Source organism: Suncus etruscus, chromosome 6 (genome assembly GCF_024139225.1).
Source record: "Suncus etruscus isolate mSunEtr1 chromosome 6, mSunEtr1.pri.cur, whole genome shotgun sequence".
Taxonomy (NCBI): domain Eukaryota; kingdom Metazoa; phylum Chordata; class Mammalia; order Eulipotyphla; family Soricidae; genus Suncus; species Suncus etruscus.
This window is the reverse complement of record NC_064853.1, coordinates 62,915,810-62,987,898: the sequence shown is the minus strand read 5'-3', so window position 1 is coordinate 62,987,898 and position 72,089 is coordinate 62,915,810. Positions and strand designations below refer to the sequence as shown.

The window sequence follows — 72,089 nt, the reverse complement described above, 5'->3', positions numbered from 1 at the left end:
CAGTCATGAGTAGTTAATATTTTAGAAAGAGCAGAACACTAATAATACAAGGTTTAAGGTACATAACTTGCACTCCTGGGCACCATCATCAAGAGTAATTCCTGTGCAAATTGGGAATGACCCAAAACAAATCACATTTTAATGAGGAATCAAAATTTAGCAGGAAAAAAAGAAAAGGAGCTTATGCCTTGCATGCCCTAAGCTTTAAGACTGCCAGTGTATGACCCTCAGCACAATCAAACAAGTAGCAGCTCCCTCCCTATTTTAACAGTGAAATATCAAACCTACATCATATGGCTTATTGTCACTAGGAGTTTTCAGCTGACCCCTGACATGGGCTGGAATGCCCTCCACTTTACCAAGTAATTCTGATAGTAAATTTTATATTAAGTGTTCTTCTCAAAATAGTTTTTCGTTATCGAAATTGTTTATTTTTTGAACAAGACTGGAAAAAGTATGGAACAATGTAAACTTTTCAGCTTGCCCGTTTGGATACAAGATCTTAAAAAATAAACGTGCCCATATATCTGTAATGCATGGACTAAATTATAATGTAAATTACCATTGTAATGACTGAATCTCATTTATCCATAGAATGTACATTATTCCAAATTCTTAAGAAAACCCAAATGTCTGCTAGATGATGAATAAACCCAGGAAAAAATTAATTCCTGTGCTTTTCTTTCTAAGTCAAATAAGCTCTTAATTACTTTTTGTGAACAATCTCATTTAGAATGATACTGATGGCAAATATTCTAGGATTAAAAATAAATGTAGACTGAACATTTGACTTTTTCCCTGACCAAAATTTTATTACAGTGTTAGATTGAGATTGGCCTAATGGCTATTGTTATCAAGACCACTTTTTTCTTTTACAAACATTTTCAGAATACAACTAAAATACCCCACATATGTTGTCATCTCTTAAACATTATTTGCAATGTGCAGAAATACTAGATGGTTATTAAAATATGACAACAAAAATCATCTTTACATATCTATAATCTATGTATTCTACTTTTGCCTTTAATGTAAGAGATGAGTTAATTTTCATATATATATGGTAGCCTTTCAAATACAACTAAAATTTTAGCTTGATATCAATTATTCTAAGAAAATTTAAGTTTATATATAAACATTTGTTTAATAATATGTTTGATATTTCAGACAGTAACTAATTTAGGTATCTTTTGATTAGAATTTTTGTTATAGTCACTAAAGCAAACACTGGGAAGCATTGCATTTAAGAAATTATAGCTTAGAGGCCTCTGGAAAAGGCACACGCAGAAGTGAACCACACCTTCTGATGGGTCAAAGGAGAAGGAAAATCTGACGCAGGCCTGGACCAGCAGCATTCCTCCATTACCATTGCTGGGATAGATGTGGGCAGAGGTGAACCACATCTTCTGACACGTAAAAGAAGAGGGGAAAATCTGACCTGCAGCACACCGCCATTACCTCAGTTGGGGAAGAATGTGCACAGAGGTGAACTACACCTTCTGACAGTTCAAAGGATAGGGGAAACTTTGCTGTGTTTGGGCAAGGTGAGGAGACCTACGCCTTCTGGCAGGTAAAGTGAGGGAGGGGACCTGAGGGCAGGGCCAAACCTCAGCTAACGCAGCCATCGTATCCGCCTATGGCTGCACTCTAGGAAAGGGACCCAGCCCCACTCTGCAGGTGACCAAGGGGCCTGAAACCTGAAGGCAGAACACTCCAAGACAAACCAACAAATGCCAAGAAATATGGGTAAACAAGGGAAGACACATGTAACAGGATATAGAGTAACCCTAGGAAGTTTCCAAGTCCACCAAAATGCATGGGTCCAATAGATGAGGACTTAAAAGAGGCTATGAAAGCCATGGCAATAGAAATAAAGGGGGACCATATGTGAAGCCAGGGGATAGAACCAGGGTCTGTCCTAGACTAGGGCGGACAAAGTAAAGTCTTACTGCTTGCACCACCACTCCGGCCCCTTTTTAATTTTTTTTTAAGTTTAACTGTTTAAAGACTTTTTCTGTGAATATCAAGATGCTAGTTACTGTATACAACAATTTATTGGTGATATATTAGTTCACTATACTCTTTGATAGCCTTTCTTTCTTTTTTTGGGGGGGCACACTCTGTGACACACATGGGTTACTCCTGGCCATGCTCTCAGAAATTGCTCTTGATTTGGGGGTCCATATGGGACACCGGGGATCTAACTGCTGTCCATCCTAAGCTAGCGTGCACAAGGCAGATGCCTTACGCCCTGTGCCACCACTCCAGCCCTTTGGTAGCTTTTCAAGATAAACTACAGACATTTACAAACCACAAATGTATAAACTACAAACTAGCAAACCTGTTTGAGTTAGGTCTAATATTTTTATTTTTCTGACTTAAAATAAAAGAGATAAATATAAGTTGTGCATATTATAATTAATAAAGTATAATTATTTTATTTTTATTTGTTTTGTTTTCGGACCACACATGGTGACACTCAGGGCTTACTCCTGACTATGCACTCAGAAATCACTCCAGGTTTGGGGGATCATATGCGATGCCAGGGATCAAACCGCGGTCCGGCAAAGGTTAGCGTGCAAGGCAGATGCCCTACCACTTGTGCCACCATTCCAGACCCAAGTTGTTATGATATTTTAACTGTCAAAAAATTCACACAAGAAGCTTTTTTGGTAGAATCTTTAGGGTTTTCTAAGTAGAGTATCATGTCATCTGCAAACAGTGAGAGCTTGACTTCTTCCTTTCCTATCTGGATTCCCTTGATATCTTTTTCTTGCCTGATCGCTATAGCAAGAACTTCCAGTACTATGTTGAAGAGGAGTGGTGAGAGCGGACAGCCTTGTCTTGTACCAGAATTTAGAGGGAAGGCTTTTAGTTTTTCTCCATTGAGGATGATATTTGCCATTGGCTTGTGGTAGATGGCTTCAACTAGATTGAAAAAGGTTCCTTTCATTTCCATCTTGCTGAGAGTTTTCATCAAGAATGGGTGTTGGACCTTATCAAATGCTTTCTCTGCATCTATTGATATGATCATGTAATTTTTATTTTTCTTGTTGTTGATGTTGTATATGATGTTGATAGATTTATGGATGTTAAACCATCCTTGCATTCCTGGGATGAAATCTACTTGATCATAGTGTATGATCTTCTTGAAAAAAGAGCATGTATATAAGGAAGAAGATATGAATAATATTATAGCATCAGCAGCAACTGTAGTCTATCTATGATGAGTGATTCTAGAACTGTGCTAAACAGTGTCCACTACCTCAATTTTGTGCAATTGTATAATCTTGAGGAAGTCATTTAACTTCTGCAGCTCACAATATGAGGTTGAATTTTTCCACTAAATAACATGCAATTTATAAAAAAGACATTTTCTGATTTGTAGTGATAATACTAAATTGTTCTACCATTGTTTAGTGTCTAAACCCCATTCTCCCATATACCGTACCCCAAAGCTTTTTATAAAATTTATTTTATTTAAAGAGCATGTATCACATAGTTGACATAGTTGATTATAATACTGACCACTTATCTGAACACAAAAATATACTTGTTTCCAGATAAGTGGGAACAAAATTATTTTAAAAATAAATGAAAGAAAAAAGAGAAGAAAATGAAAATAAAGGAGTACAACAAAAAAAATTCACACAAATAATACACTAACAGACCATAACAATGTTAATGAGTGAGAGAAGTAGAATGCCTGTTTTGAATACAGGCAGGGGGGTTGGTAGGAGGGAGATTGGGGGCATTGTGGTGGGAATGTTGCACTGATGAAGGCAGGTGTTTTTTCTGTGACTGAAACCCAATTACAGTCATGTTTGTAAACACGGTGTTTAAATTAAGTTATTATTTTTTAAAAAGACATATAAATATATACTTTTCTGTGGCTGGGGAGAGAGTACACAGAATAAGGCATTTACTTTCTACACAGCTGATGTCAGTTCCATCCCCAGACCTCATACAATTTCCAAAGCATCATCAAGAGTAATTCTTGAGTGTAGTGTTTTGATTAACTCCTGAGTATTTCTAGGGGTGGCAAAAGAAATACTCTTCTGTAGGCCAAATCATCACAGACCAAAGTGGCATCCAGGACACAGCACCCTTGTCCCGACTAGTTCTAATAACGTAGAAGGGACAGGCATATCTCCTTTGAATATTCTAGATGTATTTCCTAAACCGCTATATCTCGTATTGAATTTCCCCTGATACAGTGACAATTGTGCACTCTGGTTTTTGTTTGTTTATTTTTCATTCTTTCTTTGTGATCTGTTCAACAAGGAATTATGGTAGAAGAGTCTTTCACTTTACAATTCATGTTAGAACCAAGTTAAGGGGATTGTTGCCCCAGAGGCACCAATAATACATTGTGGTATTGTTTCTCTTTTTTATAGGTGCATTAAAATGGGAAAATACTACATATGCAAACAAGTCATTATCTAAAAGAGATAAGAACACAAATTTTGTAAGGCAGTTAGGCCTTATACCCTGAACACTGGCATAATGACTTGGCTCAAGCCTCTGAAGGATGAGCATTGCCCATACACCCCTGAAATATTGACTATCTATGGAAACAACCACAATTGTCTACAACATCACCAGGAGGTAAACCTCTACCAGGGGAGACCCTGCTACTACCCTGGCATTAACTTTACTCCAAGGAGTGTTCCCTAGACACCCAGATGCTTGCTTACAGGGCAGGACACTCCACATCTTATGGTGAGGTGAAACCAGAGGACACACCACATCCTGACTTTGATGAAACACAGAAACCACACAGAAACCAGAATCCTTCTGGCACAGAAAACAGAAACTTTAACTACAGAATCTGGACAACAACAACTAATGTGTGAAAAAATTTTGCTGTGGCTACATAGAATGACTTAGGGGTTAGACAACATAGTATGTATGGAGCCTGGAGTCGGTCTTATGCCAGAGAACTTCAGGGATAAGGTCTTTTTATTTAGGACAAGGCTTTTTTTCCCCATTTTACCCATATTTTACTGGGCCTATGCAAACAACAATTGCAACTCTCACAGTGTTATTGCTGTATTTTTTTAACTCATCCTTTTTTTAAAAAAAAAAAAAAGAAGAGCTTACTAAAATTTTCTGCTGGTCCTTCAATGAATTCATTGTGAGTCAATAATTTTCAAAAATATTCTTTCCTTTCTCTTCCTTCCATTTAGTTTTTCTTTTAACTTTCTTTTTAAAAATAAATTGTTGCTTTTGGTCTTCCTAAAAATGTATTATTATCAGTTATGTCAAATATGTAATGCATTTTTTATAATTTTTATTTGAACACCATGATTACAAATATGATTATAGTGTATGATTACAGTCATGTAATCACCCCTTCACCAGTGCAACATTCCCACCACCAATTTCCCAGATATCCTCCCTCACCCCCCACACCTGTACTCGAGACAAGCTTTCTACTTCCTTCATTAATTCACATTGTTATGATAGTTTTCACTGTAGTCATCTCTCCAACTGCACTGATCACTCTCTGTGATGAGCTTCATGTCATGAGCTGCATCTACACTATATATATATATACACTATATATACACACTATATATATACACTATATATATATACACTATATATACACTATATATATATATATATATATATATATATATATAGGACACTCCATCTGCAGAAACCTGGATACACATTCTTTTCCAACGTACATGGGTCATTCTCCAGGATAGACCACATGCTGGCACATAAAACATCAAGAAGATAGAAATTTTGCAGGCTACTGTTGCTGACCACAAGGCTCTGAAGTTAGATGTGAACTACAAAGGGACACAGAAGAAAAAGTTTATTACCTGGAAATTAAACAGTCTACTACTGAACAACCAGTGGGTGTGAGATGAAATCAAAGAAGAAATTAAAAAATTCCTGGAAACAAACAACAATGAAAACACAAACTATCAGAACCTATGGGATACAGCAAAGAGAGTACTGAGAGGAAAATTTATAGCTTTGCAAGCACACATCAGAAAGGAAGAAGGAACAAACATGCTTAATGATGCAGCTTATAGAATTAGAAAATGATCAACAAAAGAAACTAAAAACAGGGAGACAGAAGGAAATAACAAAGCTGAGAGCAGAAATCAAAGAAATGGAAACCAGAAAAACAATCCGAAAGATCTATGAAAAGCAGAAGTTGGTTCTTTGAAAAAATAAACAAGATTGATAGACCATTGGCAAAACTCACAAAGCAAAAGAGAAAGAGAAACTTGATAATGCCTATTAGAAATGAAAAGGGGGAGATCACTACAGATACTGCAGACATTTAAAGGGTATTCAGAGAATACTTTGAGAAACTCTATGCCACTAAATATGAGAATCTGGACGAAATGGATAAATTTTTGAACTAATAACCTTCCACGGTTGAATAAAGAAGATGTAGCATATCTAAACACCCCCATCACTATTGAGGAAATTAAAACCATAATCAAAAATCTGACCAAAAACAAAAGCCCAGGCCCTGATGGATTCACAAATGAATTCTTTCAAACCTTTCTTTCTTTTTTTTTTTTAATTTGACAATCAATCAATAGGTCATTTCTAAAATTATACTTTCAGTGGTAGGCAATAGATCAAATACTCATAATATATATTATAATTACTTTATTTAAGCAATTAAATGTACATTTAATTAAATGTACATTATCCTTCACCAATGCACATTTCCCATTTCCAATATATCCATTACCTTCCCTCCCACCTACCCACCCATCCACCCACTTGCCTGCCTGCCCCTGGGGAAGTCATTTTACTTCTCTCTCTCTCTCTTTCTCTCTCTCTTTCTCTTTCTCTCTCTCTAACTCACTCTTGAGATCACATTTTTTTCTTCTTTATTTGAACATCTTGATTACATAAATGATTGTGATTAGGTTTCAGTCATGCAAAAAACACCCCATTCACCAATGCAACATTCCCACCACCAATGTCCCCAATCTCCCTCCATCCACCCCACCCCCACCTGTACTCCAGACAGGCTTTCCAGTTCCCTCATTCATTCACTTGATTATGGTAGTTCTCTGTGTAGTTATTTCTATAGCTGTACTCACCATTTTCAAGAGGAAAACTACCAATACTGGCCAGGCTCTTTTATGAAATCAAAAAAACAGGAACACTTCCAAATAGCTTTTATGAAGCCAACATCACCTTAATATCAAAACAGGATAGAGATGCTGCCAAAAAAGAAAATTACAGACCAATATCCCTGATGAACACAGATGCAAAGATCCTCAACAAAATCTTGGTGAACAGGATCCAGTGCCTCATCAAGAAGATCATTCATATTGATCATGTAAGATTCATCCCAGGAATGCAAGGCTGGTTTAACATCCATAAATCTATCAACATAATACACAACATAAACAACAAGAAAAATAAAAATCACATGGTCATATCAATAGATGCAGAAAAAGCATTTGATAAGGTTCAACACCCATTCTTGATGAAAACTCTCAGCAAGATAGGAATAAAAGGAACCTTTCTCAATATAGTTAAAGCCATCTACCACAAGCCAGTGGCAAATATCATCCTCAATGGAGAAAAACTAAAATCCTTCCCTCTAAATTCTGGTAAAAGGCAAGGCTGTCTTCTCTCACCACTCCTATTCAACATAGTACTGGAAGTACTTGCTATACAATTAGGCAAGAAAAAGATATCAAGGGAATCCAGATAGAAAAGTAAAACTTCAAGCTCTCACTGATTGCAGATGACATGATTCTCTACTTAGAAAACCCTGAAGACTCTACCAAAAAGCTTCTAGATATAATAGATTCATATAGCAAAGTGGCAGGCTACAAAATTAACACACAAATGTCAATGGCCTTTTTTTTTTTTAATATGGAACGCTTCACGAATTTGCATGTCATCCTTGTGCAGGGGCCATGCTAATCTTCTCTGTATTGTTCCAATTTTAGTATATGTGCTGCCGAAGCGAGCACATCAATGGCCTCTTTATACACTAATAATGATAGGGAAGAAATGGACATTAAGACAACAATACCATTCATCTTAGTGCCACACAAACTCAAATATCTTGGAGTCAACCTGACTAAGAATGTGAAGAATCTATACAAAGAAAACTATAAAACACTGCTCCAAGAAATAAGAGAGGACACGCAGAAATGGAAACACATACCCTGCTCATGGATTGGCAGGATCAACATCATTAAAACGGCAATACTTCCAAAAGCATTGTACAGATTTAACACGATTCCTCTAAAAAATACCCATGACATTCTTCAAAGAAGTGGATCAAACACTTCTGAAATTCATTTGGAACAATAAAAAACCTCGAATAGCTAAAGCACTCCTTGGGAAAAGGAATATGGGAGGCATTACTTTCCCCAATTTTAAGCTGTATTACAAAGCAATAGTTATGAAAACAGCATGGTATTGGAATAAAGACAGATTCTCAGATCAGTAGAATAGGCTTGAGTACTCAGAGAAGGTTCCTCAGACATATAACCACCTAGTTTTTGATAAAGGAGCAAGAAATCCTAAATGGAGCAAGGAAAGCCTATTCAACAAGTGGTGTTGGCACAACTGGTTAGCCACTTGCAAAAAAGTGAACTCAGACCCCCAGCTAACACCATGTACAAAGGTAAAATCCAAACGGATTAAAGACCTTGATATCAGGTCTGAAACTATAAGGTATATAGAACAACATGTAGGTGAAACACTCCAGGACATTGAGACTAAAGGCATCTTTAAGGAGGAGACAGCACTTTCCAAATGAGTGGAAGCAGAGATAAACAGATGGTACTATATTAACCTGAGAAGCTTCTGTATCTCAAAGGAGATAGTGCCCAGAATACAAAGGCCACCCACTGAGTGGGAGAAATTATTCACCCAATACTCATCAGATAAAGGGCTAATATCCAAAATTTACAAGGTACTGACAGAAGAAAAAAACAACTAACCCCATCAAAAAATGGGGAGAAGAAATAAACAGACTCTTTGAAAAAGAAGAAAGGCAAATGGTAAATGTATTTAATTATGCCAGCTTTATTGTCCAAAATAATTTAATAAAATGTCATTATATTTATTTTATTAGCATATATACAGCTATAAAATTTCAAGATTTGATTATAATAAAGAAAAGAGAAGATATCTTCTAAGTAGTATACTACTTCCCATATTATATATCCTTTTTATTATAAATGAACTATACCCTGTTTGTTCTTTTTATTGAGTTTTATAGAAACTTAATAATCATCAGTGTACCACCTTCCAAGTAATATAGAAGCAAAAATTGAGATCATGATATTACCTTAAATAAAGTTTTCTTCCCTATTAAGCTTTACTCTGTTCTTCAACATGTGAGCATCATTAAATATGCACTTGCTTAGGGGAAAAAGGCATGTGAAGGCATGGAATACTGACTATTTCTCAAAATATTTGTTTTTCTTGTCATTTTAGTATACAAAATATCAATTTAGTATGTATGTTTATAAATAACTCTAAAGAGCTAACTAGAATTGGATAACTGAGGCTTGTGAGGTTAATCATAAAAAGACTGATGAAGATGTACATAATTTGCAATAATTTATTTCTGTTATAACTTATACTACAGTGGTTAAAATATTGATTTTGCATCATAAAATAGAATGGCTAATGTACTCACATTTCTTTTTAAAATTTAAATTGCTTCTTTAAATGCATCATATAGGCATTTGAAAGTGTAGAAATGAGATATGAATGTTAAATTTATGAATAAATTGTTGCATATACCCCAAGAATATTAATCAAACATTTTATCCATTAATTCTTAAGTAGAAATAGTCCTCCCTTTATAAGATAATAGCATCATATTATTTGTCAACCATAAAATGAAATAAATATATATTTCACTTTATAAGAGCTATGTTTTATATCAATTATAAATTGGGAAATAATTTTTATAAAAGGGTTATATGGCTATTTTTGTATAAAGTTTTATCATTTAAATTCGTTGGTATAGGAGATATTACTGGTATCTAGATTCAACTTATCATCCTCTAATAGGTTCCTTAAAAATATTAATCACAGAAAAATGTAAATTGACTTGATTTTACTTGGCAATTGATTGATGGACTTTGCTACTATCTTTAGAAGATGCATGCTTTTACTCTTCTACCCTGTAGAAACTTTTGTTCCTGCTTACTGCTAGCTTTACTTCAGAAGGAGAGCTCTCCTCTTTACCAACTCTATGACTCAAACTTGGTCTTCAATCTTCCACCTTCTTCCATTAATTGATCATATTAAGAAAACTACAATTTAATGGGCCAGTGTGATAGTACAGTGGGTAGAGTGCTATCCTCTAATACAGTCCGTGGATGGAGACAGAAGCACTGCCAAGACTTCAAGTACCTCATAAGTTCTGATGTTGTATGAAGATGGCCTCACAGCAACAATGCTCTTGGTATTTAGTGAAATGAATTATGGAAAGAGAGATGAAAAGAAACAGGAAGAAATGCTTGTGGAAAAAATGTAGATAATTCACTCAAACAGAAATGATGAATTAAAGAATGCAGTAGCAGCATTTGGGATAAGCATGACAATGACAACAATTAAATCACTACCAGAAGACACACAGCATAAAGTACTGAGTAAATTCATCAAAATATAAATTTAAGCTATTTAAAATTAATATAGGTAAACCTCCAAATAACATAAATTACATAAGGAGAGGAAGAAAAAAGTTAAGAAATGTTTAGTAAAATAGATAACAGCATATAACTTTAACAGTCTTAAGAAGGAGACTGGTGCATTATAAAGGTGACACAAAGAGTACTAAACAGCTGCTGTTTAGACATGAAGCTATGTATACTTTCTTCAAACTGGAAAGTGAATATTACTGGGTGCAGTATTCTAGGCAATGCATTCATTTTATTAAGTTTTGTCACTATAGACCACCACTGCCTTCTGGCCTTGAGGGTTTCTTGTGACATATCTGCTGTTAATCTTAAAGATGCTCCTCTAAATGTGGTTTCCCTTTTTGATCTTACGGCTTTTAGTATTCTATCCCTATCTGTGGAATTCATCAATCAATACAACAATGATGTACCACCTCACTCCACAGAGTCTGACACACATCACAAAGAACAAGAACAATCATTACTGGTGGGGATGTGGGGAGAAAGGAACTCTCATTCTCTGCTGGTGGAAATGCTATCTAGTCCAGCCATTATGAAAAACAATAAGGAGATTCCTCGAAAAACTGAAAATTGAGCTCCCATATTATCTATCTATTCAATTCCTAAGGATATAATCTAAAAAACACAAAATCATAACACAAAAATGCCTTCTGAAGACCTATATTCATTGCAGCACTATTTACAATAGTCAGAATCTGAAACCAACTGCGATGCCCCAAAACAGATGAGTGGCTAAAGAAACTGTGGTACATTTACACAATGGAATACTATGAAGTCATCATAAAAGTGAAGTCATTAAATGAATGGACATGAAAACTATTATGATAAGTGAAATAAATACGAGGGAGAGATATAGAAACATAATAGTCTCACTAGTTTATGGGATATAAGAAAAATAAAAAAAAACATTATTGTAAAAATACACAGAGACAGTTGAGATGAGGGCTTGCAGGACCCACTCATTATATGAAGCTTACCACAAAGTGGTGAATTCAGTTAGAGAAATAATTACACTGGCAACTATTATGACACTGGTAATGAGTGAAGGAAATAGAATGCCTGTCTTGAATATAGGCAGGGGTTGGGAGAGGAAAGAGTTGGAGAGCATTGGTGGTGAAGGGCAGTGTTATTTTATATAACTAAAACTCAACTACAAACATGTTTGTAATAATGGTGCTTAAAAAATATACTAAAAAAGACTACAAAATAGATTAAACAGAATCACAAAAGTACCAAACACACATTATAATTAAAATATCAAGAACAGAGAGATAGGCTACTAATAGAGAAATCTACAAATAACAAAATATACAATGAAAGAATATAAGATTCATATATGAATCTCAAATAAAGTCTCAAGAAACAAGAAGAAAATGTTCTACGTTCAAAGTGCCAATCTAAAGAAATTTCAAACAAGAATCCTCTAAACTATAAGGTATTTCTTCATATTTTACGAAGTAAAAAATTCTTTGATAAACTAAAGCTGAAGGTATCTGTTGCATTAAAACCAGTGTTTAAGAAATACTAAATAGCTTCCAATGATTGGAGAGAAACTAATAGCAAAAACAACCAAAGTCCTTATTAAACATGAAAACAAACACCTTTTAAATTTATAAATTTAAATGAAATCTAAATTTTATGAAGTGAACTTTTATATCAAAAAGGAAACAGTTGCCAAGTTGGAATTGAAGTAACATCCATGTAGAAAGAGGAATAAAACAGTAAGAAGTGTACTTGCTGTGAAATCCTCAGGTTCCAAAACTAGGACCTGGAAAGACATAGGTATGGAAGCAACTTTTGATGCAAGAAATTTTCCAGTGAATAGGTGCAAGAACAGATTCAGGAATTCCAACATGCAAGCCAGGAATACCACCTCCCAAGCCTTCTGTTCCTAAGAAGTAAAGCAGCTTAGTGGAATAAGACTGGAAATTGAGTGAGTGCCTTCCTGAATCCTGGGCTTTTATTAGCAAAAACCAGATCCTATGGTGGAGAAGTAATACTAAAAAGAGAGGGACCCAGTAATCCAATCACCAGATCACACCCAAGGGTGGAGAATGAATACTGAGTAGAGTAAGACCCAGTCACTAATCCAACAGTATTTTTCTTGTATATGGGAGCCCCTGGTTCTGTCCCTGGCACCATATAGCACCCAAACAGAAGCAGAAGATTATTCTGAGTTCAGATCACAGTAATAAAATACGATATTTTCCTGTTTCTAAAAACACATTTACATTTCTTGAGAACACAGTGACAGTATTAAAGTATGAAAACAAGTCATTAGAAAACATATAAGTAGATTTTTCTTTAAAAATAGAAATAAGTTGAGGGGCCGGGCGGTGGCGCTGGAGGTAAGGTGCCTGCCTTACCTGCGCTAGCCTAGGAGACGGACCGCGGTTCGATCCCCCGGCGTCCCATATGGTCCCCCAAGCCAGGAGCGACTTCTGAGCGCATAGCCAGGAGTAACCCCTGAGCGTCACCGGGTGTGGCCCAAAAACCAAAAAAAAAAAAAAAAAAAAAAAATAGAAATAAGTTGTATCTAACCAGATAGAATTAAAGCTAAAGAAAATAATACAGATAGCCATGATGAAGGAACCTATGAGATACAGCTTTATCTGTATCAACATACATGAACCAAATAAAGAACCTCACAGCTTATCAAAAAAAAAAAAAACAACACATAAATAGGGACCAGAGAGGTGGCACAAGCGGTAAGAGCTTGCCTTTCAGACACTGACCTAGGATGAACCGTGGTTTGATCAACCAGGGTCCCATATGGTTCCCCAAGCTTTTGAGCACATATCCAGGAGTAACCCCTGAGCATCACCAGGTGTGTCACAAAAAGCAAAAAACAAACAAACAAACAAAATATATATGTATATATATGTATATATATATGAGTTAAACATATATATAAATAAATGTACTTACATTAATACAACACAATAAAAGTGGAAGAATTTATTACCCCACATTATTCACTGGGAAAATGAATCAGAGATAATGTATGTAAGAGATTAATGTCTATATATATGAATAATTTAAAGGAAAGAAAGTAATTTATGAACAACAGAATCATCCACCTAACAAAATTCAAATGTTTTGTAATGAACATACTAACTTTCAGGATATATACAACAAACTTCTCACAAAAAAAATCTCTTTATAAACCTACTCACATAGAAATAATAACCAGTATTATTTTATAGATCACAATGTCATAAATTTAGAAATAGATCATAAACTAAAGTTTGGTAAAGAAAACCACAAACATTTGAAAATTTGAATACACTTTCAACACTCTACTGACAAATTGAATCAAAGAGTAAAACAAAGCAAGAAATAAAAAGATTATTTGAAATAAATGAGAATAAAGACACAAAATATCAGAACCCACCACACCCACAAATGTAGTACTCAGGAACTAGTTTATAAAAGTTCAATCTTACATTGGGAAAGAATAAAAATCTCAAATAAATAACTCAACATTATGGCTTTTAAAATTTAAAAAATACAATAAAAGAATTACAAGTTAGTAGAAAATATAAAATAACAATCAAAGAAAAATTACTGATTAATAATCAAGAAATAACAAAAATGTTTTCCAGGCTTTTTTTTTTTGTTCATTTTTCTTTTGAATTTGCATTGTTTGGGTTACATCTACCTGTGCTCAGGACTTTTTCCTAGCTCTTTATCAGTTTTGACCCTTTCATCTCCAGTTAGAAAAATTGCTTCATATATATTGTGTGGATATTCAACTTGGCTTGTATTCTTATAGTTGAAGCAATTTTTCTAACCCCCCCTTTTTTTAAGAAGTAAAGTGAATTTAAAAATCCCTTAGCTATACTCATGAAGATAAAACAAAATAGAGAGGAAAACAAATTTAAATGGAGATGAAAGGGTCAAAATTGTAACATAAAACTCAGAAATAACAAAAAGTATTAAAAGATAGTTATTAGATATTTTATTCTAAATAAGTAAAACTATTTCATCTTAAACTATTTAATAGTCATGTCAGTGTCCTTCTTTTTTAATTCACATATTTTACCATAAATAGAAGCATTTGGTCTGTGGAGAATTAAAAATTAAAATATTTTATGGTTAAAGTCAGTTTGTATAATCTAAATCTTTAAATTAAACATGCATCTTGCTTTTGGCTTATTTTTCTCTCCCTCTCATTATTCATTAGAGCAGAAAGTTACTGTTAATGATTGTACCTGTACTATTAATCTATATGTGGAATATGTTTTTATCACAAAAAGAGTAAATACCTTTTGCATGTTGCGCAATTGCTCTACTTTAAGGTCCTGTTGAATTTCCATTAAATTAAAACGTGTGGCTTATAATAAAAAATATTCTATCTGCTGTCATCATTTTTAAAACCAATAATAATTCTCACCTGCTGTTATATTTATGTTTCTGTATACTTCTTATCTTCCTCAGACTCCATAAATCATTCTTGTTAGTTCTTTTATGGATACTCAGTTATGTAACATTTCTTCAGAGCATCAAAACCTCTCACCAGGTGAGGCTATTTTTTTACCCTCTTGGGAACACTTGGATATATTTATCTTGTTCAGTGGCTTATTTTTATTTTATCTCTGTGAGGAACTTTAGTCCTGACTCAGGTTTTATTTTTGGTTACTTTTTTAAAATTACATCTAGAAAATGTGATTAATTATTTTTACTTAATCTAATTTCATATTTCTATACCAGATGCCTATTTTAATACTTATGACATTTTAATGCCCCTAATTTCACTAACATATAGACGTTCAACTATATTTTGTTTATTTATTACTTCAAAAATTTTACAAATCAATTATATAGAGTGTTTTATGTCCATTTTCTAACTTGTATTTTATTACGTTCTTAAAGATTACTTCAGTTGAATTCTAATCAATTTTACTTTATTTTGAATATTCAAATTACATAACAAATTAGAAAAGCTTTTGTAAAAAATAATGTAGCTTTACCACATCAAATTCAAACTACAATTTTCTTTATATACTAAGTGAAAATTTAAAGAGTATGCATTAGGCTTGCTAATTATATAGATGCATTTTCTTGTTAATTTTACTTACTGTTCCTGTTGTTAGTCTTCAGGATAATTCTTTCCAATACTTGTATAATTTTTTTAAATTACAATTAAAACTTGTTTCTTGATTTTTTTTATGAGTAAAAACAAGAAGTAAAAAAAAAAAACCAAAAAACACATATTTCTATGCATGGAATCTTTGTTATTTCTGCTTTATCACAAGACTCAACTGCTCCTGGATTATCTTGTGTTCTATATTTATTTATTATTATGTATTAACTGGCCCCCCACCAGGCCAATGTAACCAAGCAGTGTATCTAGTCATGGATGAACCACTGTTCTCATTTCTGCACATTGACATCAATTAGTATCTGTATTAATATTAAATATTTTTGAAGCTGGGAATCACTGTATGTAAAATCCAAAGACCTGGCCTTGCATATCAACAAAATATGAACTGTTGTGATCTGCAGATCTTTGTACTTCTGATACCCTCAGTGACTTTCATTCCTTAGAAAAGTTATATGGCATCTTGTAGTTAACTGTCCTATCATTAAAGAAAAGTTTGTCCTTTATTTGAAATGCCCAATTTTCTGAATAATTAAGCATTATTCATACCTCCAGAGTGAATCAAAAATGTACTTTGAATAAAATCTGTAGAACAAAAATATAATGTAGTTTAAAAACACACTATATTTTATTTAGGCATCTATTTTATTTTGGTTATGTGTTACAATGAAAAGAGGCAGGTGTTTAAGCATATGTAATAATCATGTATTTATAATATGTCTAGTTGATATTCATGAGAAAATTGAAAATATAATAGTATTAGGAATATTTTATGATTTTATTTGTAAATAGTTTAAATTTAATACTTATATTATACAAATTTTAGAAAACCATTGCTGAAATATCTATATTCAGTAGGACTTTATATTACTAAATATTAATATGACTATATGACATAATAAATTATTAATTATATTGTGTAAATGATTAGGTGTTTTCCATTTTCTATAATTTTTTATATTTTTATGATGTTTGATAATTCAACTTCTATGAGCAATATAAACAGAATAAAAATAAGAAAACCTTCAAATTATTTTTCTTATTTGAAAAACCTTCAAATGTTTTTTATAGATTGTTCAAATAGATCAAAATAAATAGATTGAGGGGCCAGAGTAACAGCATGGGGGTAAAGTGTTTGCTTTGCATGAAAGGTCAGTGGTTCGAATCCCGGCATCCCAGGAGCAATTTCTGAGCATAGAGCCAGGAGTAACCACTGAACAATGCTAGGTGTGACCCAACCTCCATAAATAAATAAATAAATAAATGAATAAATAAATAAATAGATTGAACTCCTGGAATATACCTCAAGATATTGTTTGCTTACTTGAACAATCGGATTTGTAAAAACAACAAGCAAGAGCATAAACAAACATTATTTGTAGACTGAGGTGACTGATAGAATCAGTAGGAAGACAGTGTATCCCTTAATCATAAGGACTGTTGTAAAAGATAGTTGGCATTAGATGGAATATTTGATTTAATTGTGAAATTTACAATATGGTAAAAAAGGAAGTTTTATTCTGAATACATGAAATAAGAAATTAAAACTTAACCAATTTTGTTAATGAAAATTAAAACACTTTTAATGAATATCTAGGCCAAACATGCAAGTTCTGGGAAAGAGTGGAACCATGTGAAAGTTAGTTTTTTTAATTATGAAAATAAATTACTTCTAATATCAATATTTAGATATATAATTTCCTTTCTCAAAGTATTTTTTTGTTTTGGTTTGGTTTTTTGGGCCACACCCGATAATGCTCAGGGATTACTCCTGGCAATGCACTCAGAAGTCGCTCCTGACTTGGGGGACCATATGGGATACTGGGGGATCGAACCGTGGTCCGTCCTAGGCTAGCGCTGGCAAGGCAGACACCTTACCTCTAGCGCCACCGCGCGGCCCCTCTCAAAGTATTCTAAGCAACTTGTAAATGAAGGGAAAATAAGTATTGATTATTGTCTTTATCCTTTGACTAAAATACTTAGTATCTTCTCCATGTTAAAAAATATTGTTAGAAAATAAGTGATTAAAATAGCAGAATTAATATTATTTTGGACAACCTTTATAATAGATCCCACATAACTTCACCCACAAGAAGATGCAAAAGAGTCATTATTTACTTACCTATATGCTGAATGTATTTGCCTAGTAGGTTATGCACTGGAATAAAACTTTTTCTTCAAAATATTCAAGAAGTCTTAAATAAGAGGATATCACTAATAGAAAGGGATATAAGTATATTTATGTATATTTTTATGACTCTACTTTAGTCTTGATCTTATGTCACAGACTTACATTTTTTCTTATTTTCAAATATTTCCTTTATTTGAGGAACTTATTAATCAATTAAGAGGATATTAAAAATTCCCTATTTAAGGAGTTAGAGCACATGCTTGATTTGAATATGTCTAACCAGTTTTCTAACCGCATCATCCCATATGGTCCCTTAGCAGTGCTAGGACTAATCCCTGTTTATTGTTGGGTATGACCCAAAAAGCAAACCTAAACAAAAGAAAACCATTAATTAAAAGATTTCCATTGCTTTGGACCACAATTATTAAATAGTCTAATAAGTGACTAATTTTATTATTAATAATTGATCAATTTTATTGTTCACACATGCATGTATTCATATGTATATACACACACGGGTATGTGTGACATGCAGGTGCAATGTCTTCTAAATAGGTAACTTTTGTCATGGGAGAGTGTAAATGCAGTTCCCAACTAGCAAAAACTCTGAAATGGACTTTTTCACATTTGGGGAAATTACAGCCATCAATGCATTCAGCATGCAATGAATAAGCCTTGACCTGGACAAACTACATATATGATCATGGTACCTCAATTGCCAATAGTTTTTCATTAGAAAAATATATCTTAAATATAACATTAAAGTTTATTATTTATTTATTTTTATATTTTTTATTCTGAAGCCTGAAATTTTCATCTTATTTTTTAAAAATACTAATTTAGTTGCAGTAATCTGGTAATCACTTGAGCCAGGAAATCTTTCAGCTAAGACTTGTCCTTGTAGCAACATCAGCATTTTTTAAAAGCTTGTGAGAAATGCAGAATTCATAGCTGAACTTCTGAATTCTGTAAAAGAGACTTAATTTTTAACATGATCCTCCAAAAGTTTGTAGTTCTACTGTAGGCTAAGATTCTAATGAGAATGAAGAAGGGTCCACTGAGAAGTGTGCTAGGTCAAACATTGTCATAGTAGCATTTGTTAAAAGGGGAAAACTTCTATTTTTGCTTTATTTTTAGTCTAAGATTCAATAAAGACAAAACAAATAAAACTATTTTGTTCTTTCAGTAACATTTATTTACTGAACACAGAAGAAGGAAGGTTTATAAATTTGGATTTTTTATACTTCTTGAAAACAGGAGGAGGGTTTGGGGACAAACAGGATGATAATACCTTGAGGAAAGAGGTCTTAGCATGTTATACTTTTGCTGTCTTCTTTGAAAATATGACTTTAACAGTCCATATATTATTTTTGCACTTTGAAGATAAAGGCAGGCTGAAACAAGGATCCATGTATCTGTCTGAGTGACTTTCTGCTTCTTCTTCTTTCTACTTACTCACTACAAGAATAGTAACAGATTTACCACTTCTGCTTGAGCAGTTTCACCAAAACAATGTGAGTTATTTTAGCTTTCTATCTTATCTATATCAGTAGACTTGTTCTTTACATCCATTAGCTCACTAATAAATTAAAAGCACTTCTACATGACAAATTTTGTGAGAAACTAAATACTGATATCTTTTAGTTACTCTTTCAAATACCTGGACAGATGAAATAGAGGGGATGGTTGGCAATTAGAAAAATAAAATATATTTTGTTCTCTTTTTGTGTTTGAGACATGTATTTATCCATACACTTCTCACTTCAATTTCAAATGTATTTCATGCACTAGTAACTTTCTTTTTCATCTATGCAAAGGATGAATAATTTTGATGTTGTTTATGGCAAATAGAAGTGTAATAAAAGGTTGTAAACTGGCTTAGTCTTAATGTAATCATAGTCAGATGTTAAACTTTCAAGTCATTATTACCTTGTAAATTCAGTCACTTTTTAGAGACATGATTAATATGTAGTAATGATATATTTTAGTAATAGCATTTAGCTTTATATTTACATAATAATTTGAGCTAAAAGCAAAAAACTAATTTAAAATATTCTGTAAATTTTAGAAAAAAGGCTTTAGTATGTGTTACTATAAGAACCTGCCATTCCTAATTCCAATTCATGATCTTGTAATGTTATAAAATTAATAATAAAACAACCAGATTACTATATATTAAGATAATCATAATTCACTATATAGACTATTCAGTATAATTTCAGAAAGAATAATTATTATTAAAGATATACTTCCTCATCTTAAAAACACATTAATTGTGAATTTATTTCTCATTTATAAATAGCAATTAGCTAAAGATTGTGAAGTACACACATCAATAGAAGTAACATTATTCAATAAAAAGCAAGTTAAAATATACATCTAACATATAAGTTGCCATTTATTCACTTAATAAACATTTAATTAATAAATAAGTTATAATTATTAAAATAGTTAATTATATTTACGTTTTTGTGTGTATGTGTATGTTCGGAAATCATGTCTTTGGAGGATTGCTCTTATCACAGGCAAAAATGATAGAAAACGTGTCTTCAGGGGCCGGGCGGTGGCGCTGAAGGTAAGGTGCCTGCCTTGCCTGCGCTAGCCTTGGACGGACCGCGGTTCGATCCCCTGGTGTCCCATATGGTCCCCCAAGCCAGGAGCAACTTCTGAGCACATAGCCAGGAGTAACCCCTGAGCGTTACCGGGTGTGGCCCAAACCCCCCCCCCAAAAAAAAAAGAAAACGTGTCTTCAGTTTCAAATTTACCAACAGGGTAAAGATGAAGGAGATACTGGACCATTGATGATGGAAGATAGATTCCTGGGTGGAGGGTGTGATGCTGGTATTTTATTTTTAGATGTAAGACCCTACTAGTAACAGTTTTAAACAACAGTACCAAAAATCATATCTTAAACTGTATATAGTTACATTTTCTGCACCAGTTGCATTTATTTTGCAAATAGGCAAGGTTCAGTAGTGCTTTAGAGCATGTTCCTGGCTAATGCTCTGGGATCACTCCTGTGGATATTCAAAGGAACTTTTGCATTGTTGAACTTACTGTATTTGACCAACAACAAAAAAGCAACTACATAAATCCTGCGGTGTCCTTTTGACCCTCAAAGTGCTAACTTGATCCTTAAAAATACATTTAATGGTCAAAGAAAGAGATAGTAAGTGCATAGCAAGCATGTATTTTGTACTGGCACTATATGGTCCCTAACACTACAGGATTCCATGGTCCTTGGCACTATATGGCCCCTTGTGTCAGTTGAGACTTACAGCAGTACATAAAAGAATTGCATAAATGGGCCTGAGCAGTAAACCATCAGGTTCAACTCATATGGCCTAGGATTTTTTGGAGCAAGTCAACAATGTTAGTGGCCCCTGATTTTTATAGAGTTTATATCTCTCAGATAGAGAGAGTAAATGGCAAAGGTAATCTGACATTTAAATATATGCACAAAGTGAATCCATCTCACTATCATACAGTTTATTCTGGTTTATAAAAGAGTAAAATAGGAAACTTCTGTTATTTTTTGTTGTGTGTGGGTCACACCCAAAATGTTCAGAGTTTATTCCTGGCTCTATTTTCAGTTATCACTTTCTCATGCTGTTGTGAGAACCATATGCATTGCCAAGGATAGAATCAGGTCAACTGCATGGAATCAATCATCTTGTGTACTGTCTTTTGCCCCCAGTAATATTGTGTATTAGAGAATGTCATCTTATTTTTATTCCCCTATTTATAATTTCTTTTCACAATCTGACCTTTGTATAATCCATTAATACTTATTGAGTTCAAGTAAATTATGTTCATTCAATCATACACTTCTTTGTCTCTTCTCATTATGACCAGTCATCTTTCTTAACCACTTAGTTTTACTAAAAAAGACAAAATATGCGATAAAAATATTCCAAGAGCGGTGCAACAATAACAATAAGATAGCAGATAGGGCATCTGCCTTGCATGCATTGGCCTAGATTCAATCCTCAGCATTCCATATGGTCCCCTGAATATGCTAGGAGTAATTCTGAGCACAGAGCCAGAAGTAATGCCTAATTGCCACAGGATTAGAACCAAAAACAAAACAAAATTTAAAAAAATGCACTTAGAGACAAAGATTAAGAGTTTATTTTGCTTAAAACTGAAACAGTAAATATAGTTTAAATCCCAACAACACATACGGTTCCCATCTACCACTAGGGGGGTGTCCTTGAGGATCACTGGGAGTACCGTATTTTAGTGTATAAGACAACTTTGGTTTTTTTTTTCTTTTCTTTAAACATCTTGATTACATATATGATTGTGATTAGGTTTCAGTCATATAAAGCATACCCCCTTCACCTGTGCAACATTCCCACCACCAATGTCCCAAATCTCCCTCCATCCCACCTAACCCCCACCTGTACTCCAGACAGGCTTTCCAGTTCCTTCATTCATTCACATGATTATGGTAGTTCTCTGTGTAGTTATTACTATAACTGCACTCACCATTCTTTGTGGTGAGCTTCATAAAGTGAGCTGGAAGTTCCAGCCCTCCTCTCATTGTCTCTGAGGATTCTTTAAAAATGACATTTATTTTTCTTAAAACCCATAGACGAGTGAGACTATTCTGGTCTCTCTTTCTCCCTCTGACTTATTTCACTCAGTATGATAGATTCCATGGACATCCATGTATAGGAAAATTTCAAGACTTCATCTCTTCTGATGGCTGCATAATATTCCATTCTGTATATGTACCACAGTTTCGTTAGCCATTCCTCTGTTGAAGGGCATCTTGGTTGTTTCCAGAGCCTGGCTATTGTGAATAGTGCTGCAATAAATATAGGTGTGAGGAAGGGGTTTTTGTATTGTATTCTAATGTTCTTAGGGTATATCCCTAGGAGTGGAAAAGTTGGGTCGAATGGGAGCTCAATTTCCAGATTTTGGAGGAATCTCCATGTCACTTTCCAGAGAGGTTGGACTAGACGGCATTCCCACCAGTAGTGGATAAGAGTTCCTTTTCCTCCACATCTCCACCAGCACGGATTGTTCTCATACTTTGTGATGTATGCCAATCTCTGTGGAGTGAGATGGTATCTCATCGTTGTTTTGATTTGCATCTCCCTGATGATTAGTGAATGTGGATCATTTTTTCATGTGCCTTTTGGCCATTTGTATTTCATTTTTATTAAAGCATCTGTTCATTTCTTCTCCCCATTTTTTGATGGGATTAGATGTTTTTTTCTTGTAAAGTTTTGTCAGTGTTCTGTATATTTTGGATATTAGCCCCTTATCTGATGGGTACTGGGTGAATAGTTTCTCCCACTCGGTGGGTGGCTCTTGTATACTGGGCACTATTTCTTTTGAGGTGCAGAAGCTTCTCGGTTTAATGTATTCCCATCTGTTGATCTCTGCTTCCACTTGATTGGAAAGTGCAGTTTCCTCCTTGGAGATGCCTTTACTCTTATTGTCATGGAGTGTTTTACCGACGTGTTGTTCTATATACCTTATGGTATCAGGTCTGATATCAAGATCTTTAATTCACTTGGATTTTACCTTTATACATGATGTTAACTGGGGGTCTATGTTCGCTTTTTTACAAGTGGCTAACCAGTTCTGACAGCACCCTACTTCACTTAGGATTTCTTGCTCCTTTGTCAAAAATTAGGTAATTGTATGTCTGGGGGACAATGTCTGAGAACTCAAGCCTATTCCAATTATCTGAGGGTCTGTCTTTATTCCAATACCATGCTCTTTTGATAACTATTGCTTTGTAGTGCAGTATAAAGTTGGGGAAAGTAATGCCTCCCATTTTCCTTTTCCCAAGTAGCATTTTAGCTATTTGAGGGTGTTTATTGTTCCAGATGAACTTCATACATGTTTGATCCACTTCTTTGAATAATGTCATGGGTATTTTTAAGGGGATCTCATTAAATTTGTATAATGCTTTGGGGAGTATTGCCATTTTAATGATGTTAATTCTGCCAATCAATGAGCAGGGTATGTGTTTGCATTTCCGTGTATCCTCTCTTATTTCTTGGAGCAGGGCTTTATAGTTTTCTTTGTATAGGTCCTTCATGTCTTTGGTCAAGTTGACTCCAAGATATTTGAGTTTGTGTGGCACTAATGTGATTGGGATTGCCTTCTTGATTTTCTTCTCTTCCCTATCCTTATTGGTGTATAAAAAGGCCATTGATTTCTGTGGTTTAATTTTGTAGCCTGTCACCTTGCTATATGAGTCTACTGTTTCTAGAAGCTTTTTCATAGAGACTTTGGGGTTTTCTAAGTGGAGTATCATGTCATCTGCAAACAATGAGAGCTTGACTTCTTCCTTTTATATCTGGATTCCCTTGATATCTTTTTCTTGCTTGATCTCTATAGCAAAAACTTCCAGTACTATTTTGAAGAGGAGTGGTGATAGCAGACAGCCTTTTCTTGTACTGAAATTTAGAGGAAAAGCTTTTAGTTCTTCTCCATTGAGGATAATATTTGCCATTGGCTTGTGGTAGATGGCTTCTACTAGATTGAGAAAGGTTCCTTTTATTTTATCTTGCTGAGAGTTTTTATCAAGAATGGGTGTTGAACCTTATCAAATGCTTTCTCTGCGTCTATTGATATGATCATGTGATTTTTATTTTTCTTCTTGTTGAAGTTGTGTATGATGTTGATAGATTTATGGATGTTAAACCACCCTTGCATTCCTGGGATAAAACCTACTTGCCCATAGTGTATGATCTTCTTGATGATGCATTGGATCCTATTAGGCAGGATTTTGTTGAAGATCTTTGCATCAGAATTCATCAGGAATATTAGTCTGTAATTTTCTTTTTTTGGCAGTATCTCTGTCTGGTTTTGGTATCAATGTGATGCTGGATTCATAAAAGCTGTTTGGGAGTGTTCCCGTTTTTTCAATTTCATGGAAGAGCCTGGCTAGGATTGGTAGTAGCTCCTCTTGAAAGATTTGAAAAAATTCATTAGGAAATTCATCTGGGCCTGGGCTTTTCTTTTTGGGCAGATGTTTGGTTACAGTTTCAATTTCCTCAGTAGTGATGGGGGTGTTTAGATATGCTACATCCTCCTTACTTAAATGTGGAAGGTTATATTTTTCCATATCTTTAAGGTTCTCATGTTTAGTAGCATAAAGTTTCTCAAAGTTGTCTCTGATTACCCTTTGGATCTCTGCAATATCTGTCGTGATCTCCCCTTTTTATTTCTAATACTAGTTATCAGATTTCTCTCTCTTTCTTTCTGAGTTTTGCCAATGGTATATCAATCTTGTTTATCTTTTCAAAGAACCAACTTCTGCTTTTGTTGATCTTTTAAATTGTTTTTTTGGTTTTTTACTTCATTGATTTCTGCTCTCAGCTTTGTTATTTCCTTCTGTCTCCTATTTTTGGGTTCTTTTGTTGGTCATTTTCTAAATTTTTGAGTTGTCATTAAGTTATTCAGGTATGCCACTTCTTCCTTCCTGATATTTGCTTTCAAAGTTATAAATTTTCCTCTCAGGACCGCTTTTGCTGTGTCCCATAGATTCTGGCAGTTTGTGTTTTCATTATCGTTTGTTTCCAGGAAAGTTTTGATTTCTTTTTTGATTTCATCTCTGACCCATTGGTTGTTCAGTAGCAGGGTGTTTAATTTCCAATTGTTAAAGTTTTTATTCTGTTTGCCTTTGTAGTTCACTTCTAATTTCAGAACCTTGTGGTCAGCAAAGGTAGCCTGCATGATTTCTATCCTCTTGATTTTATGAAGGTATGTTTTATGTGTAAGCATGTAGTCTATCCTGGAGAATGACCCATATACATTGGAGAAGAATGTGTTTCCATGTTTTTTGGGATGGAGTGTCATATATATACATACTAGTCCTCTATCTTCCATTACTCTTTTCAGGGCTAGTATATTTTTGTTGAGTTTCAATTTGGTAGACCTATCAAGTGTTTATAGGGCCGTGTTGAGGTCTCCCACAATTGTTGTGTTATTATTGATTTCTTCTTTCAGATTTGTCAGTAATTGTATTAGATAATTTTCTGATTTCTCATTGGGTGCATATATGTTTAATAGTCTGATTTCTTGCTGTTGCACATATCCCTTGATTAGTATATAGTGTCCATCTTTGTCCCTTACCACTTTTCTGAGTATAAAGTTGGTGTCATCAGATATTAATATGGCCACCGAGGTGTTTTCAGGGTGTTATTTGCTTGGATAATTTTCTCCAGCCTTTGATTTTGAGTCTATATTTGTTCTGACTATTCAGATGTGTTTCTTGTAGGCAGCAGAAGGTTGGATTCATCTTTTTGACCCATTTTGGCACTCTGTGTCTTTTAATTGGTTAATTTAGTCCATTGATATTGAGGGAGATGATTGTCATGGGATTTAATGTCATCTTTATAGATAAGTTTGCTGTGTTTGTTGGTCTCTCTTGTCCTAGAGTAGACCTGATAAGACAACTTTGTAATCCATGAACAACCTCTTAAAAGTCAGGGGTCATCTTATACACCAGTTTATGTCATGCTGAAACTTACTCTAGCTTTATGGCCAGTGATCTGCCCCCTCTTACTGCTGCATCCCTTCCAGCTGCCAGTCATTATCACTCAGTTCTCTGCTTGTCCTGTTTAATCTTTCAGGGCACATAGTGGAGCTGAGTTACCAGGCACTGCATCCCATCAAGCTGCCTGGTATCATCTCTGGTATGAAGCTTTCTTGTGCTCAGTGCTATGCTTGTCCTGATTTATCTCTTCCAGCTATAGGGTATGCAGCTTTCCTGTGCTCAGTCCTCTGTTCAGCTTTTATGGGACACAAAAGAGGCTCCTCTCTCTCTCTCTCTCTCTCTCTCTCTCTCTCTCTCTCTCTCTCTCTCTCTCTCTCTCTCTCTCTCTCTCTCTCTCTTCTCTCTCTTCTCTCTCTCTTCTTTCTCTCTCTCTCTCCTCTCGCTCTCTCTCTCGTTATGCTCTTGGAGGAGCTCCTTGTCCTTGCTCTCAATGTAGATCACAAAAAATCACAGTCACTCACTACAAATGACAAATGTAAAATAATTGTTGGCATTCCAAAGTCTAACTTTATTAAACATGCATGTTAACCTTTGGGGGTTCTATTCTTTTTCTCTTACGGTTTTTAATTTTCATTTGGTGTGCATAAAAGAGAGGTAGTCTTATATGGAGAATATACCCCAAATTCTGTATTTTACCAGGAAAATTAGGGGGTCGTCTTATACACTCAGTTGTCTTATATGCTGGAAAATACAATAAGTATCGCCCTCAAGTGAGTCAATTATTTGTTGTTGTTGTTTCTTTATAAACTACAGCTAAGTTTAAAACTTTTGTTCCCTGGGTATATTACATAAGATTAATTTATTTCAGGAAAAATATGAAATTGTGCTTTATTTTTAGAAAAATCTACCATATTGTTGCTATTTATAAGTCACAGAGAAGTAAGATGTTGAATATTGGTGTGTAAAGTACCTACTTGCCTTAATCTAAACCCAGGTGAATGGATCTAGGGCATGCGTGCAGCATGAATTAAGAAATAAAACAGACAGGGAAAACAGCAAGGTGGTCAGTCAGTAAGCTTCCAGCCTAGAGGACAGAACCTTAAGATCTTTACTGATCAGTCTCAATCTACTTTGGGGCAGCAGAGGGCCAATGTATTTAACAAACAATAGTGCCTATCTAATTTTAATCAAGTATAGGTGGATCTTTACAATTCAAAAATGAGTAGTGAAGAGAAGAGGAAGCTTGGAATAATCTCTTTTTGGGAAAAGAATGGTATAAAATACAATACAAAATTAGCTTTAATTTAACAAATGTAATAACTTTAGTTTACACCAAATAAAACATGCAATGAAGATCATTATTTACAACAAAGGCATTTACATATATAATTATGGTGCAATTATTTATAATTTACAGTACAAATATGTTACCTTCCTAAATAAGGTAGCAGCAATTCAAATACATAAAAGATTATTTTTATAAATTTTCCTCTTTCCATAACTCTGTCTTACATTACTTACACTCAAATATTTTCTCATAAACATAATTTGTTTCCATTTTGCTTATACGATAGGAAACTAGAACAAATTATTTACAAAGTAAATGACAGAGAATTTATTAAGGAGAACTTTCTCTATATTTTTGTAAGCTTATATCAGACCTCAGAATTTTGAAATAAAATACAAAAATAAACATGCAATTATAAAGCAAAAATAGTCTCAGTATAAATAAAGAGGAATGAGTAGAATGAAGATAAAAACACAAAATAAGCAAAGTCATTGAAGCAGAATGCACTTGCTATACAAAATGACCTTCGTTATAGCATTTTAATCAGTTTCAGTAAAGGTTTTTTTTTTTTTTTTTGCAAAAGAATATAGTTAGTTCTGGATACCTCAAAATATATATATTACACAGCATTCTCAAACTCATTAAAACATTTTTGGTGGTTCAAATCTAGGAATAAATTATTTTGTTAGCTTTCCAAATGATGTCTGCTAAATATAGTAAGTGAAATGTATTGTAAACACTTTAAGTTTATTCATTATCTGTACCCAAACCTAGAAGTCCTTAGTATATAGTAAATAGTACATTTCTTAAAAGTTTAAGTGAGATGCTGGAGCAATAATATATAGGATAAATTGCTTGTCTTGCACCTGGTGTACCTAGGTTAGATCCCTGACAACACATACGGTCTCCATAGCAATAACAGGGCTAACTCCTGTGTGTAGAGCCAGAAGTAACCCCTCAACATTGCCAGATTGCTAGGCATGTTCCAGAAAACAAGGGCAAAAAGGATAATTGAATTAAAAGGGTGTGGAAAAATATATTTGAGGCATACAAAGTAGAAAATTTACTTTGACTAATATAATAATCATTAAAAATCTATCATTCCTCCTTTTTTTTGTTTTTTGGGCCACACCCAGTGACGGTTGACACTCAGGAGATACTCCTGGCTTTACTCTCAGAAATTGCTTCTGGCTTGGGGACCATATGGGACATCTGGGGATCAAGCCGCGGTCAATCCTAGGCTAACACAGGCAAGGCAGACACTTTACAGCTCGCATCACCGCTCCAGCTCCATTCTTCTATTTATTCCATTAATCATTAAATCCATAAAGTCTGGAGAAACACTATGGAAGTCTGGATTTCGATGGAGACAAGACAGGACTAGCATGCTGAATGAATCTGACCATGAAGTGAACTGAGTGATCCAGTGATGCAAGAGCCAGAACCAGCTTCTAAAGAAGAATAGCTCTAGTGTATTCTGACCCTCGGCTGTTCATCTTTTTCTAGTCAACGAATCCTAGTACAAAAAATTAAATAACACCACCTAACTGCAAAGGTCAAAATGGGGAAACATTGCAGTACCAAACCATACTTTGTGAATGAAGATAGTAGTTCTGAAGGCCCAACTAATACCAACCATCTAGATAGTCCCTCTAATAAAAACTTTAGAGAGGAAGTAGATCCCGATGTACTGTTGCTATTAACTACTCTCAGAGGCCTCTGTTCCTCCTTCCTCCTTCATTGTGGACTTTTGCTTGCTAAGTGACTCGATTTCTAAGAAGTCATGGCTCCGGCATCTTTCCTGATATGGGACTGCTTTCAGCCGGTTATCAGACTGCACAGGCCAAATCACAGACCAAAGAGGTGCACCATATTTAACATCCCCCCAACTACTTCAAAAAACATAAAAGGGACATATATATACATATATATATATATATATATATATCTTTTGAATATCTTATCTGTATTTCCTTAATGGCAATAACTCTTACTAAATATTCTCTTATACAGGGACAATTTTACCCACTGTTTTCTCTGTTCTTCTTGCCACACAGGCAAGTTCTTATTTAATAGAGATAGGAACACACAAATCTTGTAATGCAGTGGGACCTTACACCCTAAACATTGTCATAATGACCTGCTCAGGCCTCAGAAGAATGGACATTGTCCATTCAACCCTGAACCAGGGATACCATCTATGAAACAACCATGGTTGTCTATAACATCACCTGGAAGCAATCCTCTTCCAGAGAAGACCCTACAACTGCTCTGGCATCGACCTACTCAAAAGAGACTTCCCTTAACGCCCAGAAAACTTAACAGCAACAAATACATGCTTTCAGGACAGGGCTCTCTGAATTGCCCTCTAATTGTGAGGTGAAACTAGAGGACTCTCCACATCATCCTGACTTCGATGTAGGATATGCACAGATTCCAGGATATTTAACAACATAAACCTGACACCAAGGACAGCAAATGTGTAAAAAAATTATGTATTGGCACTACAGACAATGAGTTGGGTTGGACAACCTAGTATACCTGGAGCCTAGAGTTGGTCTTATGCCAGAAAACATCAGGGGTAAGGTCTCCTTATATTTAGGCAAGGCTTTTCCTTTCCATGTCCCCCATATTTTGCTGGGCCTATGCAAGCAATTAGAGTGCGAACACTGTTTTTACTGTACTCCTTTAACTCTTAGCCTGAGAGAGAGAGAAAGAGAGAGAGAGAAAAGAAGAAGAAGAGGAGGAGGAGGAGAAGGAAGAAGAAGAAGAAGAAGAAGAAGAAGAAGAAGAAGAAGAAGAAGAAGAAGAAGAAGAAGAAGAAGAAGAAGAAGAAGAAGAAGAAGAAGAAGAAGAAGAAGAAGAAGAAGAAGAAGAAGAAGAAGAAGAAAGAAGAAGAAGAAGAAAAGCTTATATTAAACCTCTGCTGGGCCTTTAATGAATTAATTGGTCATTCAATAATTTTCAAAAATATACCGTATTTTCTGGTGTATAAGATGACTGGGCATATAAAACGACTCCCTAATTTTGCAGTTAAAACATAGGTTTCGGCCTATATTCACTGTATCAGACATAACGTTCCTGTGCTGCAACTGTATGTACCACAGTGAGCCAATCACAACAAGCAAAGGTTCAAAGGTTATACTGTAATAGACGTCCTCTCTGACTCTGGCCAATCTGAGCAGGCTTTTTACAGTGTAGTTTAAGGTCAAGAACATTGTCTAATTTGCATTCATAAAAAGCCAGCTTGGACTGGCTGAGTTAGAGAGGCAGTCTGAACAGCCTTGCAGTGATTGGTGCAGGATCGAGTTGGAAAATTTGTTTTGTGGCAATATTCAGACGATTTTTGTTTAGTGGCATATTGAAACATTTTTCGGGATATACTCGGTGTATAAGATGAACCCCTGTTTATTGGTTGACTTTTTTTTTTGTTTCAAAGGTCGTCTTATACACTGAAAAATATGGTACTTGCTACTGAATCCTTTCTTTCTCTTCCGTTTTGTTAGTCTTTCTTTTTTTTTAAATAACTTTGCCTCTGTTCTTTCTGAAACAAATGTATTATGATCAATTGTGTCAACTATCTGATAGATTTTCTTAAAATAAATTTTAAAAATGTCAAAACAGACTAATAAAATAATATTAAACTTCAGATTAGGAAATTTCAAGGTCTATCACTTAAACTTTTGAGGTTAACTTAAATTAACTTGCATGTGCATGGAACTGTAAAAACAATACTATGCCTTCAATGTTAAAAGAAGTTACATAAATTTTGTGGCTTTAGATTGCTTTGTGTACTGCAAAGAAATGTTGAAATGTACTAAAATCTGGGGACTTGAGGGACAAAGTAATTGTACATGTGTTTTGTTTTATTTTTCTTTATGCTTTTTTGGCTAAAATTTCAAAATTAAGGTGTCAGCAAGGGGATTACTTCTAAGAATTCTGTTTATGGGTGATTGTCTTCCCAATGTAACTTCACCTTGTCCTCTTTCTTTCCATCTTTGTCTTCATAAAATAAAGAAAAAATGTTAAGAAATTAAAAAAATACTTTAGAAAGGAAATGTTGAGGATGTTCACGAAATTTAAAGAAATCGTAGGATGAACTAAATAAAAATCAAATGCGACTCAAGAAAATGAGAGTAGAAATAAAAAATATGAGAAAATATTTCTTAAAAAAACCATGAGAGTAGAGGGCTGAAAAACTTGGTAGGTGAAAGGAAAAATTCAATATAAGGCTGTAAAATAGAAATATCTATGAGCTGGTGAGACAGCCCTAGGCACCGTGTTTCTAACCCCTTAGGTGGACTGGTCTGATGAAGCAGGGTAGTGGCAGAGAAATAATACCAAGCCAGTCAAAAGATGAATCAGAATTAGTCTACTTTTCCTCATGGTCTTTCATCCTCATAGGCTCTTTCTGCCATGTGTTCTCACTGCCAAGACCAAACCCCAAACTCCCTTCTTTATTCAAACCAATTCCCCAAACGCTAGAGGGGTAAGATCTAGTAATGCAGGTAGTCTTTTACATAGCAAAAGAAGAGGTTCCCAGGCAGAGAAAGTTGGGGAACACTTCTCTTTCGAGTTGATAGCTGGGTCTTACCTTAGAGAAAGCTTCACCAGCAGAGTCACAGCTAGAGAGGACAGAAACAGTGACATGAAAGTTGAGCTGCATAATACCTCCATACAAGAAAATAGGTTGGAAATGAGCCTTAAAATAAATGAACAGAAGATGGAATCATACATATAATATAAATAGATCTATATATGTGTTCATAATAACTTGAAATTCAATTTGATATCTAAAGATATATCCATTAAATTCAACATTATAGATCTCTTTTATAACCTATGCATATGTTAATACTTACTTTCATATTGTATTTTTATACTATTATTAACACAAGTATCATTGTGTCTAGTAGTTTCTAGTGTATTTTTTATATTTGCTATAAATATTTTTCAATTTTTTTACTAAACTATAAAAGTGTTCATATTTAAGTATTATGTCATATATTTGACAGTATTTAACTACACCAAAGTCAAGTAAAATGACATTAATAAATATTTATAGTCTTTAAACAAACAACACAAATTATTCATATTTTTAAATTGTATTTTTTCTCATTGATTTACAATTTGTGTACTGTGTAAGCACACCTTCCAGTAGCAGACTGCTGCTTATAGTACCTGTTACTTCTGTTCCCCTCCAGCATTTACTTAGGAATTTCCTCTTACCTTTCCCCCACTCTACTTCCCCATTTCCACCCTAATCATTGCCATGCCAAATTTCTTTTGTAAACAGATTTTTTTAGATGTTTTTGCCTAGAGGCATGTGTTGATTCCTTACTTTTGAATTTATATTCCACATAAGAATTCATTTTGTATTTGTCTTTCTGATTGACTTCACAAAGTATGATACCCTCCAGTTTTATCCACAAAGTTGCAAATTGAATGATATTGCCTATCTTTTAGATGAGTACTGTTTCATTGTAAAGAAAAAAGTCATAATTCTTCTACAGTCATCTTTACTTAATTATTTAAATGTTTTTCATTTTTTGGTTATTGTGAAGAGTAAAGCAAAATATAGAATGCAAATACATTTTATGAGAAGAGTTTTTGCATAGTTTGAGTTGAAGGCAAGTAGTGCAGTGGATAGGCCACATAGAATCTAAATTTTAAAGTCCATATTGCTTTCAAAAGCAGATAATAGTATTGTTGTTCACCAGCAGTGAACAAGACTTTATACTTTTTATATCCACACCAACACAGATTGGTTTCATTTATTGTCTCACTGGTTTTCAGTGGTTTCTCATTGTTTTGTTTTTCATTTGCCTGATGCTCAGTGATACCATTAATTTACATGTTTTTTTAACAGTTCTATTATGTGACAAAATTTCTTTTCACATAACCCCCTATATTAAATGTTTTATTTTTCTTGCTAATATGTAAGTACTTATATATCTTTGAAGTTAATTCTTTATCTTACTGAAGGTATGTAAATATTTTTACAGTCTGTGAGTTGTCTTTTAATTTTAGTTATCACTTCTGTACTGTAGATGCTTCTTAATTTAATGCAGTGACTTTATCTTTGCTTCTGTTTGCTTGACCAATGACACTGAATCATTGAAAACATATCTTGATTCAGTGTCATAGAGAGTTCTGCCTGTTTTACTCAATATTATTTATGTACTCAGGTCAGATATAAAATATTTTAATCTATTTTAATTGACATTTTTTGGTCAGAATCCCCATCATCAGGCTGATACAAGAGAAATTGCTACCTTATATCTAGCTCCACAGATTTATGTAACTTTTATTTATGTAACTGTAGTCTTTTAAGGCAAAAACACTCTTTTTTAGGGTATATTTCTTTGTTTTATTTTTATTTTAATAATATCATTATTTAAGCACCATGATTACAAATATGTTTGCATGTTTTAGTTCTAAAAAAGAACACCCCCCTTCACCAGTGTAACCTTCCCACCACCAATGCCCCTCATTTCTCTCCTCCCATATTCTCTGCCCGATTTCAAGACAAGCATTCTTTTTCTCTCACTCACTACCATTGTCAAGATAGTTGTTAGTATAGTTATTACCCTAACAGCACTCACCACACTTTGTGGTAAGCTTTATTACATGGGCTGGAAGGAACAGCGTCTCTGTCTCTGTGTATTATTACAATAATATCATTTTTTCTTAAATCCCATAGATTTGTGAGACTATACTTTTTTTTGTCCCCCAATTCACAATCAGACCGGAAAAGGGCCTGGGTTGAGGTGCATATGGGGTGCATTTACTATACCTCCTCTTTCTATACAGTCAGTGTAAAGAACACAACCTGTGGTAAGAATTGGGAGGCCTTATCTTTTCTTTTATTTATTTATGATTTTTAAATATATTATTTATATATATTACATATATTTTATATATATATATATAAAATCCTTCACCAGTGCAACATTCCCATGACCTATATCCCAAGGTTCCTTCCCCCCCTCCCCACACAGGCCTGTACTCTAGACAGGCTTTATACTTCCCTCATTCAGTCACATTTGTTATGATAGTTCTCAGTGTAATTATTTCTGTGACTGCACTAAACAATCTCTGTGGTGAGCTTCATGTCAGGAGCTGGACCCTCCAGTCCTCCTCTATTTTGTCTCTGAGAATCATTACACAAATGTTTTTCATTTTTCTCAAAACCCATAGATAAGTGAGACCATTCTGTATTTATCTCTTTCCCTCTGACTTATTTCACTTAGCATGAAAGATTCCATATATATCCAAGTATAGGAAAATGTGAGACTATTCTGTGTCTATCTCTCTCCTCTGAATTATTGAACTCAATATAATAGTTTTCATGTCCATTCATGTATAAGAAAATTTTATGACTTCATTTTTCCTGATGGCTGCATAGTATTTTATTGATTTTTTTTTTTTGGCCACACTTGGTGACACTCAGGGTTATTCCTGGCTATGCACTCAGAAATCACTCCTAGCTAGGGGAACCATATGGTATGCCAGGGGATCAAACCAGTCAGTCCTTTGTCAGTGCATGCAAGGCAAATACCCTACCTCTTGTGCCAACACTCTGGCCTCTATTTTATTTAATTTTAATTGACTTTTATGCTTTGTATAAATAGTAATCTGAGTTTATTTTATGTTATTGGTCAGTTTTTGTTTAAGAGAATTGCTTTATTTTATTTCATGTTAAGTTTTTAGCACCTTTATCAGATATTTGCTTATTGTATATGAAATAATCTGTCATTAGGCTCTCTGTTCTTTTTTGTTGTTCTGAGATACTAAAATTTTCTAAAGCTATATAGTAGCATTATAAAATTTAATTTTGGAAAGAATAAAATTTCCTATATATTCTTCTTACCATTACTTTGGCTATTCAGGTTGGGAGATTATTACTATTTTATATAAACTTTAAGAATGTTTTGTGTATGTATTAAAATTCTCCACAGGTATTTTTTGTTTTTGTTTTTTGTTGGGACACACACATAAATGCTCAGGGGTTACTCCTGGCTATGCATTCAGAAATTGCTCCTGGCATGGGGGACCATATGGGATGCCAGGAAATTTAACTGCCATCCCTCCTAGGTTAGCATGCATAAGGCAAACGCCCTACCACTTGTGCCACAGCTCCGGCCCCATCTGCTGCGGACATGTTGCATCCACAGGCAAAACCTTAGTGGGTCAGATAAACTCTCACTGGGAATAAGCAGGAACATGAAGCGGACAAATATGAAATATGAAATAATGATACCACACTCAGTATGTATGGGGTCAACACATCTCTGGCAAGAGTGTGACAAATTTAATCTTTCGGAAAGGGATTATATAAAGGGAAAAGGAGGCAGTCGTAATATGAAAGGAATGTAATGTACATGTTTGATTTCAGAACAAATACACATAGCTTTTGGTGTTTTGTAACCTTAGAATAGAATAGGTTTCAGTTAGGAGTTAGGGGATAAAAGGAAGACTAAATTCTTACATATCAAAGAAGTTCCTGGCCCTAGGTATCATTACTGATGTAAATTAAGGGATGGCAGGAATCCTGGTTTACTCCTGATAACAAATATTCTTAACCTGAGGGAAATAGTATTCTAGCTAGGGACTAAGACCCACTTCCTATGATCTGGTAATAGAAAGAGAATAACACTAAAAAAAGGGATACAATAATTATACCTAGTGAAATAATCTAATTCTACACTGACCAAACCTGTTTGCAAGCAGGTATACAAATTAATAGGGAGAGTTCCCAAGACAGAAATCATTTGCTTTGAAGCTCAAAAGCAGGGAGAGAAGACCATTGTCTTGAAGATGTTATGTTTTGACTTGGCCTTTGGAAGTGAGAAGGCTGACAGAGAGAGCTGGCTGGACTTTAAGTTGCAAATATGCTAAGCCAGCAAGGAACTTTTAGCAGCTTGCTTTGGTACTGAAATTCCTTTAATGACTGCAAGATAGCTAAGGCCGAATTTCTGTAGTGGCAAAAGAGACAAACAATGATTGCCATGAAAATATTTATGCGGACACAGAGCAATAGGACAGTGGTAGGGTGTTTGCCTTGAACACTGCTGACCAAGGATGGACTTACTTGGGTTCTAGTACTGGTGTTCCATATGGTCTCCTTAGTCAGGAGCAATTTATGAGTGCATATCCAGGAGTATCCACTTGTTTCACCAGGTGTGGGTCATAAACCAAAAAAAAAAAAAAAAGAAAGAAAAGAAAGAGACAAACGAAAAAAAAAGAAAAAGAAAAGGAAGAAAGAATAGCAAAGAAGAAAAGAAAAGAAAATGTTTATGAAATTGGAGAATTTATAATAAATATAAATTTTAGAACTACAGTAAGCCTAAGCCTCAAAGGTTGAACCTAGGGGAAATACAACATCTTAACAGACAAATAATATCAAACTAATTGAAGATTAATTATGGGCCTCCATAAACCAAATTCTTGAAACACAATAGAACCACTTCAAGTTCTATCAAAGCTTTAAAAACACTTTCAATTCTTTCTAGGATCTTCCAGAAAGTCAAAGAAATAAGATTTTTCCCAAATATTTTTGGTAAACATTAATAACCCTGATAACAAAAGCAGAAAGAGACCACACACATGCACAGACATACATACACAAATTATAGAAATATATATCTTATAAATATATGAAAGAAGTACTTGAAAAACTTAGCAAGTCAAATCCAATAATATAAAAAAATATCTTATGCTATGAGCAAGGACAATTTATATCAAATATGAAAGGATGTTTCCATATAAACATGCCACTCAACTAATGTACCAGAGCGGTAACAGAGGTAGTAAGGCATCTGCCTCGGACGCACTAGCCTAGGACAGACCATGGTTCAATCCCCTGGCATCCCATATTGTCCCACAAGCCAGGAGCTATTTCTGAGTGCATAGCCAGGAGTAACCCCTGTGTGTGGCCCAAAAACCAAAAAAAAAAAAAATGAGGGTACTAACTAGGACTAATAGAATATGTAAAACATGTATAAAATAATTTCATGACTTGACTGATGATGCAAACAGAATGTTGAAAAATAATGACATGAAATAAATTAGAATTTTCCGTATCAGTAGTGAAGCCAGACTCTTTGTACTAACTGAGGGGAAAGGAGCTTTACAATAAAAATTTGATTGGAAAACAATAGAAATATTAGAACAAAAAGTTTGACTAGGTGACTTGACAGCAGACGTTTTATTCCATTTTTATACTGCGTTAATGAGAGTTCTAAAATAACTCACATTTAAATAATAATGTATATTCTCTATAACTTCCATTCTATGGAGTGGATACTCTGTGAATATGATATATGTGTTTCATATGATTAGGTTTCATTACAGAGGTAAAATATTTATTCAAATTAATTAAATTATCCAATCATAGGAGGATTGATTATCAGTGTAAATAAGTTCTTTTTTTGTTTGTTTGTTTTGTTTTATTTTGTTTGGGTCACACGCAGCAGTGCTTAGGGGCTATTCCTGGCTCTATGCTCAGAAATCGTCCTTGGCAGGCTCAGGGGACCATATGGGATGCCAGGATTCAAAGCATAGCATGCAGCCTACCTGAAACGGACTCAGATTCAATCTTTAGCATCTCATATGGTCCCCAGAGCATGCGAGGAGCAATTTCTACATGCAAAGTCAGGAGTAACTAATGAGCACTGCTGGGTGTGGCAAAAATTCCAAAACAAAAAAAAATAAAAACAAAAAATGACCACTTGTAGAAAAATTATTAAGAAATTAAGAAGTAACAATTTATAATTAATCACGCTTCTTTTTTATTTTTTTCTATAATTAAATATCTTGATTACATAAATGATTGTGATTAGGTTTCAGTCATGTAAAGAACCCCTCCTTCACCTGTAAAACATTCCCACCACCAATGTCCCAAATCTCCCTCCATCTTACCTCACCCCCAACTGTACTCCAGACAGGCTTTCCAGTTCCCTCATTCATTCACATGATTATGGTAGTTCTCTTTGTAGTTATTTCTATAGCATATTCACCACTCTTTGTGGTGAGCTTCATGCAGTGAGCTGGAAGTTCCAGCCCTCCTCTCATTGTCTCTGAGGATTGTTGCAAAAATGACTTTTACTTTTCTTAAAACCCATAGACTAGTGAGACTATTCTGTGTCTCTCTTTCTCTCTCTGATTTATTTCACTCAGTATGATAGATTCCATATACATCCATGTAGAGGAAAATTTCATGACTTCATCTCTTCTGACGGCTGCATAATATTCCACTGTGTATATGTTCCACCGTTTCTTTAGCCATTCATCTGTTGAAGGGCATCTTGGTTGTTTCCAGAGCCTGGCTATTGTGAATAGTGCTGCAATAAATATAGGTGTGAGGAAGGGGTTTTTGTATTGTATTCTTGTGTTCTTAGGGTATATTCCTAGGAGTGGAACAGCTGGGTCAATTGGGAGCTCAATTTCCAGATTTTGGAGGAATCTCCATATTGCTTTCCATAGAGGTTGGACTAGATGGCATTCCCACCAGTAGTGGATAAGAGTTCCTTTCCCTCCACATCCCCGCCAGCACTGATTGTTCTCATTCTTTGTGATGTGCCCCAATCTCTGTGGTGTGAGGTGGTAGCTCATTGTTGTTTTGATTTGTATCTTCCTGATGATTAGTGACGAGGAGCATTTTTTCATGTGCCTTTTGGCCATTTGTATTTCTTTTTTATCAAAGTGTCTCTTCATTTCTTCTTCCCATTTTTTGATGGGATTCGATGTTTTTTTTTTCTTGTAAAGTTCTGTCAGTGCCCTGTATATTTTGGATATTAGCTCCTTAACTGAAGGGTGTTGGGTGAATAGTTTCTCACACTTGGTGAGTGACTCTTGTATCCTGGGCATTATTTCTTTTGAGGTGCAGAAGCTTCTCAGTTTAATGTATTCCCATCTGTTAATCTCTGCTTCTACTTGTTTGGAAAGTGCAATTTCCTCTTTGAAGATGTCTTTAGTCTCAATGTCATAGAGTGTTTTACCGATGTGTTGTTCTATATACCTTATGGTATCAGGTCTGATATCAAGGTCTTTAATCCATTTAGATTTTACCTTTGTACATGATGTTAACTGGGGGTCTATGTTCGCTTTTTTGCAAGTGGCTAACCAGTTCTGCCAGCACCACTTGTTGAAGAGATTTTCCCTGCTCCACTTAGGATTTCTTGCTCCCTTGTCAAAAATTAGGTAATTGTATGTCTGGGGGACAATGTCTGAGAACTCAAGCCTATTCCAATGATCTGAGGGTCTGTCTTTATTCCAATACCATGCTGTTTTGATAACTATTATTTGTAGTACAGTTTAAAGTTAGAAAAAGTAATGCCTCCTATTTTCCTTTTCCCTAGGAGTACTTTAGCTAGTTGAGGGTGTTTATTGTTCCAGATGAACTTCATAAGTGTTTGATCCACTTCTTTGAAGATTGTCATGGGTATTTTTAAGGGGATCACATTAAATCTGTATAATGCTTTGGGGAGTATTGCCATTTTAATGATGTTAATCCTGCCAATCCATGAGCAGGGTATGTGTTTTCATTTCCGTGTATCCTCTCTTATTTCTTGGAGCAGGGATTTATAGTTTTCTTTGTATAGGTCCTTCATGTCTTTGGTCAAGTTGACTCCAAGATATTTGATTTTGTGTGGCACTATTGTGAATGGGATTGCCTTCCTGACTTCCATCTCTTCCCTATCATTATTGGTGTATAAAAAGGCCATTGATTTCTGTAGGTTGATTTTGTAGCCTGCCACCTTGCTGTATGAATCTATTGTTTCTAGAAGCTTTTAGGTAGAGTCTTTAGGGTTTTCTAAGTAGAGTATCATGTCGTCTGCAAACAATGAAAGCTTGACTTCTTCCTTTCCTATATGGATTCCCTTGATATCTTTTTCTTGCCTGATCGCTATAGCTAGAACTTCCAGTACTATGTTGAAGAGGAGTGGTGAGAGCAGAAAGCCTTGTCTTGTACCAGAATTTAGACGAAAGGCTTTTAGTTTTTCTCCATTGAGGATAATATTTGCCATTGGCTTGTGGTAGATGGCTTTAAGTAGATTGATAAAGGTTTCTTCCATTCCTATCTTTCTGAGAGTTTTGATCAAGAATGGGTGTTGGACCTTATCAAATACTTTCTCTGCGTCTATTGATATGATCATGTGATTTTTATTTTTCTTGTTGTTGATATGCACTATTCTGATGATTTCTAAAGAAAATGTGAAAATTCAGGACTAACTTAAATATCCATAATTATTTATATGCACAGCATTTATTACTATTCAATATAACATTGGTTTATTGAAACAATAATAGGCTCTAAGCATTGTTGGGGAAAGGCCTAAAACAAAAATATTGAAGAAAGAAATTCAGTGCTAGAAATATTCCCCTAGAATATTAATAAACAAGAAAATGTGTAAATTATTCTCTGATATTAAAAACATTCCAGGGCCCGGCTAAGTGGCACTAAAAGTAAGGAGCCTGCCTTGCAAGCGCTAGCCAAGGAAAGGACCACGGTTCTATCTCCCGGCGTCCCATATGATCCAATATCCTATAAAAAACAATGCTGCAATATATAGACCTATATTTTCTAAATTAGATGCTGCATTTTATACAATTTATACTCACTTGAGTTATTGAATTATTTTATTTAAGATATTTCCTGAATCATAGAGGATAACCAGTTGCTATATTAGCAACTTTGATAAGGGTTTCTATAAAGACTCTGAAGGCAAAAATTAGTTGTTCTCTCAAATTCCATATGTAAGTACATAATATAAAATTATGGAATTATAATATCTTAAAATTATTATAAACATCACTTATATCCTAAACAAAGACTTCAAAAATTACACTATATGATTTAGAAAAATCATGGTTGTACATTTGAAGGTTTTATTATTACTTGGAATGAGACAATCATAACTTCACAAAATTTTCTTAGGTATTAGTCCCACCCTTAAATGTATCTAATTTTTTCTTCTCAATTTAATACATAGGAAAAATATGTTGGTTTTCAACAATCACCAAATTAAAAATTTTCTACAAACTTAGTGTCTTACAACATATAAAAAATCAATTCAAAGTGGATCAAGGACCTTAAGATTAGACCTAAATCCATAAAGTTTATTGAGAAAAACACAGGAAGAACACTCCAAGACTTAGACCACAAGGAAGTATTTAATGATAGGACGCCAATGGCAAGTGTTATAGCATCAAATCTGAGTACTGACCATAACAAACTAAAAAGTTTCTGTATGACAAAAGAAGTGCAGGCTAGAATTAGAAGCAGCTAAGTGAATGTGAGAAAATTTTGAACTCAACACATCAGACAAAGGTTTGATATCTGTGATATAAAATCACTCACAAAGTCTAACTCTATAAAACCTATATCCACATCATAAATGTGGGGAGAGAAAATAGACACTTTACTAGGGAAGACCAACAGATGGCCAACAATCACATGAAAATTTTTTCATCGTCGCTTCTCATTAGGAAAATTCAAGTGAGGAAAACAATACTATCTTAAACAATCATGATGGAACATATCAAAAATACAGGGACAAGCTGTGTTTGTGGAGGTAAGAAAGGAATACTCATCAACTGCTGGTGGTAATGCCGCCTGGTACAATTTCTATAGAAATCAACTAAGACTTGGAATAAATCTAGATGTTCAACAATAAACAAGTGTATCAAGAAGATGTGGTATATATATATATATATATATATATATATATATATATACACACACACAATGGAATACTAAATAGCTGTAAGAAATTATACAATCATTTGCTATAATATGGGATGTAACAAAGATATTTCATTGAATGAAGTCTAGCAAAAGAAGGGTAATACAGAATATTACTTATATCTGTTATTTAGAATAAGTTCATGAATAATGCAATAGTCTAAATAAGAGTTGTCTCCAACACCCTTGAACTCAGAGTATAGCAAGGAGAATAAAAGAAAGATAGTGGAGGAAGAGAAACAAAAATATAAAAGAATGGGAGCCAGGGCCAAGCAGTCTTAGGTAACATTGGTGCAGATTAAAAATAAAACAACAGGGGCCAAAGCAGTGGCACAAGAGTTAGGGCACTTGCCCTGCATGCACTAACCTAGGACAGACTGCTGTTCTATCTCCAGGCATCCCATATGGTTCCTCCAAGCCAGGAGCAATTTCTGAGCACATAGCCTGGAGTAACATCTGAGTGTCACTGTGTATGGCCCAAAATCAAAAAAGCAAAGCAAAACAAAACAAAACAGAAATATACAAGCCCTATCCACAACAATAGAATTATGATACCCAACCTCTAACAATCTATACTTTAAATGGGCTTGTTTTATTGACAGACTGGTTGAGGGTGTGTGTGTGGGGGTGGCAAAGCATGGTGGTTCGAATATACTCTGGGAATATTGGTGAAAGAATGATGACACTAAGGTGGGATTAGCTTTGATTCACTGCATGTCTAAAACCCAATTATGAAGAATTTTCTAAGTCAAAATGGTTTCAATAAAATAAATTAAATTCATATAGTGTAATTAAGACAGTTTTATTCTTTAATTTTAGTTTCCTTGGTTACTGCTACATCATACTCATGGATTCTGGATTATAATCAATAACCATGATAAGCATACTCACTGTAATTATTTTAATAATTTAATAATAATAAATTTAATAATAAAATGTGAACATAAAACTATGGTGAAATATTGCAGCTGTATATTTAACTCCCAAACACACCAAAAGTCAATCCAAAGTAGACCAGTGACCTTTGAAATCTAACCATAGAATACATTGAGAAAAATATATGCTGTGCATAAAACATACCTCCATAAAAACAACAGGACAGAAATTTTCCAGGCTACCTTGGCTTACCACAAGGCCCTGAAATTATATGTGAACTACAAAAGGAAACAGAAGAAAAACTTTAATACCTGGAAGTTAAACAGCTAATAATTAATAACCAGTGGGTCCGAGATGAAATCAAAGAGGAAATCAAAACCTTCCTGGAAACAAATGACAATAGAGACACAAACTATCAGAACCTATGGGACACAGCAAAAGCAGTACTGAGAGGAAAATTTATAGCTTTGCAAGCACACATAAGAAAAGAAGAAGGGGCATACCTAAATAGCTTAATGACTCAGCTCATAGAATTAGAAAGAGATCAACAAAACGAACCAAAAATAGGGAGACAGAAGGAAATAACAAAGCTGAGAGCAGAAATCAAAGAAGTGGAAACCCAAAAAACAATCCAAAAGATCAAAGAAAGCAGAAGTTGTTCTTTGAAAATTAAACAAGATTGATAGACCATTGGCAAAACTCACAAAGAAAGAGAGAAAATCTCGAGAACCCATATTAGAATTGAAAAGGGGGAGATCATTACAGATATTGCAGAGATTCAAAGGGTAATCAGAGATTACTTTGAGATCACTACAGATATTATAGAGATTCAAAGGATAATCAGAGATTACTTTGAGAAACTCTATGCCACTAAACACGAGAACCTGGAAGAAATGGATAAATTCTTGGAATCTTATGATCTTCCACAGTTGAATAGGTAGATGTAGCATATTTAAACACCCGTCACTATTGAGGAAATTAAAACGATAATCAAATGTCTGCTCAAAAACAAAAGCCCACGCCCAGATGAATTCACAAATAAATTTTTTCTAACCTTACAAGAAGAACTATGACCAATCCTAGCCAGGCTCTTTCATGAAATTGAAAAAACAGGAACACTTCCAAATAGCTATAATGAAGCCAAAATCACTTTGATACCTAAACCAGATAGAGATGCTGCCAAAAATAAAAATTACAGACCAATATCCTTGATGAACACATATGCAAAGATCCTCAATAAAATCCCAGCAAATAAATCCAATATCTCATCAAGAAGAACATAAACTACCATCTAGACAGTGGTCCTCAAACTTTTTAAACAGGGGGCCAGTTCACTGTCCCTCAGACCATTGGAGGGTCTGACTATAGTAAAAACAAAACTTATGAACGAATTCTTATGCACACTGCATATACCTTATTTTGAAATGAAGAAACGAAACAGATACAAATATAATATGTGGCCCGCGGGCCATAGTTTGAGGACCACTGATAGTAGGTCTCATCCCAGGAATGCAAGGATGGTTTAACATCCATAAATCTATTAACATTATACACAACATCACAATAAAAATAAAAATCACATGATCATATTAATAGACACAGAGAAAGCATTTAATAAGGTCCAGTACCCATTCTTGATATAAAAATAATCTCTCAGCAAGATAGGAATAAATGGAACCTTTCTCAATCTAGGTAAGGCCATCTCTATCACAAGGCAATAACAAATATTATCCTCAATGGAAAAAACTAAAGCCTTTTCTCTAATCTGATACAAAACAAGGCTGTCCTTTTTCACCTCCTATTCAATATAGTACTGGAAGTGCTTGCTATAACGATTAGGCAAGAAAAAGATATCAAGGGAATCCAGTTAGGAAAGGAAAAATTCAAACTTTCACTGTTTGTAGATGACATGATACTCTACATAGAAAACCCGAAAGATTCTACCAAAAAGTTTCTAGAAACAATAGATTCATATAGCAAGGTGGAAGGTTACAAAATTAACACACAAAAATCAATTATCTTTATATATACACCAATAAAGATAGGGATGAAATTGACATTAAGAAAAAAACCCTATTCCAATTAGTGTCACACAAACTCAAATATCTTGGTGTCAACTTGATTAAAGATGTGAAGGACCAATACAAAGAAAACTGTAAAATCTTACTCCAAGAAATGAGAGGGCATGCAGAAATGGAAACACATACCCTGCTCATGGATTGGCAGGATTAATATCATTAAAATGTCAATATGCCCCCAAAGCATTAGACAGATTTAATGCAATCCCTCTAAAGATACCCATGACATTCTTCAAAGAAGTGGTACAAACACTCCTGAAATTCATTTGGAACAATAAACACTCATAAATAGCTAAAGCAATACTTGGGAAATGGAAAATGAGAGGCATTATTTTCCCCAACCTTAAACTGTATTACAAAGCCATAGTTATCAAAGCAGCATGATATTGGAATAAAGATAGATCCTCAGATCAGTGGAACAGGCTTGAATAGTCATAAAAAGTTCCCCAGACATACAATCACCTAATTTTTGCTTAAGGAGCAAGAAATGCAAAATGGAGCAAGGAAAGCTTCTTCAACAAGTGGTGTTGGCACATGTGGTTAGCCTCTTGCAAAAAAGTGAACTCAGACCCCCAGCTAACACCATGTATCAAAGTAAAATACAAATGGATTAAAGACTTTGATATCAGACCTTAAACCAGGGGTCTCAAACTCTTGGCCCGCAGGCCATTTGCAGCCCTCCCTACAACATTTTATGGCCCGTGGCCAGCCTTCAAATATCGCAGTATTCGTGATTATTCGCTTACCGAATAATCACAATAAAAATCGCATTAGTAAGAAAATAATAGCATTAAACATTCGCATACCCCAAGCAGTTTCGTTCTGGGTATGCAAATTTTAATGCAATTTTTTTTCTTACTAACGCGATTTTTTATTGCAAATATTTGGTAAGTGAAATCCCTTATGCGGCCCTGCCTTACCCCGACTTTGCCTCCTGCGGCCCTCAGGTAAATTGAGTTTGAGACTCCTGCCTTAAACCATAAGGTATATAGAACAACACGTAAGTAAAACACTCCATGACATTGAAACTAAAGGCATCTTTAAGGAGGAATAGCACTCTCCAAACAAGTGGAAGCAGAGATAGAGGGAATATATTAAGATGAGAAGCTTCTGCACCTCAAAGGAAATAGTGTCCAGGATACAAGAGGCACCCACTGAGTGGGAGAAACTATTCATCAGATATTCATCAGATAAGGGATTACTATGCAAAATATACAACGCACTGACAGAACTTTACAATAAAAATAATCTAATACCATCAAAAGATGGGGTGAAGAAATGAACAGACACTTTTTCAAAGAAGAAATACAAATGGCCAAAGACACATAAAAATTGCTCCACATCACTAATGATCTGGTATCTTTTTCTTAACTAACGTTCATTAGTTGGTTGTGTGCAAGCCAACATCCTATGCTATGCTATCTCTCTTAAAGTATGTTAAATATGTGAATGTGCACTCAATGAATGGCTATAGTAGCATATGATTTGGATTTAAATGTAATAATATACTAAAGGAAACATTGGTAATTGAATGACTTTTAATATAGATTAAATAATGATACATCTTGTACTTTTTTTTTCTTCATCTTTTTCAGGGGTGTGTATGAACACAGTACCCCGCTGCCACTAGCAGTCAAGTTTCCCACATTTGGGGAAATTGCAGGGTTCAGCACATCTGGAGTGCAAAAGACTTACCTTGGAAAAACCACCTTTGATTTCATAGTATCTCCCATGCCAGGTATCTACTTTATTTTACCTTAATTTAAACGAGTTCCATCAACCTTTGTTGGATGTTTGGATTGAATATTAATAAAACTATTTTAATCAATGCTATTGTTAATTTGGTACCTATTGTATAACTATTTTTTGTTTTGTATTTGTTATATTTTTACTCAAAAAATTAGAAAAAATAATTGAGGATTAAGTTTTTAATATGAATAACATAAAAAACATTGGCTCAAAATAACTGTAACTACACTATAATTTACATATATTTAAATAAGTTAAAGGAGATTGCTAAACAGTGCTCAGAGTTCTATAGGAAAATTTTAGTAAAATTTGGTCTGATTTTTAGGGGCTAAGTCCTAAATTTTGATATTTCATTACTCTAATCTAATGGTCATGAGTATCACCAGATCTACCATTCACATCCCTGACATGCATAATCAGTCATATTCTTGATGCTATCTCTTCATTCTAGATTTCTTTAGGTAAAGTGAGTTTATCTTTATGAAATCTAAAATTGTGATCATCTGACAGGCAGAATAAGATTTTTTAATAATAATTTAATTTTTATTTAACATATTTTATTACAATTATCTAGAATAATATGGCTAAACATTTGACCCAATTGCTAATGATCGAATCTAAAATTCCATGATTTTACACAGGAGAGGAGATAATAATGCCTTAATCTCTACATAAAAACTTTCCAGAAGCACATAATAGTATCAGACAGACAAAGCTTTAAAAATAGTTTACCACCTAAGGAAAGCTTCTTGTGTGATGACGTTATCCAGAGAGAGAATTGTGATCCCAGTAAATATTAGGAAGCCTCACAGAATTATCTTAGCTTTCTTCCTTAAGTCTCAGCACAATAAGAGTCATCATCAGGATAATGCAGTTGTAGATGCTGTTATTGTCAGAGCAAGGCCATAGACCATTAAGATGCATCAATTTATGGAATAAGGGGCAAGGTCCCTAAGACTGACATAGAACTACAAAGAAACACAAGCACTAACAATTACAGCCTAGTTCTAAACTAAACTAATAAATAGAGTTGAGTATGGGTGGTGGTGAGGGAATGGTGGATCAGAAGTACTCCCTGAGTTTTAGGTATAAAAATAAAAACAACAAAAAATGAATGGAACTAAAATATTGATTAAAAAATTCTCTGAAAATGATTCTTGATCCTTCCTCCAGATAAAATCTTTGCATCATGAAAAATATTTGCAACAACAAATCTCAGGTTAAGCACATATTCTTAATGACTTGTGCATCAGTTTACTCAGTTGAGCAATTAGCTCACATTCTGACTGTATCATATAGTTTAATCTGAGGACTTTTGTTTTTTCTTCTAGATTTTGGGCCAAACCCGGTGTCACTCATGGGTTACTCCTGACTTTAGGCTCAGAAATGACTCCTGACATGGGGAACCATATGGGAAGCGGGGGGATCCAACCATGGTCTGTTTTTAGTCAGCAGTGTGTGAGGCAAACACTCTACTGCTGCACCATCCATATGGCCCCTCTTCTGAGGATTTTAACCTGACATTTTATCTACACTATTCTGAGACTGATTTTTTCACAAAAAGTAAGATTATAACTTGAAAAAAAGAAATCAGTAACGAAAATATATTTTCCTTTTTCTTTCCTAAATACCATCATGGTAATATTATGTTTTCAGTATTTCATCAAAATTAATTTTCAGTATTATTAATCCATAATCGATATATATTCATTTTCAAATTACTAATTACAAAAATTTCATGTGTATAAATTACTTTTAAAATGAAGTTAACATAATTCCCAATAGAAATACTCATTAACAAGCTCATAGAAATATTATGAGAAATATAGAAATTATGAAAAATATGGAAACATTTGCATTAAAACAGAAGATAAAAATTCCACTAATAAAATTAATTTGCATAAAAACTAAGTGGGTATAATAAGTTTAAATGGAGGGGCTGGAGCGATAGTACAGTGGTAGGATGTTTGTCTTGGAAGTGGCTGATCCAGGACAGACCTCGGTTTGATCCCACTGTGTACCATGTGGTCCCCCAAGCCAGGAGCAATTTCTGAGCGCATAGCCAGGAATAACACCTGAGAGTCACAGGGTGTGGCCCAAAAAGCAAAATAATAATAATAATAATAATAATAATAAACAAATTTAAATAGTAACTTAAAATACTTTTATTTCAAATGCTTGAGATTTTTTAATTTATTGATTAATGTAGTTATTGAATTGTAGTTATTGTTGTGTTGTAGTTATTGATTTGTAGTTGTTGTAGTATTGATTAAAATGTAGTTAGGATATTATCAAGTAAATATATCACACAGAAATTATTTTTAAAGTTTTTATGAGCAACATAGTAAATACAGTTTGGTGTTGATATGTTTTTATTACCTCTGCTCCACAAATTATTTCATATATGCTTCTCTAGGACATAGATGAGAATTTCACTAGCTAATTTAATAGTGCAGGAATTATTAGTCCATGTAAAAAACATCATATTAAATATTTTAATATATTAAATATAAATTGAGAAAGTGTTAGCAGATGATAAATATTAATATTTTTCTAGGATCCTACTTGTGTTTGTTTGTTGGCACTCAAGAGTTAGTCCTGGCTCTTCCTCAGAAATCACTCCTGGCAGACTATACAGGATGCTAGGAATCAAACCTGAGTCCATCCTGGGTTAGCTGTATGCAAGGTAGATGCTCTACCACTGTGCTTATTGCTCCAACCATTTTTCTAGAATTGTAAAATACCATGTTACTTTATGGAGTTTATTATTACTCATGGTTTTTGAAGAATTATGTAAGTCCTGATGCTTAATAAATTTTTGAACATTGTTATAAATGTAAATGTAAAATTAGTCATCAAGATTGAGTACTAAATGCTGTTACTTTATATATGTATATATTGTATAATTATAGTAGTTAAGCTTACAATTTTTATATACACATGAAAGAATATAATATTACTGTGATCACAGATGCTAACATATTTATCTGCTTAAGTAGTTACAATGTAAACTGTATATGATGAGAGAGCCTAATATGTATTTTCAGCAAATCTCCAATATATTATTGAATTGCAGTTAAATGCAGTATGAATTAGACATTTAGAAAATATTCTCTCTACATAATTTTAAAATGCAAACTTTTATTAATATCACATAATTTCCACTGACTACATCAATAATTTAATTATTAGCAATTTAAAAATGCAAATTAGGACTGAGAAAAGACATTTGAAATCGTTAATGTCTTAAAAGAAATCATATCCAAAATATAAAAGGAGAAAAGAACTCAGTAACAAAAACAGCACAAAGTTGAACAAAGAATTTAATCAGAAAATTTTCTAAAGAAAGATACATCTTAGGAACAGGTGCCAGAATAGATACAGTATCATAACTATTCATGAGAAAAATGCAAATAATATCCTTAAGAAGATAATACAGTAAATTCTCATATAATAATGCAAGTTCTAGGAAACTACATGTTCAAAAACATTTATAAAATATTTAGAACTTTTAAACATTTTTTAGATCTTTGTCAGAATATTTTTTTATTAATTGATAATAAAAATACATAAGAAAGTCATTATTTAAGGAATTGCTTTCTGGATATATTACCAAAATATGATGAATATTAAAAAGAATGTCAGTGTATTCTTTATTATCCTTTCTAAAATAAAATAAATAAAATAAGGATTATGTAAAAATATAATATTGAGTAGAATTAGAATTTTATATTTGTTATATCATATTTTACATTATTTTTATTTATAAAAATTATTTCATTTTTATTAATTTATTATGTCTTAAATTATTCTGATACATGTTGAACAATAGTGACTATATTAGATTACCGTATCTAGTCTAAATGTAATGAAAAAATGTTTTTTATCATTGAGTAAAATTTTAGCTTAGGATTTGTTAAATAATCCTTACTTTATTGAGAAATCTCTTTCAATCATCAGTTTTTCAGATTTTTTATCATAATAAGAATGCTGAAGCTTTTCACATATTTAACATCTATTAAAATTATGACTTTTCTTTCCTTTTTTGAGTACAGTATAGTATTAATTCATATATCTTGAATCATACTTTCATTAATTGATATGTATACATATAAATAATTGTCAATAAATTCCTATAATAAACCAGACTAGGTTATGATTTTAATTTTAGCTTATTGTTCAATTTGGATTTCTAAGCTTTTTTTAAGGACCGATAATCATTAGTGATATGATCTCTTATTTGTAATCTCATTGTCTTTTTTTTGATATATGAAAATAATGATATCATAATTTTGGCCATAGTTTAGAATTTAAATATATTGAAAAAATGCTAAATAATAGGTAAAGTTATCTTCAAAGTGTTATAAGATTTTATTAGTAAAACTTTTGGGATTTTTGAGGGGAATTTTTGATTATTGTTTCATCTTTCATACTTGTGATGGACCGTTTTCAGTTTTTCATTTCTCTCTGATTCAGTCTTTGGGAAATTGTGTTATTTAAAAGTTTGCCCATATCTTCTCTGTTCTCCATCTAGTGAAACTGTTTTCAATTAATTATATTCCTGTGGTACTATCTTAACTTTTTCTTTTTCAATTCTGATCCTAATATCTCTATGATTTCTTACTGCCTATTGTACTTTATATCATGTTATAGGTTTTGTTAATTGTTTTGAACACCCAGTTCATAGTTTTCTGACCATTTTAATTTAAATTTTATTCTTTGTTGTTTTTTGTTTTGTTTTGTTTTGTTTGAAGTCAGGTGAATATGCTACTTAAGTCTTTATATGACTAAGCTAGTTGTCAATTTAAGTGAACTGGCATTATGAAAAATAATAAATATACAAAATCAGTTAAATTTACATTTTGAGAAATCAAATGTGTGAGAAATAAATACATTAATCTAATTAATAAATAATAATAACTGATCTAATTAGTAAACAATTTAATATTATAACGAAATAAAATTATTCAGGAATTCTGAATTAATCGAACAAAAGAAGGTAAATTACTTATTCAGTGAAAGCTATTTCTTTTTTTTGTTTGTTTTGTTTTGTTTTTGGGCCACACCCGGCAGTGCTCAGGGGTTACTCCTGGCTGTCTGCTCAGAAATAGCTCCTGGCAGGCACGGGGGACCATATGGGACACTGGGATTCAAACCAACCACCTTTGGTCCTGGATCAGCTGCTTGCAAGGCAAACACCACACCGCTGTGCTATCTCTCCGGGCCCGAAAGCTATTTCTTAAATAAAAAAAGCAAAGAGAAAGATATTTTCTGCCCATGGACTGAAATTAATTAAGGTAATTTGTTTTGTTTGATTTAGATTCAAAGTCAGAACTCCAGGCTCTGTGTTCAGGGATTTCTGATAGGATTTGGAGGATCATAAGTGGTACCAGGTATGAAATCCAAAATTTAGGTATGAAAGGCAAACATCAGATCCACTGCGCTATTGCTGATTATTAAAATTTTAAATTCGTATAGTATCAATGAACATATTATACAATGCATAATTTCTTCAATTAGATCTCAATCAAAAACAAAAATTGCTTAACTTAGTTTAGAGCCACAAAGAAAATAAACAATACAAGTTAAATAATTAAAGTAATGTTGAGGAAATAAACAAGAATGGAGTCAAAATCCTCCCTTACTTTAAAATATACTACAAAAATACAGAAATAAAACAGTATATTTATTTAATAAGTGTAGAGATTCAGATGAAATGTTATATAGTTTATATCCCTGAAAGAAATTTTCACACAATGGAAAGTAATTTTATTATAAGGAAATGTAATAAAAAGTAAATGCACAAAATTAAAGAGTCTTTATAACAGGAAAGATCATCTCAAGAAACATGAAAGTTAGTTCAAAGTTAATTAGAATTGGAGTTCAGATGAAGGTCTTCAATTGCATTTAAAAGCATTTAAATTGAATTTTAGTTGCAGCTGAAACAAGGCATGCTATTAACTTTTCTGAATAATTTTTGGAAAATCCAATGACAAGGTAAATAAAAGAACTTGGGTGGAGGTCACACATAGAAAAAGCTTTGGTATATAGAAGATATTCTTTGAAACTAAAAGGCATTCAACTAAATTTAAAATGTCATACATAAAATAATTTTAAAGGACAACTATCTAAGATATTTGAAAAAAATCTTGTCAAAAAATAGCAACACAATTTTTAAAAATTGGAAAATGTTCTGACAAGACACTTGCCTTTACAAATTGTAATGAGGTACATGAAAAAGTGTATTGCTATGTTTATTGTATCACTATTAACAATAGCTAATATATGAAACAATCTGTGTCCCAAAACACAGAGGATAACATATGGTTCATATATTCATATAAAAAATAAGAAATAGCTCAATTTTGCATCAGAGTAGTAGGGTATCAATGCTAAAAACAAAACAATAGGTCAGATGATTTAAACAGATGATTTAACTATGTGCAGTATATAGAGAATTGAAGTAAATTAATGTGTTAGGAATAGCTAAGAGCACAATAATCTTAGACAGAGACTTAAGTCCTTTATCAAATGGGGATGAACGTTGATGGTATAAAGTGAGGAGGATAACCCTAGGGAGTTTTGGATCCAGGGTGGGCTGCCTTTCCTGAGCCTCTGAAGTTCCATAGGGTCCAGCAGCCAAGGACATGTACCATTGCTGTCTATATGAATTCATCAGTTCAGCTCCTCAAAGTTCTTGATCATGGAGCCACAACACCTCCATGATTATAATACTGATCTCAAACATCTGCTAATAATGCATTGCTATCTACTCCCCCTTTTCCTATTTTTGTTTGTTTGTTTATTTGTTTTATTTTTCTGGAATGCACTCTCCTATGAACCTTAGAAGGTCACAAAACAATTTCTTGCATAAAAGTGGTGAATGACCTGGTATTAGTGGCTCCAAAGATCAATCTGTCCATGCCCACAACATCCAGACTGGGTGTTCATGCAGCTCTACAAAGGACACAACCATGCCATGACTATGGTGAAGATCCTGGAAAAGATGATGGTGACTACATGCCTGTATAAGTTTGATCCATGTCTATGAGTTGCAGTCTCTCATGATCAATTGAAAGTTTATGGAGGATACAAAGATATGAATATGTGTAAGACCATCCATAGAAGTCTGATTTATATTGGCTGATATATAGAATCATTAAAGATGTCAAGCTAAATCGATGCAAAATGACCACTGTTGGCATAGATGCTCCATGATATTTGGTGAGCATTTAAAACAGCATTTGCTGATTGACCATAGGAATTCAAATTTTAAAACTCAGAAGTCACTGGATGAACTGTGATGCTTTTCTTACTGCCAAAAGAAGATCCAGAAAAAATGCTGTGAGACACACTGAATGGCTTGAGGAGGATGACAACAAAATTGACTCATGATTTTTTTTTTGCCTACTTCATTGGGAAGTAAATAGTTGAACTTATTTCATGTTTGTCTTTCAACCCAGATATTTTTCTTCTCCCTTCCTCAGGATAGCCAGGCTCACCACTAGCACAAGTCTGGTCTGTTCATTGGAAGAATTAAATTACTCCTTAAGTTCATGCTGGAAGTTTATATGATTTTAAGAAACCATGTTTTTTTTTTCTGGAGCAGCATGCCATTGAGTAATTTGTGTTATAAGTTAGTATGCATCTTTATTAAAGATTCAGATTGAAATTGGCTACCCAGTATGACAAAAATTAATCCCTCTACATGAGTGTTCATTTAAGTATCTAATGTTATTATTAAAATTTTCTTAAAAAAAAATTAGGGGCCAGAGCAGTCTTGCAAGAGATAGGGTGTTTGCCTTGCACGTGATAACCTAGGACAGACCGTGGTTCTATCCACCGGCATCTCATATGGTGTCCCAAGCCGGGAGCAATTTCTGAGGGCACAGTCAGGAGTAACCCCTGAGTGTCATTGGGTGTGGCCCCAAAAAACAAAGGAAAAAAAAGATGTAAAATTATTATAGAAGCCACATAAATTTAACAAACAAAACCAAAAATAGAATGCTTAATTAGCAATAAACAGTCTAGTCAACCTTGAGGCAATAAGAAAATTACTCCACTGCCAGATATGTATGACAATTTTCACAAATTTTCTTTCAATGAAGTTCTTATTTTTTGATAATTCCATTATAGTTTATTTATACCAAACAATATTAAGTAAAATATATGTACCTACCAAAGAATAGGCTTCATGGGAAACTGCTGACAAGAGTAGAGTGACTGTTACACTAGTGTTTGGATTGATGTTTGAACACTGAAATCCAGAAATAAATTAATCATGCACAACTGTGTAGATTACAGTACTCAAATATAGAAATTTAACTTTTAAAAATTGTGTTGAATATCCATTATAATCTGGAGTAAGAGATAATATGGCTTACATGACCCTACATAATAGAGCTGGACAAAACAAACTCATAATTTTAGAGACTATTTCATGCATGCCCAGACCTCAAATTCTAGAGTTGCAAAAAATTCTCCAGTCCCATCAGTTATTTTTTTCCTGGAACTTATAATAACTCAGGGGACAAATAAATATTTCAAAAATATAAAAAATTGTGGATTTATTTATATCCTGTCTCTAAATTACACAGTATGATTATATTGATATTTATATTTCTCTATTGCTGTCATTCTTCATCACATTGGATTTTTCTTATTTTGAATATATTTATTTGGAATGAATATTTATATCCTGTTTTAATTTTACCTTATTCTGCCAGTTAGGGAATTGTGGTAATTGAAATTAAATCACAGGTTTTGTAGTCTTAGAATGTTTTGGTCAGCATGACTAAAGATATTTCATCTATAGATAAAAAGACATAATTCTTATTTAATTGTATTTGTGATATAGGACTACATCTATAAAAGAAAGTATGGATATTAAGAATCATTTTTTTAAGTGTGAAGACTTTTTTGTGAGGGGAGTTGGGCCACACCTTGTGACACTCAGGGGTTACCACTGGCTAGCGCTCAGAAATCACTCCTGGCCTGGGGGACCATATGGGATGCCGGAAGATCAAACTGCGGTCTTCCTAGGTTAGCATGTGCAAGGCAGATGCCCTACCAATTGCACCATCACTTTGGCCTCAAAGACTTTATTTTTTAAGAAAAAGCATTCATTAATAGCTTCAACCTCTTTTACTTCATTCTAAAATAATGTTTAGTTTTTATTATTTTAGTATTTTACAAGGCTACCTTATATTTTTCATCATACTACCAATACTACCAATCTGGCTGCTTAGTGTACAAATAAAAATATATAAAATATCTAGGATGCCTAAAAATAAATAAAATATACTTACTAGGTCAGAAGAATATTCCTATTTGTTAACTACTGACAAAAATGTTATCTTAAAAATACATATCTCTAAGGTGTATTTAATAAACCTCATTTATGGTATAGTGTAACTAGAGGATATTTTGTTATTATTTTCAGGCCACATGTGGCAGTGCTTAGTGCTTACTTATGGCTCTGTGTTCAGGAACCACTCCTGGTGAGACTAGGGACCTAATTCGAGTTACCTGCATATAGTGCCAGCCACAAATAGATACTTTTTAAATAGTAGTATCTATCGACTTCCTACTGCTATTTATCTACATGTGGGTTCAATTAAGTATCTAATGCTATGATTAAAATTGCCTAAATTGTGGTGGCTAAAAATAACTCAAGTATCCTACAATGGTAAGGTTTAAAAGGTTCCAATGTGTTTCTGATCTAAAATTAAAGAGTCAGTATAATGCATTCTTGGGGGGGGTGGATTACACCAGACAGTGCTCCTGGCAGGCTCGGGGGACCAAATGGGATGTCAGGATTCGAACCACTGTCCTTCTGCATGCAAGGCCAACACCCAACCTCCATGCTATTTCTCTGGTCTCAGGATAATGATGGAGTTTAATAATGCCCTAAAAAAAAGTCCCCCTCTTATATCCCTGTCCATTGTGCTGAATTAATATGATTACCTTGGTCTCTAGCCAGATAATCAATAATACTATCCTTATTTTAGAGTTAATGTATTATCAAATGAATTATAAGTACTTTAATACTCTGCCATTGACAGATTCACAGGTGATAGGGATTAAAGTGTCAACATAATTTGTTAAGGATTATTCTTTCTGCCATTCTATTTAAAAGTATTATTATTTTTTAAGTACACAAGCTTTATTGGATAACAGGAATGGACCACGGTGGCACAATAAAGGAGAGCCACTTGGAAAGTTGGGGAACTACATAGGAGTCAGCACTACCTGAGGGTTTGGACTGTCCAGGAGTTTCTGCTATAAACTCAAGCCCATAGACCACTGTAAAGACTGTGTGTGTCTGAGTGTGGGTGGGTTGGTGGTCTGGGCATGGTCCTGGTGTGTGCCTGCAAAGTTCAGGTACAGTTATGGGTTCATAGAAATCTCCTGGGAACAACATAATAATTAGCCACAGAGGGTTTTTTTTTATTTTTGGCAAATACCAGAGCTCCTACCCCCCAACCCACCAGCATAATGTTCACTGATATTCCCAGCAACATGGACACAAAGCACAGCACCCCATCCCTCCTCACCCCAGTAATGGAGAAGACAGAGCCCCAGGAAAGGTTGCTTTGGCATGAGAAATGTTGCAAGTGTCATGGTATCACAAACCCCCTTACCCCCTCCCCAAATACATACATACACAGACTTTTCAGTTCCATTCCAAATCATATTATACACTTTTTTTCCAAGATGAAATGGACACAATTCATGAAACTATTTTTTCTTAAGAAATGATCTCTAGAGAATGGGGTGGGGGACAGGGAGATAGAGAAAATATGTTGTACTTACAAAGTTCCTTGTATATTTTGTAAATGAAAAGAAGCCTGGAGACACATTTGAAGCTATCTGGAAGCTAAGTTTCTCTGAAACTTTCTGAGATCACATCTCACGACACACGTTTCAACAACCACACAGTTCAGAGATGAAAAAGGCTAACAGGTGTCTGCCTGAAATAGAATCAGGCAGAAACACCAGGCGGTCTCATCTCAAATTTTGACAGGTCTGAAATCTTGCCCCCCAAAAGACATGAGAGGGTGATCCCCATAGCCTGCTTCAGAGAAACAAAATAAGATATAAATAAAATATGGAGGGGAAAGAGGGGAACTATTAGTCTTGTCCACTTGCAGTAAGTACATCATTCAAACTACATTCAGAAGTATCTTCAGGGGGCCGGAGAGGTGGCCATAGAGGTAAGGTGTCTGCCTTGCAAGCGCTAGCCAAGGAAGGACAGCGGTTCAAATCCCCGGCGACCCATATGATCCCTCCAGGCCATGAGTGATTTCTGAGCACTTAGCCAGGAGTAACCCCTGAGCATCAAATGGGTGTGCCCCCCCAAAAAAAAGAAGTATCTTCAGGAAATCTCCAGCAGAGAACAGACTGCAAAAATTGTAAACAGATAACGGTATTTGAGATCACTGCTGCAGAAAGGGGTACACAGGTCCAAGTCTGGGATCTGGATGAGATCATGTCACACAGAGTAGGAGTCCTAACTGGGCCTCTGCTACGGTGGGCTGCCAACAGGTGACAGCTTCCTGGGTCTAGATGCTCCTGGGATACCCAGACATACAAGCAGAGGCAAAGCCCCTCATCCCTTTCCTTGCACACTATCCTTGTCCCACTCTCCCCTTCTCCCACCCTACTCTTCCCTTCCCTTGCTCCAACACATGATTTCAAAGGCTAACTTGCACCTGTCAAAAAATGAGAAAAGAGATTGGAGTGTTGGCCTGACCTAGTTTCCTTAGAGAAAGTGCGAAGGAAGGGACAGGGTGCAGAGTAATATCTGCCTGCCCCTGGCATACTCGGCCACCATCAACAATCAGAAAGAAATCCCTGAGTGTTGACTCTGGCACCAAGGCAAGAAGCAGGCGACTGGCTTTAAAGAAAAGGGGTCAAGCAGAGCCAACCCATGTGCCTCAGAGCCCAGAGTACATCTAAGGGAGGTGACAATGCCTGGCACTGGCCCATCTCCTCCAAATTGAAATCACTTGGAATCATATGCATGTAATATTTACCCTCTCTTCATTGCAGGGAACCTGTTAGTGCCATATACACTCGGACTGAGGTTATGAGTAGGTGAGGTACCTTCACCTTTTACCAACCTGATCCCTCTGTACAGTGTGATATTTCCTTTCTGAGCACCTAGGGACGGGGCATGTGTGGGATGGGGGTCTTATTGTGTGAAAGCCTCATCTTGGATTTCCATTTCCTTCATCCTGCTGAGCCCCTAGAACAATGGAGGACAGTGGCAGGCACTGGGGCAGTGAGGACTCCTCTTCGGCAACCCCCCTCAAGCCAATGGCATGTGAGGGGTGACTTAAGAATAAGCCGCTGCCACTGTGGACACACACATACACCCAAACCCCATGACTTCCTAACAAGGAGCATGGCACTGTCTACTGGGAGCAAAAAAAGGACCTCAATATCCGTGGAATCATGCCCCAGACACGGTGCAGCTCCTCAAATGCCCCCACATTTGCAAAAGTGAAACAAATCTCATCCCTGGGAAAGGCCTGGCCAGCTTTCTGCCCCCCACGTCAGGACCACCAGAGCACAGTCCTGTCTAGCAGGAGCTACAGCTCCTCAACAGATGTGAAAGCACTGCTCCAGCCATGCCTCCACAACTGCTCCCAAACATGTTGCCTGGCCCCCGGAATCCGAAGATCATATCTGAAGCTCACAGTGGCTCCAGCACAGACCCAACAACCTCTAAGACTCTCATCCCAGTCCCACTTTCATGAACATGTCTGCATCCTTCATGTAGATGGTGATCTCACCCAAGCTTATATTCCACACAATGATGCCCATCCCTTTGCTCTCATAGGCGAACGGAAAGATCTGCAGGATGGTGAAGTTCAATAACTGGTCGCCAGGGGTCCTCAGCTGTACAGACGACTGGTCCCCTGCCCACCTGGGTCAGGTCCACACTCTCAGTCCACTGCACCAGGTCTTACTGTTTCTGAGCCTTGGCCTGGTCGGTGACGCCATTGAACTCTTACACATTTGTGACGTTGTGGCAGAGCACAGTGGCCTTCACAGCCTCATGCATACTGCTCATGATAGCCCTTGGTGGATTGTGGGGCTCTTCTGAGCAGGGGGTTCCTGGGACTGCTTGTGTAAATGCTGAATATGTGACTATGAACTTTATCCATGGAGTCCAGGCTGTAGGCCACTGTGCCCAGATGGAGCCGTTTGAAAACCCACTCATTCTGGGTAAGGGTTCCTGTCTCGTCTGTGAGCAGGTAGGAGATCCTGACCAGCTGCTGGCGAATGGTGCTGGAGTGCATGACTGTGGCAGGGATTTCTGTATTTCGGCGAATCTTCCAGCTGTACACAATCTTGCCCATGTCCAGGTTCAGCGCAGGCTGATGGGAATAATGTTGGAGAATAGAAGGGAACGGATGACCTGCAGGTAACAGCGGCCAGCGAAATGCTGGAGGGCCACCATGACCAGAGCTACCACCAAGACTATGCCAAAGAGGATCTTTGTGAGGCAGTTCACTTCTAGGGCAAAGAGGCAGATCTTGCTCCTTGGGTTGGAAGTGTTTATAATATTCCAGAGCTCTCTACTGGTGTAAAGCATGACACCCACCACTGTTCCAGATGCAATGACAGTGCCCACCCAGAGAGTTCTAGATGCTCAGGCTCTCAATGATTGGAAGGTCACTCTTTTCTCGGGTGAAAGTGGGGAATTTGACATTTGATAATATTTGATAATATTTTATATATAAATATATCTAAATGTATATATATATAAAACATAGCATATATTTGATATTTGACTCCAGCTTAGGTGTACCAGCGGACCTGAAGGAGGTCAGCGGCTGTGGGGAGCCTCTGTGTGCAGGCCACGGGGAGCTCGAGCTTCCAGTCTGTCTGCAATTCTGGCAATTCCATTTTTTCTGACGTCCTCGGGTAGATCCTGCCAGCAGGAATGCACTGGTTCTTCTCAACCTTGATGAGATCTCCCACCTGGATGCTGGGACTCTTCACTGTCCCTCCTGCTGTTTGTCTGCTGGAGACAGGTGAGTTGACCTCCTTGTCACACAAGTAGCAAAGTATCTCCTCTTAGCCTATAGACAATGGTGATGGTCAGTACAAAGTCGAGGGGGACCCAGTAGATATACAGGGCGCTGAGTCTCATTTCAGGAACAAACTGGGAGCAGGCAAGCAATAAGAAGTAGAGGTTGAAGAAATTATTAAACTGGTTAAATAGAGCCCCAGGGAGAAAGGTGAAGAAGTTGTACTTCTGATTGTTGGTGACATTTCGAGGGTACCTTTGATCCCTCTTCTCAGGATGCCCAAACCAGACAGACCAGGGCCTGGGGTCCCCTCACCACAGCAGTTCAGCCTTTGACAGAACATAATTGCTGGTGGGCGGGGTCCACTTCCTTCCCTCTTCTGCTGGGGTAAAGGCTAAAGGCGACAGTGCCCAGCCAACTCTGTCTTTGGGCTTCAGATTTCCCAAGATGAGCCAACCTGTAAGCTGCCCACTGAGACGCTCAAATTTTCCATGATAAAACACAACTCTCTCTCCACTCTCTTAAAAATAGCATCCTTGTTCTGGGAAGGCAGTTATGACTGTTCCAGGCTGGAGGTGCACTGGATAAGCACTTACTTCTCTTCTAGAAGTAATTCATCCCTTCATCTGGGCAAAGCGGTTCTTCGGATCAGTCCAAAGACCAGCTGCACCCACAAGCCCCTAATTAGGAATATTCTTTCTGCCATTGTTTTTTCTACCACAAATTATGATCATCTGTATAAAAACTATAATAGAATAAATACTTATAAGAAATTTTAATTTGATTATAAATCATAACAGCTATTGTAAATAATATTAAACATTATAGTCATTTACAAAATATGCGAATTTATAATTTTAATACAGTGTTATTTTGTATGTCATAGGTAATTTATTTTAATTTTATAATTTTAAATATTTAAAAAATATAAAATTTTAAAATATATGCATTTATTTTAAAATATATTTATGAAATGTATGACTTTGGGTGAATTACTTTTCTGCCATTACTCTTTCTACAACATATCAAAATATATAAGACATAAAACAATATAAAATAGTGCAGTATCAGTATGGTGAAAGTAGATAAGGAAAGGCATGAGTGCCAGTTTATCTAATAATATAATTGGTCATTTTAAATCTTTCTAGCATGGATAAAGCAAGTTAGGCTGTATAAAATGCTCAAAGTGGCTATAAATAAAACATTAAAAAAAAACAAGGAATATGTCATTTCTTTCTAACTCCCCACTTGAAACCAGGAAGACAGCAGAAATAGCAATTTTCATACATAATCTGAAGGACAAAGGAAATGTTAAAACGGCAAATATCATCACAAGTTTTCCCACTAGCCATTTAGTAAAAGGTAAATATCCAAGATATATAAAGTACTAGTGATACTGTACAAGAAAAAAGCATCCAATTCAATCAGAAAATGGAAAAAGATATAAGCAGAAACTTTCTCAAAGAAGAAAAATGAATATCAAAAAAAATATGAAAAAGTGTATACCAGGGGAATGCAAATCGAAGTAACAAAATATCACCTTTTACCTGAGAGACTGGCACTCATCAAAAATAATGAAAACCATCACTGTTTGGAGTTTATGTGAGTGAAAGGGACACTCGTTCTCTACTGGTGCAATTGTTGACTAGTCCAATCTTCCTATTAGAACAATATTGGGTATTACTCATAATAATATACTAGGGATTAATTTTCCATTGGACCCAGCTATTCCACTTCTAGGATTTTACACCAAACATCCAAAAACACAATGCATAAAAAATCATTTTGTTGAGCCTATGTTCTTTGCAGCACATTCACGAACAGATGACTAGATAAAGAAGCTATGGTACACAGGCACAAGTATTTGACAAAAAAAATTGATCATAAATGGAAGGTTGCCACTAGAGGATAGGAGGAGGAATCACTATAGTGGTTCAGGGAAGGAACCACTACAAAAATGGTGGAGGAAAAAGTGACCACTGTGGATGAGGACTTGGTGCTGAAAGTAAAATGCAAGAAAAGCTATCAGAAACATTATAAATCACAGTGCCTAAAAGGGAAGGGGCAAGGGGAAGATGCATCTAATAGAGGGAGGACAGGGGCAAAGAAGACATTGGAGAAAGGAAGTGAACATTGGTGAAGGAACATTGTACATCTGACTCAGCATGTATTCAATATATAACAAAGTCTTTTAGGTTACTTAATATGGATTCAATATATAACAAAGTCTTTTAAATGACTGTTTATATGGATTCAAGATATAACGAAGTATTTTAAGTGACTGTTAATATGTCTGAGAATTAAATCAATGAAATCATCAATTAAGCTTAATACCTTTAACTGGATAGATAACCAGAAACAATATCAGCAATGAAACAAGGTCCATAAATGAGAAATTAAAAAAGCATCGGAACCATTGGCATGGATAGGAATCCCACATACACCAAAAATGCATTTTCATATAGTGTACATGGAAATGCTCTAAAAATATACATCCTCGGGCATAATTTAGATTCCATAAAGTCATGAAACAGAAAAAGCATTAATTTCCTTCTCAGATCATAGTGCCATGAAGGTATAAATATTAAGATAAAAGGAAGTGGGATAAACTCAAACACTTGAAAACTAAGCTGAATTCTTTTTGTCATACACTTTTGCAGTAAAATTTGTAAAATCTTTTTTATTTTATGTAATTCAATTTCTTTGTGTATTTATTTTATTTGCTAATGGGGCAAGTAAATACATCACTGATGTTCTCATCTTGGAGAATTATGTACATTTTCTTAAATACATTTTATGAATTCTAGCCTATTCTTGAGGTGTTTTATTTATTTTGAATTAAAATTCATGAATTATGTGTTATCTGGATACAATTTTATTTTTCTGAGTTTGGTTTTACAGCATCACTTGTTAAATTGGCATTCCTTGCTCCACTTCATGCATCAATATCATTTTTTTTATAAATGAACTGCCCGTAAATAGTTTTACCTCTAGGCTCTCAATTCTATTCTATTTGTCAAATTCGTCTTTATTCTAGTGCAACACTGTCTTGATAGCTTAATAGGATAATTTGAAATCAGTAAGTGTTGGGGTCAGAGAAATAATACATCAAGCAAAATATTTGCCCTGCATGTGGCTGACTTTGTTTGATCCCTGGCATTATATGTGGTCCTCTGACCCTCAGTGTAAGTGATCCTTTAGCACAGAGTCAAGATTAAGCCCTGAGCACTGATAGATGTGTACTGCAAAAAAAAAATAATAAAGTTAAAAATAAGTAAAATGATTATAAAAGTGACACTTCCCATCTTTTACCTTCTAAAATGGGTTTGTCTACTATTCAGAATGTCAAATGATTTTATATGCATTTTCTAGAATATGCTTTGAGTGCTTGAAAATTGTCAGAACATATATGGGAATTTAATTAAATTAGTATAGGACTTTGTATATGATGTTCATTTAGACAATGTTATTCATTCTATTTCACAAATATGAATTTTTAAAATGTCTTGTCTTCCATTTATTTCAATAGTGACAATTTTAATGTATAGGTCAGTCTTTCACATGTTCTGCTAACCTGATTTCTAGACATTTAATATTTCTGGACTCTTACTCTATCTTTTCTTTTTCTTTTAGTTTATTATCTGTATTTTATGTATGTATATCTACACATATATGTCTAAATAAACCTAATAAATAACCCCCAAAATTTGCATGAGATAATGAAATACCCTTTGAAGACAATAATTTGAAGATACCTGTAGACATAAGAAAAAATTTTATTTTCACTAATAATTAGGTAAATGTAAATAAAAATAACTAGATATCGGGGTCAGAGTTATGACGCAGTGGTATGGCGTTTGCCTTGCACACGGCCAACCCAGGATGAACTGCGGTTGATTCCCCTGGCATCTCATATGGTCCCCCAAGCCAGGAACAATTTCTAAGCACATATCCAGGAATAACCCCTGAGTGTCACCAGGTGTGGCCCCCAAAAACATAAATACAAACACACAAAAAAAAACCAACTAGATATCATCTATCTCCAGGACAATATATATATATATATATATATATATATATATATATATATATATATATATATATAGCAAAAAAAAGGAATAAACAATTGCTGGAGAAAATGTGGTTATAAATAAAAGTCTCACCATTGCTAGAAATTTTGTACAGTTCTGTATCTAAGGAAAACATCATTGAGATATCTCAAGAAAATAAAAAATATGTTCCATATTTCTCAGCAATTCTAATGTTTGTGATCTACCCTAAAACAAAAACACTAATTTGAATTGGCATATGCACACATATGGAACAAGCTAATATTTGTCAACAGGCAGGCAATCATGCATCTGGGAAAGATGGACAAGATATGTGCACTCAGGAAAGAACTGAATAAAACAGTTTAGGATCTTTTAGATCTAAAGAAAATTATTGTCAAAAGTAGCTTTAGAAATTGTCACATCTTGATGATTTAATAAGGGAGTTTGTTAATTGTCTATTTGAAATAACCAGCTTCATCTCTTAATGTTCCAATTGAAGTTTAATATATTTATAAATTATCCTTAATTTCTTTGTCATCTTAAACGTGTTGAGAGCCAGAAAGTGGTAGTGATAATATGTTGAATATATGACCAGCCTGTGAGCTCATTGATTGATTCCCAGGAATTTCCAAAGCTTGAACAATTCTTTGGTGTTTGATAGACTCCATGTATTTGTTTATCTTATTATCTGAGACTGAACCCTGCTGAATGGAGGTCAAGATTTTAATGCAATTGGTATTATTGAGGTAAATTGACACAAATTTGGGAAGTCAACACACATAGCTGCAAAATTCTGTAAAGAACTGTACTAGATTGAACATAAAGAAATCAGATATTAAGAATTTTATTAGAAGTTAATAATAATAGGAATTTTGAAAATACCAAGTGAATGAAGTATTGTCATGTAATAGGGCATTTCCATAGAAGTATTTCCAAAGTAGATTTTTCAATAGAAGATTCACATGAATATAGGATAATAAAAAGTGCTGAAAAATGGCAACAAAAATAGTAAACAAACTAAATATACACTCATGTGGAAAGAGAAATGAAATAATAAATGCATGTTATCAATATTTATTATTTAACTTATTATTAATAATGAAAATTTTATTATGAAATCAATGGATAAATAAATCAAAGCTAAAACAATATGAGAAATTCTATCACTAACAACTGTACACTAAAATAAATAATAAATATATTTATTCAATATGAATAATGGTAATATTAATAGCATGAAAGTATTGAAAATACAAAATTTATATGTTGTAGGATGTAAAGTCAGATCCAGAATAATATGAAATACAATTGAACCTTGACTCGTTTTCAACTCTGGTGTAAGATACAGAACAAAATTTTTAAATATAATCAGAACTTCAATAATAAAACAAGCAATCAATAAAAAAACTGATGAGAGAAGATGAGCATTTGTCTTATGTTTTTGCTTTATTTTGAATTTTTGTTTTGGGCTATAACCAGTATCTCCCGAGAGCTAATACTGGCTCTAAACTTAGAAATTGCTCCTGGCAGGCTAAGAAGACCAAATGAGTTGCTGTGGATTGAACCCAGGTCAATTACATGTAAGGCAAACAGACCTACCTGCTGTGCTATTGCTACAGCACGATGAGCATTTGTCTTATGAGAACATTCATAGAGGATAGGGGGCAAGAGGTCTCAGGTGCTTTGGTGGCGAGAAGAAAGGACAGAACTAAATATCCAAGCAGGATTGACAATAATGAAATCATGAGACTCAAATTTTAACACCAAAACTATTCCTATTCTGATGGCAAGTTTGGGTGGGCAGGGTGGGGATGAGCATTATAGGATTATAGGAACATTGGTAGATGGAGATTGACATTGGTGGTGAGATTGGTCCTGAAATATATGTGCAAAATCCAACTATAAATAACTTTTGAAATCACAATAGTTTAAATAAAAACATTTTTAAAAGAGAGCATGAAAATACTTTTTAATTCTGTCTCTATACATGAAGTATGAAAAGTGCTTAAAGTGGCATTATGAGAGTGATGAAGGACCTTAAGCACATTGGCCGTAGTGAAAACGAAATTACTTAGCACATCAACATCATTAATGTTAACACTATTTTAACATGCTAACTAACTAGAATATAATATTTTTGAAAGAAAGGATAGATTCTGGATTGTAAGGATTATACAGCAGATGGGACACTTATTTTCCATGTGGCCAACCAGATGTAATCCTGGGCATCACATGCGGTCTCAAGAGATAACTAGGAGTAATCTGTGAGCATAAAGACAGGAGTAACTCTTGAGCTGTCAACTGCGTCTCAAAAACAAATAAAAAGAAGAATGAAAATGCTGAGACTCACAAGAAAATGATATGATCCTATATGAATTAAAATTTTGATAGTATAGTTCAAATCCCTTTATCATAAAATCTCTGATGTTGGAGGTGTTTATGCACTGATAAGAAGAGATGAATACAAAGTTAGAGAATAAATATAAGGTGGAAATAGTTGTGAATTATACAAGGATAGAATTATATTCTATATTATATTCTGCATAATATATATTAAAACTACTTAGAGATAGACTTGAGGTATAAAAATAAAATGATCTTATATGTGACTAGTTTATCTCAAAAAATAAAATATGAAGGTGTCTTATTCTAATTTTTCTAGTGCATTCAGAAGACTATATTAAAAGTATTATGTTTTTGGTTCCCAACTGTGAGAAACTGTGAGTGTTGCTTGTGCATGTTTTTCCACTGTCCTGTATCCTAAACCTCTTGGGAGTGGGCCGAAAAGGGCCCAGAAAAATAGATCTCCCAGAGGCTCCAGAAGAGCACGACCGCTCTGCACCATGCACTCTTTCTAACCAATGAACCCCACCACAACACACATAAAAAATCACACTACAAGTGTGACAATGGGGAAACCTCACAGGCAAACACCATGCACAGAGAATGAAGACAATAGCACAGATGTCCTAAAAAATTCTAACCATCTGATTAACCTCTCGGATAAGGAATTTAGAATAGAAATATGGAAGATGTGTGTAGAACTCAAAGAAAGCCTAGATTGATCTGAATAGAACACAAAGACAGAAATTAGAAAACTCCAAACTGAAATAACAGATCTGAAAAACACGGTAGCTCAACCAAAAACCTCAGTGGATAGCCTCGCCAGCGGGGTAACAGCAGCTGAGGACAGAATTGGCGTGCTGGAAGATGAGATGCAGAAAAACTCAACACAGCAGAAGAAACTGGAAAAGAACCTTAAGACAAACGATCAGGCAATGGAAAAAGTACTCAAGGAATGTGAACAGATGCAAATAGAAGTCTTTGATAAACTCAACAGAAACAACGTAAGAATCATTGGGGTCCCAGAGGCTCAGGTCAAAGACATTATCAAAGAAATACTCCCAGAGTTAAAGACTACATGCAATCAAATTCTGCATGCCCGAAGAGTACCAGCTAAAAGAGACCCAAAGTAAAACACCCCGAGACACATCCTCATTACAATGACAAATCCCACAGATAGAGATAGGATACTGAAAGCAGCAAGATCAGAAAAGGAAATTACATTCAAAGGAGCATCCCTAAGACTTATAGCAGACATGTCACAAGAAACTCTCAAGGCCAAAAGACAGTGGTGGGATATTGTGACAAGACTTAATGAAATGAGTGCCTCACCGAGAATACTGCACCCAGCCCAACTCACGTTCAGGTTTGAAGGAAGAATCCATAGCTTCATGGATAAACAACAGCTCAGAAACTTCACAGATGAAAAACCAGCCTTAAAGAAAAAACTTAAAGGTCTACTTTAAGACAAGAGAGACCAACAAACACAGCAAGCTTATCTACAAAGATGACATTAAATTCTATGACAATAATTTCCCTCAATGTCAATGGACTAAATTCACCAACTAAAAAGACACGAAGTGGCAAAATGGGTCAAAAAGATGAATCCAACCTTCTGCTGCCTACAAGAAACACACCTGAATAGTCAGAAAAATATAGACTCTAAATAAAAGGCTAGAGGAAAATCATCCAATCAAACAACACCCTTAAAAAAGCTGAGGTGGCCATATTAATATCTGATTATACCAACTTTATACTCAGAAAAGTTGCTAAAGCAATCATTGGGGAAAAGAATATGGGAGGCATAACTTTCCCCAACTTCAAACTGTATTACAAAGCATTAGTTATCAAAACAGCATGGTATTGGAATAAAGACAGACCCCCAGTCCAGTGGGATAGACTTGAGTAATCAGAGAATGTTCCCCAGACATACAATCACCTAATCTTTGATAAAGGAGCAAGAAATCCTAAATGGAGCAAAGAAAGCTTCTTCAACTAGTGGTCTTGGCACAACTGGCTAGCTACTTGCAAAAAATTGAAATCAGACCCCCAGCTAACATCATGTCCAAAGGTAAAATTAAAATGGATTAAAGACCTTGATATCAGACATGATACCATAAGGTATATAGAACAATACGTAGGTAAAACATTCCATGACATTGAGACTAATGGCATCTTCAAGGAGAAAATGGCACTCTCCAAACAAGTGAAAGCAGAGATTAACAGATGGGAATATATGAAGCTGAGAAGCTTCTGCACCTCAAAGGACATAATGACCAGGATACAAGAGCCACCCACTGAGTGAGAGAAACTTTTCACCCAATGCCCATAAGATAAGGGGCTAATATCCAAAATATACAAGGCACTGACAGAACTTTACAAGAAAAAACATCTAATCCCATTAAGAAATGGGGAGAAGAAATGAACAGATAATTTGATAAAAAAGAAATACAAATGGCCAAAAGGCACATGAAAAATGCTCCACATAACTAATCATCAAGGAGATGCAAATCAAAACAACTATGAGGTACCATTTCACACCACAGAGATTGGCACACATCACAAAGTATGAGAACAAGCAGTGTTCCTGGGATGTGGAGAGAAAGGAACTCTTATTCACTCTCTTGGAAATGCCCTCTTGTCCAACCTTTATGGAAAGTGATATGCAGATTCCTTCACAAACTTGAAATTGAGCTCTCACACAATCCAGCTATACTGCTCTTAGGAATATTCCCTAGGAACACAAAAATACAATACAAAAATCCCTTCCTTACACCTATATTCATTGCAGCACTATTTACCATAGCAAGACTCTGGAAACAACCGAGATGTCCTTCAACAGATGAATGGCTAAAGAAACAGTGGTACATATACACAATGGAATAGTATGCAGCCATCAGGGAGATGAAGTCATGAAATTTTCCTATACATGGATGTACATGGAATCTTTTATGCTGAGTGAAATAAGTCAGAGGGAGAGAGAAAGATGCAGAATGGTCTCACTCATCTATGAATATTAAGAAAAATGAAAGACATTCTTGCAATAATTTTCAGAGACAAAAGAGAGGAGGGCTGTAAGTTCCAGCTTACCTCATGAAGCTCACCACAAAGATTGATGAGCTTAGAGAAATAACTACATTATGAACTAACCTAACAATGAAAATATATGAGGGAAATAGAAAGCCTGTCTAGAGTACAGGTGGGGGAAGGGTGGGGAGGAGGGATATTTGGGACATTGGTGGTGGGAATGTTGCATTGGTGATGGGGGGTGTTCTATTATATGACTGAAATCCAACCACAATCATGTTTGTAATCAAGGTGTTTAAATAAAATATTATTTTAAAACAAAGAAGGGCAACGAGGAAGGAGAGGAGAGGGTGGAGAAGGAGGAGGAGGAGAATGGGAAGGGGTCAAAACGTGTGGAGGTGGATGGGAAGGAACAAAGCAGTGGGGGCTGAGGAGGTGTAGAAGAATTGGAGGAGGAGGAGAAGGGGGAGGGGGACGGAGGATAAAAAGGGTGGAGGGGAAGAGTAGGGGAGCAGTCAGAGAAGGGAGTTGAAGGAGCGGGAGAAGGGGAGGGGTGGAGAAGGTGGAGTGGAGGAGGAAAGTAGGGGGTGAAGAGGAGAGGACAGGGAGGAGGGGGAGAAGGAATAGGAAGAGGAGGAGGGGTGGAGGGAGATGGAGAAGGAGAAGAAGGAAGCAAAGAGGATGAGAAGAAAAGAAGAAGAGAAGGAAGAGGAGGGAAGAAAAAAAGAAGAAGAAGAAGAAGAAGAAGAAGAAGAAGAAGAAGAAGAAGAAGAAGAAGAAGAAGAAGAAGAAGAAGAAGAAGAAGAAGAAGAAGAAGAAGAAGAAGAAGAAGAAGACGAAGAAGAAGAAGAAGAAGAAGAAGAAGAAGAAGAAGAAGAAGAAGAAGAAGAAGAAGAAAAGGAGGAGGAAGAGCGGGCAGAGGGAGTAGGGGGAAGAGAGGAGGGGTGAAAGGGGAGAGGGCAGAGTGTTTGGAGGTAAAGAGGTGGGGATGAGGAGGACGGGGAGGAGAAGGGGAGGGAGTGGGCAGAGGGGGGAGGGGACTGGGAGATGTGGGATGCACGCTGGGAACAGGGGTGGAGGGAGGACAGCACTGGTGGGGGGATGCCCCTCATTCATTGTCACGATGTGCCTTAAATATTACTGTGAAAAATTTATAATTCACTTTTACCACCATAAAAAATATTAAAAAAGAAAAAAAGCAAAACAAATTTTTAAATGAATGAAAATAATTTTAGTATTTATGCATAATATGTATTATTTTTTCTAAAAAAATTTGGAAAGTATTTAACCTTTACATCTTATGATAGTATTGCAGCTCTGCTTAATGATGGTAGTAATTACAACATTATAAAGTATATGGGAGGAAACTTTTGGAGGTAATAGATAATCTAGAATCTCGTTGGCTATGTTTTTATTTATATATGTGAATATATAAATTTTATATAATATATACCAACATAAGTAAAGTACAAAATAATTAAAAGAAAAGCAAAATTACTTATCCCTA

At 34.9% G+C, this 72,089-nt stretch overlaps 2 non-coding genes and 2 pseudogenes across 2 annotated transcripts; all 4 read right to left on the bottom strand.

Moving 5' to 3' along the window:
• Window positions 1-7,869: 7,869 nt before the first annotated feature.
• Window positions 7,870-7,976, bottom strand: LOC126012953 (U6 spliceosomal RNA). The gene has a single exon (XR_007497294.1). It is a non-coding gene; the product is annotated as a U6 spliceosomal RNA (small nuclear RNA).
• Window positions 7,977-34,386: 26,410 nt separating this feature from the next.
• On the bottom strand, window positions 34,387-34,517 carry LOC126012620 (small nucleolar RNA SNORA51). Its single transcript, XR_007497071.1, has one exon. It is a non-coding gene; the product is annotated as a small nucleolar RNA SNORA51 (small nucleolar RNA).
• A 12,441-nt stretch (window positions 34,518-46,958) lies between these two features.
• Window positions 46,959-47,112, bottom strand: LOC126012749 (uncharacterized; annotated as a pseudogene).
• A 12,744-nt stretch (window positions 47,113-59,856) lies between these two features.
• Window positions 59,857-61,503, bottom strand: LOC126011780 (probable phospholipid-transporting ATPase IIA; annotated as a pseudogene).
• Between the last annotated feature and the right edge of the window lie 10,586 nt (window positions 61,504-72,089).